The sequence below is a fragment of the Grampus griseus genome (genome assembly GCF_964374135.1).
Source record: "Grampus griseus genome assembly, chromosome: 14".
Taxonomy (NCBI): domain Eukaryota; kingdom Metazoa; phylum Chordata; class Mammalia; order Artiodactyla; family Delphinidae; genus Grampus; species Grampus griseus.
The window spans coordinates 1,570,217-1,640,229 of NC_139008.1; the positions used below are offsets into that span (position 1 = coordinate 1,570,217).

The window sequence follows — 70,013 nt, forward strand, 5'->3', positions numbered from 1 at the left end:
CCCCGGTCCGGGAAGATCCCACATGCCGCGGAGCGGCTGGGCCCGTGAGCCATGGCCGCTGAGCCTGCGCGTCCGGAGCCTGTGCTCCGCAACGGGAGAGGCCACAACAGTGAGAGGCCCGCGTACCGCAAAATTAAAAAAAAAAAAATTTAAAAAAATAAATAAATAAGCTACAAGGATATATTGTACTAAACAGGGAAAATAGCCAATATTTTATAATAACTATAAATGAAGTATCCTCTTTAAAAATTGTGAATCACTATTTTGCACAGCTGAAACTAATATAATATTGTAAATCAACTATACCTCAAAATAAAACAAAACAAAACAAAAAATCTCAGTGTCAAACATGAGATCATCTAGATTTTCTCCTATGTTACCTCCTAGTTTTTTGCTTTACATTTAGGTCGATGATCCATTTTGAGTCAATTTTTGTTTCAATTGAAGGACAATGTCTTGACTTAGTATTTTCAGTTTTATTGCACATGGATGCCCCATTGTTCCAACACCATTTGTTGAAAAGTCTATCCTTTCCTCACTGAATTTCCTTTGCTCTTTGGTCAAAGATCAGTGGAATGTATTTGTGTGGATCGATTTCTGGGCTCTCTATTCTGTTCCCTTGACCTAGTTTGTCTGTTCTTTCACCAATATCTCACTGTCTTGATTACTATAGCTGTATAGTCTTTTTTTTTTTAATAGATTTATTTTATTTATTTATTTATTTTTGGCTGCGTTGGGTCTTTGTTGCTGCGCACGGGCTTTCTCTAGTTGTGGTGAGCAGGGGCTACTCTTCGTCGCAGTGTGTGGGCTTCTCATTGCAGTGGCTTCTCTTGTTGTGGAGCACGGGCTCCAGGTGCGTGGGCTTCAGTACTTGTGGCACGTGGGCTCAGTAGTTGTGGCTCACGGGCTCTAGAGCGCAGGCTCAGTAGTTGTGGCACACGGGCTTAGTTGCCCCACGGCACGTGGGATCTTCCCAGACCAGGGATTGAACCCATGTCCCCTGCATTGGCAGGCGGATTCTCAACCACTGCGCCACCAGGGAAGCCCCAATAGCTGTATAGTAAGTCTTAAAGTGAGGTAGTGTCATCCTCTGACATCGTTCTTCAGTACTGTGCTGTCTATTATGTGTCTTTTCTGTCCATATAAAATTCATTAAAAACTTGTTGATATCTACAAAATGATTTGCTGGCATTTTGATTGGGATTGCACTGAATCTTAAGATCTTTGTGGGAAGAACTGACATCTTAACAATATTTAGAAACATGAAATATCTATCCATAAAGATGAAATATCTTCATTTGTTTAGATCTTTTTTCCATCTGTTTTGCAGTTTTCCTCATACAGATCCTGTATTTTGTTACATTTATACCTAAGTATTTCCCTTTCCCTCTCTCTCCCTCTTATCTCTATTGTGCTTTTTTTTTTTTTTTTTTTGCGGTATGCGGGCCTCTCACTGTTGTGGCCTCTCCGGTTGCGGAGCACAGGCTCCGGACACGCAGGCCCAGCAGCCACGGCTCACGGGCCCAGCCGCTCTGTGGCACGTGGGATCCTCCCGGACCCGGGCGCGAACCCGCGTCCGCTGCATCGGCAGGTGGACTCTCAACCACCGCGCCACCAGGGAAGCCCTCTATTGTGCTTTTAATTTCAAATTCCAATGTTCACTGTTGGTATATAGGGAGTCAAAGGACTTTTATATATAAAATTGTATCCTGCAACCCTGCTATAATTACTTACTAGTTCCAGGAGTTTTTGTTGTTGTTGTTGCTGTTGATTCTTTGGGGATTTTCTTCATAGCCAATTATGTGATCTGCAAGCAACAATTTTATTTCTTCCTTCCCAGCCTGTATAGCTTTTATATCCTTTTCTTGCCTCATTACTAGCTAGGACTTCCAGTACAATGTTGATCAGAAGTGGTTAGAATGGGCATCCTTCCTTGTTCATGATTTAGGCGGAAAGCACCTAGTTTCTCTCTGTGAAGTGTGATGTTAGCTGCAGGTGTTTTGTAGATGCTCTTTATCAAGTCGAGGAAGTTTTCCTGTTTTTTTTTTTTGCATGGCTTGTGGGATCTTAGTTACCAGACCAGGGATTGAACCTGCACCCCCTGCAGTGAAAGTGCAGAGTTGTAACCACTGGACTGTCAGGGAATTCCCAGTTTTGTTTTGTTTTTTAATTGAAAGTTATTGGAGGACTTCCCTGGTGGTGCAGTGGTTGAGAATATGCCTGCCAATGCAGGGGACACAGGTTCAATCCCTGGTCTGGGAAGATCCCACGTGCCATGGAGCACCTAAGCTCGTGAGCCACAACTACTGAGCCTACATGCTGCTACTGAAGCTCGCACACCTAGAGCCCATGCTCCACAACAACAGAAGCCACCACAAGGAGAAGCCCTTGTTGGACTTCCCTGGTGGTGCAGTGGTTAAGAATCCGCCTGCCAATGCAGGGGATACAGGTTCAAGCCCTAGTCTGGGAAGATCCCACATGCTGCAGAGCAACTAAGCCTGTGTGCCACAGCTACTGAGCCTGCGCTCTAGAGCCCACGAGCCACAACTACTGAGCCTCTATGCCACAACTACTGAAGCCTGTGCGCCTAGAGCCCGTGCTCTGCAACAAGAGAAGCCACCACTATGAGAAGCCCGCACACTGCAACAAAGAGTAGCCCCTGCTCGCCACAACTAGAGAAAGCCCGCACATAGCAATGAAGATGCAGTGCAGCCAAATAAACAAATAAATAAAATTATTAAATAAATAAAAATTAAAATCTTAAAAAAAAAAAGCCCGCGCACCACAATGGAGAGTAGCCCCCACTCACCGCAACTAGAGAAAGCCTATGCACAGCAACAAAGACCCAACACAGCCAAAAATTTTTTTAAAAAAATGAATTTTTTCATTTGCTTTTTTCTGCATCTATTGATATATGATTTTTTTCTTTAGTCAGCCGATGTGGATTTCAGTAATTGATTTTCAAATGTTGAAGCAGGCTGCACACCTGGAATAAACCCTCCTTGGTTACGCTACATAATCTTTTTATGCGTTACTGCCTTCGATTTGCTCACATTTTGTCGAGGATTTCTGCATCTATATTCACGAGATGTTGACCCGTAGTTCTCCTTTCTCATAATACACTTACCAGGTTTTTGTATCAGGGAAAAGCTGGCCTCATAGAAGGAGTTAGGCAGTGTTCCCTCTGCTTCTATTTTCTGGAAGAGATTGTAGCAACTCGGCATCATTTTTTTTTTTTTTTTTTACAGTTTTTATTTATTTATTTATTTTTGGCTACATTGGGTTTTCGTTGCTGCGTGTGGGCTTTCTCTAGTTGTGGCAAGTGGGGGCTACTCTTTATTGCAGTGCGCAGGATTCTCATTGCGGTGGCTTCTCTTGTAGTGGAGCACAGGCTCTAGGTGCACTGGCTTAGTAGTTGTGGCTCGTGGGCTCTAGAGAGCAGGCTCAGTACTTGTGGCACACAGGCTTAGTTGCTCCACGGCATGTGGGATCTTCCCAGACCAGGGCTCGAACCCATGTCCCCTGCATCGGCGGGCGGATTCTTAACCACTGCTCCACCAGGGAAGTCCCCAGCATCATTTCTTTCTTAACTGTTTGACAGAATTCACCAGTGAAACCATCAGCGCCTGGTGCTTTCTCTTTTGAAGGATGACTAATTAGTGATTCAGTTACTTCAATAGCTACAGGCCTATTCAGATTATCTCTCTCTCCTTGTGTGTCTTCTGTTAGTGTTTTTGAACAATTGATCCAATTCATCTTAGTTATCAAATTTGTGGGCACAGAGCTGTTCATAATATTCCTTTGTTATCCTTTTAATACCTATAGGATCAGTACTGATGACCCTTACTTCATTTCTGATATTAGTAGTTTATGTCTTCTCTCTTTCTTTTTCTTGGCTATCAAGGCTAGAGGTTTATCAATTTTATTGATCTTATTAAAGAACCAGATTTCATTTTCACTGATTTTCTCTACTGATTTCCCCCCTTTTAGGGGACACAATGCCATGCACACACTAATCAAAAGAAATCCGGAAGTTAGCCAAATTAGTATCAGACGAAGTAGACTCCAGAGCCAGGGATATTATCAGGAATAAAAAGAAATATTTAAAGTGGCAACGGGGCCAATTCATCAAAAAGACAAAGCAACGCTAAATGTACACGTACCTAATACAGAACTTCAAAGTACATGAAACAAGTGATAACACGGAAAGGAGAAATTGTCAAATCCATCATTAGAGCTGGAAGTTTCCAACATTTCTCTCTCAGCAATTGATAGAACACAGGAACAGAAAATCAGAAAGGTTTTAGAAGATTAGAGCAATGCCATCAACCCACTGGACCTCAGTGACATTTCCTGAACACTTCACCCACAGCAGCAGTTCAAGGAACAGGCACCAGGGGAGTCCACATTCTCGGCAACAAATCTCAATACATTTTAAAAAGCACAGAAATCACACAAAGTATGTTCTCTGGGGAATTTCCTGGTGATCCAGTGGTTAGGACTCTGCACTCTCACTGCAGAGGGCCCAGATTCTATCCCTGGTTGGGGAACTAAGATCCTATAAGCGGTGTGGCCAAAAAAAACACAAAAAAACAAACAAGCAAAAAACAAAGTATGTTCTCTGCTCACAACATAATTAAACCTGAAACTAATTTTGGAAACATATCTGGAAAATCCTCAAATATCTGTCAATTAAGACCACATTTCCAAATAAACTATAGGTCTGAGAAGAAATCATAATGGAAATTGAAAACATTTTCAACAGAAAACATATTATAATTTGTGGGATGTAACTAAAGTAGTGCTTAGAGGGAAAATTATAGCCTTAAATTCAGATGCTGTCATCCTTGTCCCTCCATTACACAGTTCCCTACCAACCTCTCACCAATGATTTCAGGATCATTGCTTAGAAGCTTATTTCATAAGGTTTGCAAAATGTTGCTTCTCTAATTTTATTGACCCTTCTGCATGTACTGGCTAGAATTCTTTTTATAAATAAGTGCTTTCCCTCATCAACTATTTGGTTACCTTGAAATGTAAGGGTAAAATAAGAGAGGCAAGACTAATTGTTTTGCTTGAGTCTTTTATCTATTTTCAGAATGAGACAATGCCCCAGCAATATTCACCTGTGATCAACAGGATTTCCAAAAATAGCATTATGAAGAAATGAACTTAAACACATCGATCATATACAGCTTTTTACTCCTTTTGAGGCTCAAACTGTTCCAGTAGGGGGCCTCTTGAAGTTCTCCCCACCTCCAAACAATTTATCATAAACATTTGCCAACATACAGAATTGCTGAAAAGAATTTTCCAGTGAACAGTTATAAACCTACCACCTAGATTTCACAGTCAACATTTTTCTCTGACCAACACCACCAAGACTACTTACTTTCATCAAACTCTTTTCAGTTTAATGTGTATCCTTCTAGGTCTTTTTCTATGTATTTCACATATTTCCTTAATGTATTAGTCAGCTCCAGCTGCCGTAACAAAATACCACAGACTGGGAGGCTTAAAACAACACACATTTATTTCTCACAGTTCTGGAGGCCAGAAGTCCAAGATCAAGGTGTTGGCAGGTTTGGTTTCTCCTGAGGCCTCTCTCAAGACATGGGCCGGGGCTACAGCCACCTAAAGACTGGGACTGGAGGACCTGTTTCCATTTCAGATGTCTGGCAACTTGGTGCTGTTGGCCAGGAACCTCGGTTCCTCCACACAGGGGGCCCCTCCACAAGCTTGAGCGCCCTCAGGACATGGTGGCTAGCTTCTTTCAGAGCCAATGATCCGAGACAGAGAGCCAGGTGGAAGCTTACTGTTTCTTGGACCTACACTTGGAAGTCACATAGCATCACTTCTGCCATATCCTGTTCATTAGAAATGAGTGATCAAGTGCACCCCCTCTTATGGGGGGCAGGGTATGGCTTCCCTTTAGAAAGGAGGGTTGAAGGATTTATGAACCTATCCCAGAGGCACTTTTACCCTCACTTCTGTGATGTTTTGATTCTTGAAAGTTGTTCCCACTGCACTGTATGTAATTCTAAGACAGTAGGAATCATAATTCCTTCTGCACCACTGAATCCCTCCCCACACAAGAGCCTCTTACTCTGGCCCTGACATACTCTGAACTTTAATCACAGCACTCCTCAGACTTTGGAGGGTGGAAGAACCGTTGATGGTCTTGGTGCTCTCGCTAGAACACTTGTGAGACGGAATTTGAAAATATACATTTTTTTTTGCATCGTGAGCACATTCATAATTTTACCTGCAGAACAGGATGTGACAAGTCCCTTCTCTGGGAAACAGTAATGAGTGGCTACTATTTACAACACCTGCATGCTGAAGAAGTCTTCCCTAAGAAATATATAGCTGCCAGACTCAAGTCAGCTGTTTTCAAGCTTTTCTGTGAATATCCACTTCTTTTTTTTTTGTTTTTATAAATTTATTTATTTATTTTTGGCTGTGTTGGGTCTTCGTTTCTGTGCGAGGGCTTTCTCTAGTTGTGGCAAGCAGGGGCCACTCTTCATCGCGGTGCGCGGGCCTCTCACTGTCGCGGCCTCTCTTGTTGCGGAGCACAGGCTCCAGACACATAGGCTCAGTAGTTGTGGCTCACGGGCCCAGTTGCTCCGCGGCATGTGGGATCTTCCCAGACCAGGGCTCAAACCCGTGTCCCCTGCATTGGCAGGGAGATTCTCAACCACTGTGCCACCAGGGAAGCCCAACATCCACTTCTTATTCATTGATTTGTCACCAATAGCACCTTCTAGAAGAAAACGGCTGGCAGAGCCCAACAATCTATGAAAACTGCAGGTGAAGCTAGAAATTAGGAGGATAACTTTGACAGCCAGGAAAATTAGTTTGCCTTTGGGAAGCTGGTCCACGGGCCACGCACATAAAACGGGCTACCCCTCATTTTACAGGTGGGGAATCTGAGGCAGAGAGACCAAGGGGCCTGCCCACAGTTACAAAGGAGAAAGGAAGACGGGGAGGATTCAAACCCAAAGGTAGGCAACCTAAGAACCCTGGTTCTTTTCTTTTTTTCCTTTCCACTGTGGTAAAATATACCCAACATTCCATTTACAACTTTAGCCATTTTTCAGTGTAGAGTCCAGAGGCATGAAGTACATTCACACTGTTGTGCAACCGTCACCCACTATCCATCTTCCCAAAACGAAACTCTGTCCCCATTAAATCCTAACTCCCATTCCGCCTCCCCCAGCAGCCACCGCGTTCTTTTTTAGAAAGATTAAAGCATTTACACTGAGCGGTGGCCCTCATGCTCGGCAAAAAACAAAATACAAACACAGAATACCTTCCGGACGGAGCAAACCAAAGCCAGAGTCGCTGCGCCCCTGCGGCTCAGGTACTGCGACACCTGTGAGCGCGGGCCTCGCCGGCCACGCCGGCCACGCCCTCCCGCCCTGCACCCGTGGCTGGTCACACCCCTCTCCACGCGCCTGCGGTTGGCCCCGCCCCCGCCCCGCCCCCGTGGTCCGCACGCTCGCGCGTCTGGGGGCGGAAGCCCGCGCGGGCCGAACCACGGTGACCATCAGAATGGGGAAAGGCGGAATTACAGCCGCCGCGGTGAGCTTGGGCGTAAGTGATTAAAGCACCTCTCATTCATTTTTGTATTGCGCCAGGCAGTCGTCCCTCTAGTAGCCTTAGCCTTCTCTGGCTCTCCAGGAATTCCGTTTGTGTTTTGGAATCGCCCATTCTTTTGCCCAGTCAGTAGACGAGTCTAAAAGCCGACATGTGGAGGGGGAACTTAGTAACGTAAGTTGAAATATTTGGTGAAAGACTAAGATATCCTAACCAAAATAGTTTGTTGAACTTACAGTTTCCTCTAGTATCAATTTTTAAGTAAATGATATTTTCACGCACTTCCGTGTACTGAGACGATTTCTGGTACCTCCCTGCGGCTTCACAAATAGTTTATTCCTTTACCGCGGGGCCCGACGGGAGAAGGAAGGGAGTGGCTGCCATGTTGGAGGAACCATCTGCTACTTTAGGTGGGGTAGCGTAGTTCCCAAACAGTTTGTAGGTTGACCGAAGCAAGTGTGGTGATTAGAGTGGAGCACGCACTTGTCACAGGGGCGCTGTCGGAATCGCTGGTGGGCATATTTCTGCCCTGTGAGGTTTTCTGGGCGCGCGGGGAGGCAGCAAGGCGTGGGCGCCCCCCTATCCCCTTGGGCGCCCCGCCGCACGCACATGGCCCGGCGGTAGGCGCGCGGTGCGGCCTGGGAGAGTCGGAAGCGCGACGAGGCCCGGCGAGGCGGCAGCGAAGGGCCATGCAGGACGCGGAGAACGTGGCGGCGCCAGAGGCGGCCGAGCAGCGGGCCGAGATCGGGCAGCAGCAGCCGACCGCCGAGCCGCCGCCGGGAGAGGAGCCGGCGCGGCCCGGCGCGCAGGAGGCGGCGGGCGGCGAGGACGAGGAGGCTGGGCCGGGGCCTGATCTGCCGGCCGAGCCCGCGGCGGACGGGGAGGAGAAGGCCGACGCGACCCACGGCGTGTCCCCGCCGCCGCCCGAGGATCCCCCCACCCCGGCCGCGGGCGAGGCCCCGGCGGGGCAGGCGCGGGACTCTGCGTCCGAGACCGGGTCCGAGGGATCGGGCGGGGAGCCAGGCGGCGCGGCGGAGAACGGCGGCGCGGACGAGCCCTCCTTCAGCGACCCCGAGGACTTCGTGGAGGACGTGAGCGAGGAAGGTGAGGCGGCGGGGCCGATCTGCGCCGAAGTTCCCGATCCTCGAACGCGGGAGGGGTGCCCGCCCTCTGCCTGTCGCCCCCACGTAGGGAAGGTTTCCGTGAGCGCCTGGATCTTGTTTTCTCCAAAAGAAGAGAAGGGCAGGGTGGAGACAACTTGGGGAACCAGCCACTGGCACTGCAGCCTGGAGTTTGGAGGGTGGTGAAGGCAGACGGCGTGCACGCGGGAGCCGTGGTCGAGTGTGCAGTGGTGTGGCCATTAGGGTCGAGCCGAGCTGGACACTCCATGTGCTGCACGGTCTCGGGTGACAGTTCTTCGTCTGCAGTCTGGGTGCCCCGAGTGACCCGCCAGACTTGTCAGAGGCCTGAGACTGACTCGGTGCCGACTCCTTAGGGGTGGATGGACGCTGTCCCTCGGGAGTGGGGAGAACAGGGTGGCCAAGCTGGGTTCCTTTGCCCCCGGTGTCCCACAGCAGCGTCTACCCCCAGAGAGTTCCTTAGGAGGACAGTTTGAGGCCGGCTCTGCCCGATTCCTGTTTGTGTCTCTCTTTTCCTAAGTCTGTAGGCATACCGTCATCCTTCTGTTGGCAAATAATTTTCTCGAGTTGTAGGATTGATTATCGCTTACTTTGCCTTTCTCTTTGCCTTGGTTCGACTTACATGCATTATTTCTGCTTTTTGCCTGAGAGAGCCTGTCTCCTAAGGTGACTTCTGATGATGGCTCATCTCATTTGTTTTTATGTTTGTTTTTAGCCATTTTATCTTTCCAGGCTGGGAGCACATAAGTGGATTCCTCTGCATATTGGCCACCTTATAATAAAATGGGAAAAATGAATTAGACACCACAGAGGTAGCCAACTATACACCAGGTAGATAAGATGTTACCGCTTAAAGTTAGCTTTTTTGGAGATGTGTCTGATCACTCTGAGAATGAGTCAGAATAATAAAGGATATCACATAAAACGATAAAGAAGGTTTAGAGAACCAACAGAGTTGTTTGACTTTGAAAGATAAATTTATTTTTTAAATTTTTATCAAATGCTTTTGGTTTTTTTTCCTTCCAGTTTTACTGAGGTGTAATTGATGTACAGCACTGTATAAGTTTGAAGTGTACTGCATAATGATTTGACTTATTTGAAACATAATTTTAAAGGGCTACCTGTTATTGTCACTGTTGTCTTTATTTCGTGAGACAAAAAACATTTCAGCCTGAAAAGCAGGAAAGGCTCCACAAGCTAGTGAGGACTTGGGAGCCGCTGATCCAGTCAAAGCCCTTCACCTGTAAGAAAATGTGTTCCTTGTGGAGTAGGTTGCTGGGAATTGACAGAGAGGCTGTGTTTCTGGGCTCACCCCCTTTCCCCTACCCCCCAGCCTAGACCAGTGTTCTTTTCTTACCACACCAATTTATCTTCTATTTTAAAATTTGAGTTTTGATTTTAAACCCTATTTTGAGCCCTTAGGTGTTTATTCACAACTAATTTTTTTTAAGCATTATTTGAGCACACCTAATTTACACAAGATTTCTAGTACGTGACTTCCGATGTGTGACAGGATACTGACGTGAGCACAGGCCATTCAGGCTAGGTGACTGCTGGGAGGGCCTTTGGAAGCCCTTGTCATCCTGATATTTTGCCAGAGTGACCTGTGAGTCTCCTGGTCCTGAGGAGCAAAGACTGAGCAAGCTGTCAGTTTTCTTGAGGCCAGTAGCTCACATATGTTTTCTGGTACACGAGAACTGCCCTGTAGGGTCAGAAAGTGATGCTCAAGATGTTGGTTCTTTTGAAAATGGGCTGAGTCTCATGACGAGCCCTCTCGTAGGTGCCGCAGCCCCAGTGCCGTTGTCTTGCCTCCTTCCTCTTTGAGACAGGTGAACTCTCACACAGTTGCATCTTTTTTTTTTTAATTAATTTATTTTATTTTTGGCTGCGTTGGGTCTTCGTTGCTACACGCGGACTTTCTCTAGTTGCGGTGCGTGGGCTTCTCATTGCGGTGGCTCCTCTTGTTGCGGAGCACGGGCTCTAGGTGCACAGGCTTCAGTAGTTGTGGCATGTGGGCTCAGTAGTTGTGGCTCACGGGTTCTAGAGCGCAGGCTCAGTAGTTGTGGTGCGCAGGCTTAGTTGCTCCGCAGCATGTGGGATCTTCCCGGACCAGGGCTCCAACCCGTGTCCCCTGCATTGGCAGGCGGATTCTCAACCTCTGCGCCACCAGGGAAGCCTGCACAGTTGCACCTTAATCAGTTTAACTTTTCAACTGCCTTTGGTGCTTGGTCAAGCAAATATGTGATAATGGTTTTAACTAAGTGTCTTCTTTGCTACTTAGTCTTGAGAACTGTTTCTTTATTCCCTGTAGTCAGAGTGGGAACCTGACTGTGTGGGCTGGTAATGATGAAGGAAGTGTGTTTCTTCCTGTGTAGTCACTATGCTTATTCCCTTAAGGGTGTGTGGGTGGGTTCTTCTAAACCAGACACAGTTTGTAGAAAAGCTGAGCTTTTTATGTTTGTAAGTTTGGGTCAGGCATAACAGGCCTTGTCACTGTTCGGTACGTCAGCTTTAAAAGGAACCCAAGGGTTTGACTTCAGTCTCTGCAGGGAAGATGCGATGACCTAATCTGCCTCTTCTCTTCTTTCTCCTTTTTGCTTGGCCTAAATTTTAGCTTCATTGAAATTTAACTGGCAATTCTTTTATCCAAGGTAACATTTTCAGTATCATTCGTTAAAGGTGTTGAAGTTTAATTAGAGATAGTTTGTAACAGGGCTTGCCTCTGGAAATTAAAGGACTTTTTTTCTTTTTTGAAGACCTCTTAACCTTTTTAACACAAAAGTGAAGAAAATTCATCTAAAGTTTTGAAACTGAAACACAACAAAGAATATTTTCTGACGTGAGTCCTGTATGGCATGTTGCAATACTTGAGTATCGTGCAGAAATTAGAGTGATGATTAGGTTCCAGACACATAGATACCTGAGTAACAAGCCATTGTTCCTCAGCTGTTGTTTAAAGATTACCTTGTGCACTCATTTTGCCTGTACAGACAGTCCCCAAGTTGTGATGGTTTGAATTACAGTGGTATGTAAGTGGGTTTATCAGGAAGTAACCCCACTGTAAATCAGGAAGGTCTGTATTACCAGCGTAGTTTCGTGTGGTGAGTATGCTTTGATGGCAACCTTAAAGATGTCTTTCTGTTCTAGCTCCTAACACGGTGCCTTGTAATCTTATAGCTTTCTAGACAAGCTGGCTAACTAACTGGGATTAGGATTTGTACAGAATTTGTGTTAAAAAGAGGAGGGTTTGCTTTTTTCATCTGATACTCCACTTACCCTCCGAGAGCCCATCTGCAGCAGCCAGTCCGGCATTTCTGTTGGTGCTGGGGCGTTAGGGTCAAAAGGACTCCAAGCCTGAGCCAGGCCTCGGATAAGATTGCAGCGGGCAGCCCCAGATGACACTGAATCGCCCGGAAAACAGTAGGCCTCCAGTTGGCTTCGCAGACCTGTTTGCATTGATTCCTCTGTGTTTCTATTTCCTAGTTCGTTTTACACCTATCTTTTCTTCTTTTTCTCTTACTCTTGCTGACCATTTTATGGAAATGAAGCAATTCTGAGAAGTTTGAACACTTAAGATTTGGGTTCTTTGATCTTAATTTTAAAAGCGGGTGGCATGAACATAATAGGTTTTGAGCTTTGGACTGAAGTTATGAGCGTGAGTTGATGTTGCTCACTGTGCTCCGAGCACTGTTCTAAGCGTTTACAATTTAAGTCTGTGTGGCTGGCGTCTCCCGGTGATGCTGCGCGGTATTTCGTCGAACTGGAGACACCATCGCCTGTAAGATGCACCCTGTTTGCTTGCTTTCCTGAGCTTCTAGTCTGTAGTCACCTGGTTGAAGTACCATTCTCAGTCCTGTGTTGTTTGCAAACAAGGCCGTTTCACGTAAAGAACATAGGGCGATGAGTTTGTTTTGCTGTAAACTGAAGACAGTGCCTGGTGGTGAATTTGTGATAGCAGTGGGTCAGAGAAGGCCATTCCTAGCTCACTTCGGGGTTTCTCTGATTTCTGGTGAAAGGCCATCCTCTTTTTTGCCTTCTTCATTATTAAAACCTCTTTGAAAAAATTCATTTAAAATCGTCCATTATTGCCAGAAGTCAGTCGACATATCTTGACTGTTGGTGGGAGTGTAAAGAGTTACAATATTTCTAATTCTTTCCAGTTTAAATTTTGAGTCAAGCCAGGGCTCTGATTTCTTTTGCTCACAGTGAAAGCATTTAGATTATTCACTTTTTGCTTTTTGGAAACTTGTTCAGTGTGCTAACCTAGTGCATTAACTTGGTCAAAAAAAGTCATTCGACAAATCTTTCACTTGTACAGAATTACTGGGAGATGTACTCAAAGATCGGCCACAGGAAGCAGATGGAATCGATTCCGTGATTGTGGTCGACAATGTTCCTCAAGTGGGACCTGACCGTCTGGAGAAACTCAAAAACGTCATCCATAAGATCTTTTCCAAGTTTGGGAAAATCACAAATGATTTTTATCCAGAGGAGGATGGAAGGACAAAAGGGTGAGTCATGTTCTCCAGCACGGAAGTGTCACTTGTGTTTTCTTGGTAGCTGACAGACACCGTGAAGATGGTCGTGTGCTCAGGAGCTCACTGTGAATGCGGGAGCATGGCCTCCCTTTGGCACTTTGGTCGCATTTATCCAGGCTGCCCATGGTCCTCGGGGTCATTGGAGGGAGGGAGAAGGAGATGCAGTGTGGTTCTTGAATTAGGTATTACAAGGTGGCCGCTATGCTTTAAGAAATCAGACCTTGATCTCTTCTTCATTGAACAGTTATTGAGACAATATACATCCTGGGTAAAGGGACCAACAGATCTGAAAGTTGGCGAGATTTCAGGAAAATTTGACGTGGTATTTTATTGATTCTAAGATGTGCTTTTTTCCCACATTTGTCATCTCTGTAATGGAGATACTTAGAATCTAGGAGACATTGTGTCATTCCGTGGTAACTTTTTTGTGGCATCACCTGAAATATTGTATCTTTTATTTATTTTTAAATGTATTTATTTATCTTTGTCTGCGTTGGGTCTTCGCTGCTGCGCGTGGGCTTTCTCTAGTTGCGGCAAGCAGGGGCTAATCTTCGTTGCGGTGTGCAGGCTTCTTATTGCAGTGGCTTCTCTTGTTGCATAGCACGGGCTCTAGACACGTGGGCTCAGTAGTTGTGGCACGCGGGCTCAATAGTTGTGGCTCATGGTCTCTAGAGCGCAGGCTCAGTAGTTGTGGCGCACGGGCTTAGCTGCTCCATGGCACGTGGGATCTTCCCGGACCAGGGCTCGAACCCGTGTCCTCCGCATTGGCAGGCGGATTCTTAACCACTGCACCACCAGGGAAGTCCCTGTATCTTTTAAAAATGGTAGCATGAGGTATGTGTCTTGCAGTTTGCTTTTTAAGTTCAATATTAGGTTTTTGTGTTGGTAAGTGTAATTCTAGTTTCCTCCTTGTAAACGCTCTGTGCTCTGTCATATCATATGACCGTTGTCTGTTTTCCTATGGATTGACAGTGTTTTGAACAGTGGTTAGGAACAGCCTAGTGTCTGTCCTCTTCTGAACACAAGAGAGGGTTTGGGCTGCATGAAGTGTCCCTCTTCAGAGCCACTGGCCAATCCCCGATTATGCCTGAGTGTCGCTACCAGTTTACGCTCGACCAGCAGGGATGAGAGTTCTGTTTGTTGCTCCACAAACTTGTCAGACTTTCACCGTTAAAATTTCATAAAAACATCAGCCTCTGGGTACAGGCAAAATTGTCTTTTATGGGACAGGAATGAGAAGGTGGTATAAACTTAATTTTTTTTTATTTCAAATTTTGGAAACTACCTAGAATAGTTTTAATTTCTTAAAAAAATTATCACATGCAGGCAGTGCTTCATACTTTTTCTATTTCAGGAACTAGGTGGAAGGATAACCTTTTTTTGAGCAGTTGCTTGTGTTATTTTTGTTATAATGAAACATTCTCTGAGAGCCTTTGTAATTTTGCCTGTAATACACAGTATTAGACTACCCATGTTTTTTTAAATAGTTTTGTTGAAAGGTACTTGACATACAGTAAAATCGGATACTATCCATGTCTCTTTAAACAGTTTTGTTGAAAGGTACTTGACACAGTAAAATTGGATAGTTCTAAAGTGTACAATTTCGTAAGTTTTGGTGTATGTATACACCCATAAAACCATTACCGTAGTCGAGGTAAGGAACATTTTGGTTAATTAGCTGTTCTATAATTTCTGATCGTGTACTTAGAGACTTTGGATCTTTGCTAGGATTTTGTTCATGTTTAGAACTGTTCTGCTAGGGATCTGACTGCCTCCGGGACACGGCGGGAAGACAGGTCTCGGATACTCATGGCGGGTGCGAGCCCTGTGGAGGGCTGGGCGTGTTGAGCGTGCCCTGCCTGATCTTCACGTCTGCACTTGTGCAAGTTGCCCTCTTTCTCAATTCAGGTATATTTTCCTGGAATATGCATCCCCTGCCCACGCTTTGGATGCTGTGAAAAATGCCGATGGCTACAAGCTCGACAAGCAGCACACGTTCAGAGTCAACCTCTTCACCGATTTTGACAAGTGAGTTCTGACTCAGCCCAGGAGAACCTGGGCATTTTCCTGAGCATGAACGGCCAGACGGTTCTGCCCCGGGGGCACTGGGTGCTTAGTGGTCTTTTCGGTAGCTGCATCCTCCTGTCAGACCACTGCAGGACCATTTCGCATCCCTGGCCAGTAGCACCCCCTGACCACCAGCATCCCCTCACCGGTTGTGACCAATCAAAACCTTGTCCTTTCCCTCTGCGGGGAGGGCAGGGGTGCAGTACTGCCTGGGGTTGAGAACCACTCAACCTTGTAATCATCATCGTGTTGCTTCTCTTCCAGGTACATGACTATCAGTGATGAATGGGATATTCCAGAGAAACAACCTTTCAAAGACCTGGTATGTTGTATAAAATCTATATGTAATGGCAAGAAATGGTGGCTAGCCTCTTGGCTTGAAGTGATGTATTCCTCAGGAGTTAAAGCTGCTGACTGAACTGGTCAAGTCTCTTAAGAGCAACAGTTATGTATTCTTTGGTTAAAATTAATGAAATGTTTTAAATCCCTTGCCTTTGGTTCTGTTTCTAGGGAAACTTACGTTATTGGCTTGAAGAGGCAGAATGCAGAGATCAGTACAGTGTGATATTTGAGAGTGGAGACCGCACTTCCATATTCTGGAATGACGTCAAGGATCCGGTCTCCATTGAAGAGAGAGCGGTGGGTATTTGCTGCCGTGTGGGGACTTACCTCATGTTTCCTTAACAAAGAGGAGTTTGGTGGGAATTCCCTGGCAGTCCAGTGGTTAGGACTTGCGCTTTCACTGCCAAGGGCCCGAGTTGGATCCCTGGTCAGGGAACTAAGATCCCGAAAGCCACACGGCAAAAGAAAAGAGGAGCTTGGTATAAGAGCAGGTGAGTGTCACGTGCTTTGAGGTTACGCCTCTGAGAACAACTTCTATTCTTCCAGCTTTGAAAGGCGTCCTAAGAAGTGGTTAGGCTTCTTGTGTGTTCAGCTAAAAGCTTGAGGAGTGTATTTGTTGTAGACTTTGGACTCTTCGTGTTCGGCGTTTTGTTGTGTTAACATCGGCACTGATTCTTTCCACAGAGATGGACGGAGACGTACGTGCGTTGGTCTCCTAAGGGCACCTACCTGGCGACCTTTCATCAGCGAGGCATTGCTCTTTGGGGGGGAGAGAAATTCAAACAAATTCAGAGATTCAGCCACCAAGGGGTTCAGCTTATTGACTTCTCACCTTGTGAAAGGTAAGCTGTTCGAAAATTGCAAATGGAGTCGTGCCAGCCTTCTATGGGCAATTTTTTCAAGCTTTATTCTGCAGTAATTTTAAAGTTAAAATAGAAACATTATAGGAAGAGTCCAGAGGACTCCCGTGTGCTCTTGACCGCAATTCTCCAGTTAGTATTTTGTTGCATGTGCTTTATTGTTTCCTTTCTCCACACATCTGCATAAACTACATCATCTTGCATAAGGGACTTGCGTATCTGCTGACTTTGGTATCGACCGCGGGGGGGCCTGGAACCAGTCCCCTGTGGATACTGCACGTGACCATCTGTTCTCTTTACCTTGTTGTCTTAATTAAAATCCAAGGAAGAGAAAGTATGAGAATTCCACATCTCTCATTCCGCTCGTGCACACAGCCGACTTTTGTTTGTAATCTGTTGGATCATTCCCTGTCCTGGTTTTATCAGGGAAACTTTTTTTTAACACCTTTATTGGAGTATAATTGCTTTACTCAGGGAAGCATTTGGAGGTGACCCTTGGAGCACCCTGGTGCCGAGCAGGATGAATGGTCTGTGCCACAGTGGCTCTGCTCCGTATTTCGAGCGGGGTCTCCAGGCGGGAGGACAGGGTCGGGGGAGCCTGGGGTTGGAGGAAGTGCTGCTTCCACGGGTCTCGGCTGCTGTTCTGGCGGCCTCGCTTGTGCCTGGAGCGTCTCCTTCTGGAGCGGAGGCGTGGACGGGTCCTCGCCACACCCACACAGCTGTGACCTTCACATGAGAGGACGTGGAAGCGTGCAGGAGATGAGGAGGTGTCCCCTCTGTTGCAGGTACCTGGTGACTTTTAGCCCCCTGATGGACACTCAGGATGACCCTCAGGCCATCATCATCTGGGACATCCTTACCGGGCAGAAGAAGAGAGGTTTTCACTGTGAAAGCTCGGCCCATTGGCCTATTTTTAAGTAAGTGGACCTGTGGTAGCCAGTGGTGACCTCTCTGCGGCCTTTTCTTCGTCGATGAGTCTGGCTCTGTTCTTCTTTCTAGGTGGAGCCACGATGGTAAATTCTTTGCCAGAATGACACTCGATACTCTTAGCATCTATGAAACTCCTGTAAGTGATTTATTTGATTATCTGAAAGTGAGCTGCCCCGTCAGTTGCTTGTCAGCTCCAGTAGCTTCTCGAGGACGCAGTGTTTTCCCTTAATTTGTGGTGCAGCCAGAAGGGAGAGAGACTAGTTCTGTGCCTTTCAGTTGCTCGGGTCCTGGATTTGGGTCTTGAATCTGCCAGCCCCCGCTTCTGCTGCCGCAGGGGGTTAAGGATGGGAGTTGGTGAAATGGGCTCTGGAGATGTGTACTTTGCTGCTGTGCGTGAATTGTTCCATTGTGATCTGTCACCCTCTGCTTACACTGCTCCCTCGGCAAGCTCACATTGTAAAAGGTTGTGTGAACCACTGAGACATTGGCATGGTTTAACTCCATTGTAACCTTGTTTTTCCACAGTCTATGGGTCTTTTGGACAAGAAGAGCTTGAAGATCTCTGGCATAAAGTAAGCGAATCTCTTGGCATGTGGCTTTTGCCTCCCTCCTCCAGCGCTCGGCCCCTGCACAGTTGCAGAGAACGCTGGTGCTTTGTCACCCTAGTGCCAGGGTGTCACGGCAGGCTTGTGCCTGCTGCCGCGCACTGTGTGTTGGCGGCCCCCGTCAGCATTCCCCGTTCCTGCACGTAGGGGCCTCTTGAGGGCCTCCTTCCTTTCGTGGTTCTGCCTTGGAACCAGAGACTTGGGGGCGCAGTCTTTGAGGAAGAGGGATCTCCACTTAGTTGAAAGTCTCTGTGTCTCTCTGGTGGTCTGTGCCATGGGGTTTGCGTGGCCTCAGTGAACTGCAGCTGGTTTTCTCTGTCAATGAGGAGGCACTTTTTTTTGTTGTTGTTGTTGTTGTTGTTTTTGCAGTACGCGGGCCTCTCACTGTTGCGGCCTCTCCCGTTGTGGAGCACAGGCTCTGGATGCACAGGCTCAGCGGCCATGACTCATGGGCCCAGCCGCTCCGCGGCACGTGGGATCTTCCCGGACCGGGGCACGAACCCATGTCCCCTGCATCGGCAGGCGGACTCTCAACCACTGCGCCACCAGGGAAGCCCTGGAGGCACGTTTTTATTTACCTGAAATCTCTGGGGGCAGTGAAGTATCACCAGTGCAAGGACATTCACGCTGCTTCTTATTTTTATGTTTACATTCTTGGGCAAAACGATGGCTTCTAATTAAAAGTAAAACTGGGAATTAATTCTCAGTAAAATGCAAAAGTAAAGGTACTCTTCACAGATAGGAGCTCATGGATCGTTCGTTACAGCGCTTTTTAGGGTAATTTTTGCAGTAGAGAGAATTGCACTAATTCTTCTTTAATCCTCTTATATGTTTTGATTTGGGCTTTTCCCCCTTTAGCCCCTTAACGAATCTTCAGAAATCATGTAGCTGGGTCCATCGGCCTAAAGTTTATTTTACTTGCCTCGTGGTTAAGAGTTTGAGTGGGGTTTCAGAGCTTGGGGATTGAATCCTGTGACCCCTGTGCGACAGTGGGTGGTATTATCAGCACCTGTCTCTCTCCTGACGGCACAGTGTGTCTACAAAGCCCCCGAGTTGTTCTGGGGCCGGAGCCCATGCTGGTGAGCGCTGGCTGCTGCTGGTGTTCTCGGGGCCCGAGTTGTTCTGGGGCCGGAGCCCATGCTGGTGAGCGCTGGCTGCTGCTGGTGTTCTCGGGGCACCTGCGCCACCGCTGAGCTTTCACACAGAGAACGAGGTCTCTCGTTCTCCGCTCTCACCATTTCTTAGCCAGTCCTTGGAAGCATTTCATTTTCTTTGTTCGGCAGAGACTTCTCCTGGTCTCCCGGTGGTAACATAATAGCCTTTTGGGTGCCTGAAGATAAGGATATTCCAGCCAGGGTAACGCTGATGCAGCTTCCTACCAGACAAGAGATCAGAGTTAGGAATCTATTTAACGTCGTGGACTGCAAGCTACACTGGCAGAAGAACGGAGACTACTTGTGCGTTAAAGTAGATAGGACTCCGAAAGGCACCCAGGTAAGTGGATGCCAGTGGGCAGGGGCCATTCCTTCTACAGCTCAGTTCTGTTCGGGGGGTGTTAATGGATTTTTTGGTTCAAACTCATGACTTATTTTCACACCCACCTAACACCGAAAGTTAGCTGGTGTGTCATAGCTAGAGGTGTTGTCATATTCCAGCTGAGGAGTGTCATGTTTTTCTGTAAAACTTTGAGTGGGTGATAACATTCATGTAGTTCAGAGTTGACGTAGGTTAGCGTTCACAGGAGAACACAGGGAAATCTCTAGGCACCCACCTTCCTTCACTGAAGGAGTTAAAGTGAGTAGGTTGTTTCCTTTTAGAGTTTCTCTTTAAACACAGGGTAGCATGCCTGACGCAGTTCTGCATCCACACTTTCTGTTGGTTTGCATCAGTTAATATTGAACTTATCCAAAAAATTGCATGATTTTTTTCCTTCTAATGGAAATATTCCTCTTCCTTTTACCAAAAAAAAGTTCTTTTAACTGTACAGTTACTGGATTTTATTGCATTCACACAGTTGTACAAGGTACTGCTGTCTTAATTCCAGAACCTTTCCATCACCCCCAAAAGGAACTCCACACCCATCAGCAGTCACCGCCATTCCTGACATCCTCTAATCTGCTTTCTTGCTTCCTGTCTCTCTGGATTTCCCTATTCTGGACATTTCATGTGAATGGAGTCGTACACTCTATGGCCTTTTGTATCTGGCTTCCTTCACTAAACGTTTGTTCAAGGCTCATCCAGGTTGTGCCATGTGCCCGTCCCTCATTACATTTGTGGCTGAGCAGCGGCCATTGAATTGCGTCATGTTTATCCATTTAGCTGTTGATGGACACTTGGGTAGTTTCCACCTTTTGGCTGTTGTGAATAACACAGCACCCACTTTTTACATGAGTGCATCTTGAAACGCGCTGCAGGATGTTCTGCTGTTTTGAAATAGTTGGACCAGTCCTAGTCAGTGGACCTTTATGGCACTACAGCTGCGATGTGTATTCTTGGACCTATCTGTGCTTGAGATGACCTTTCGGGCAGGTCTTGAATAGAATCTGGGTTGGGGGCGGTGGGATCCGATAGTTCTCCAGAGACTGTACCAGTTTCTACCTCCATCAGCTTTTTTTTTTTTTTTTTTTAAATAAATTTATTTATTTAGGCTGCGTTGGGTCTTCATTGCTGTGCACAGGCTTTCTCTAGTTGTGGCGAGCGGGGGCTACTCTTTGTTGCGGTACGCGGGCTTCTCATTGCGGTGGCTTCTCCTGTTGCAGAGCACGGGCTCTAGAAATGTGGGCTTTAGTAGTTGCGGCACACGGGCTCAGTAGTTGTGGTGCACGGGCTTAGTTGCTCCGCGGCATGTGGGATCTTCCTGGACCAGGGCTCGAACCTGTGTCCCCTGCATTGGCAGGCGGATTCTTAACCACCGTGCCACCAGGGAAGTCCCCCTCCATCAGCTTTTGAGAGTTCTTGTTTCATCATTTTAATCACTACAGATAGTCATATGCCTTTACCAGGAATATATGTTTAATCTTTCATTAAATTCTTAAATTGTCCTGTCTTCCTCATGCTTTCAGTTTCCAGAATGTTACCCCTTTCCTTTTCTTTTTTTTACACAGGGTGTTGTCACAAATTTTGAAATTTTCCGAATGAGAGAAAAACAGGTGCCTGTCGATGTGGTCGAAATGAAAGGCAAGTCCCATTGTCATTGTCCTGTGGTTGAGTTCACCTGTGTGCTGTCACGCGTACCCTTAAAGCTTCTGTGTGAATTCATGGCCCAGGTAGAATGGCCGAGACTCGGAACCCTGATTCACAGTGAACGGCACCTGGCTCTAAGTTACAAAACATGCACGTGTTTAGGGTGTTGTCCTTTCCAGCTTCAGTCTCTTAGCTTTTCCAGTTGCCAAGTGAAGTGATGCCTCCTGTTTTTCCACACCACGCGAACTGCTTATATAGCAGAGGAACAGGGGTTCTCACCATTTTCCACACTTGGGAGAGAGTGTGAAGGGCAGGCCTTCATCACATGCCCAGTGACGGCAGCCGAAGGACTTGTGCTCTTACGTGTGAAAGTTCTCAGTTTAATAGAGGTGTTTTGTTTTTTTGGTGGGTTTCTTTGGACTCATGGAAACTTCAGATGCTGTGTTTCTGTCTTTAGGTGGAAAATTTAGGCTGTATTTTCTGTTTTGCTGGGGAGAGGAGGAGGGGAAGGGGGTGAAGTGGCCGCGCTGCCTGGGTAGAGAGGCGCGTGAGCCCTTGCGCCCAGGGCCGCGGCGAGGAGTGTGGGGAGGGTTTGTCCACAGGCTGCACTGCCCTGGCCTGCCCCTCCCCACCCCTGCGGCAGGACGGGGCGGGGCGCAGGGTGCTGTCCCTGCTGGCCGGGCGGCTCCACACAGGTGCAGCGCGCTGCCTTTGCTTCTGTGCTGCTCTCTGGTCCTTTGAATGAATTTAAGAATTTGGGGCATTTCTCTGGTTGAATAACTTTAACTGGTCAAGAACGTTCTGTTCCTAAGTGACCAAAAGGAGCTCACCCTTCTTCCCGGTCTTAGAACCCATCATAGCCTTCGCCTGGGAGCCGAACGGGAGTAAGTTTGCTGTGCTGCATGGGGAAGCTCCTCGGATATCGGTGTCTTTCTACCACGTGAAGAACAATGGCAAGATCGAGCTCATCAGTAAGTAGGTGGCTTGCGCCCGACTCTCGGGACAGAGCTCGGTCGTCGCTCCGCGCAGAGCGCTTGGTGGGACAGGTGCGGAGGGTCACGTGGGCCGGTGGCGGTGGTGATGGCCCCAGAGGGAGTTTGTTGCGAAGGATGGGCCTTCTCTGCACTCCCGCGGGGCCCCTGTACTTCACTGTTCCGGAGTCCTAGCCTCTCCTCTTGTGGCTGCAGCTGCCCGCTCTGGGCTTGGGTCACATGCCCGCCCTCGGTCTGCTCCGCCTGGAAGCCCTGTCCCCCCTCAGGACAGGCTCCTCGCCCCGCCTGGACAGCACCGGGGCTCCCGCTCCTTGCTCTCCTGTCCTGGGTCCTTAGTGCCGAACTCAAGGCGGGTCCTCGTTCGCTGCCTCAGCGTTTCTCGTTGTGAGGACTGAGGTGGGAGGCCTCTTGCACCCACCTCAAGGGTGAGGCGCCCTCAGGGTGTGCTCGCCCCACGCTCCCCGAACCTCACCCAGGGCTTCTTGCCACAAAGGCAGGGGGGTCATCCCAGTACCTGACAGGGACTCCTGTGCCCTGGGAAGAGCTCTTCCTGAGAGATTTCTGTAAATCAGGTTCACTTCCTGAAGTTTAGCAGTATTTGTGGTAGAATCCTTCCGTGGCGTTATCAGTTGGCTGTCTATCACAAAATTGACTGTTATTAATTCCCTGCGTTATGAAAGGAAGTAGGGGCAGCTGAAGACTTCACGGTCTCTCGTTACCAAGTAGGTTATAAAAGAGCAAGTACATGAGCGCCTCTGCCTTCCGAGTGCCCCGCTGCCCTGCCCCCCCGAAGGGTCCGTGTCGGGGTCGTCGCACGCACTCCTGGCCTCCTCGTGGTGGGGACTGTAGAGCACGCCTGCCAGCAGCGTTCTCTTTGCTTTGTCTTGGTCCGAGAGTCGTGCCGCCCCCGCTCAGGGTGATGCTGCCTCACCAGTCTGCCCCGCTCCGCGCCCTGCTCCTTCCTCCTGAGTGAAGAGACCCCCAGGGCGAGGACCTGGCTCTAGCCCTTCAGGAAGTGAGTGGTTTGGAGAGATGATGGAGTTGAATAGCTTGTTAGTTAGAAAGGCGTGAGTCACTAGAGGAGTGGATTTTAGGCTTTTCGGGGTCGCACGCCTCTTTGAGAATCTGATGAAAACTGGATTCCTCACCCTGGTGTTGAGTCCCTGTGATAACACTAACCGTAAGTGGAGTCTTCCATCCAGTTACATTGTCAGGTACCTTGCTTTGAACGTAAAATGTTATTTAAGATAGTATTGCAGCTTCAGAATCCCCCCTGCCCTTTCTTCTTTTTTTTTTTCTTTTTAACTGGGTCATAATTTGAGGTGTACTGAAGGTGATTTTTCTGACCTGTTTTCACAGGTAGCCAACAGGTGTGGTACCTCCATAGAGTTGTGGTGTATACACCCGTGGGGCGCAGCGAGAGCCCACTGCCGGTCCTCCCGTCTGCTGCAGGCTGACCTCTGACACTTTCTTTCCTTTCAGAGATGTTTGATAAGCAGCAGGCCAACACCATCTTCTGGAGCCCCCAAGGGCAGTTCGTTGTGTTGGCTGGTCTGCGGAGGTGGGTTTCTGTCTGATGCGGGGGGCTTTGGTGTGGGCTGTGCAGAGACCCTGGCCCCGGGCCCGCGCCCTGGTTCTGAAGGTAGCGATGCTGGTTCTGCGCAGATGCGGTGGGCGGGTTCTCCCACAAAAGGGTCGGCCCGTTTGGGTGAAGCGCTGTGTGGCGTCTCCATCCTGCTCCCCAGACGCAGGCCAAGACCAGGCAGATTAAAACGGCCTGGCCGCAGGCGCTTTCGCCGCGGGCCTGGAGGACAGGTCTGCGTGGTTACGCAGGACCTCTTGCTGGCGATCCCGTTACCATGTTGTAAGGTCCGTGTCTCCTTGTAGGCAGGATGTTCAGTCAGGCCGCGAGCCCATCTTATCCTCTGGTTGGTGCGACCACGAGGACCTGGGCGTTACCCTCGCCCGCTCCCCCCTAAGTGCTGTTTCCAGCAGGACGTGTGCAGCGCCTGCCTCCGAGCGGCAGGACACCCCGTCTCAGCGTAGGTGCTTCTTGCCGTGGCTTTGGAGGCCTGGCCTCAGACAGCCTTCCCTCTGAGAATAATCACAGCAGACACGACGGTGCTCGTGTGCCCTGTACATCCTCAGTCCCAACATCCTTACGAGGTCATCGCTGTGATTATTTCCACGTCGGTGATGAGGTGGTGGTTAGGGGACCCCGGGCTCCCGAGTCTGGCCTGTACCCTCACCCTGGAGCCGGGGGCGGGCACACACACGGCTCCTGGAGAAGGCCCACCGTGCTGTCTGTTCCCCAGTATGAACGGCGCCTTGGCCTTCGTTGACACTTCGGACTGTACGGTCATGAATATCGCGGAGCACTACATGGCCTCCGACGTCGAGTGGGATCCGACTGGGCGCTACGTCATCACCTCCGTGTCCTGGTGGAGCCACAAGGTACGGGGACCCGGGGAGCCTCGGTGCCACGTGGACCGGGCCGTGGGGGAGCGCGCCCAGCGTGGCATCGCATCACCTCCCCGCCTGCGTCTCATCCCGGCGGGCGATGCGGTTGACCCACTTGAGCTCCCGGCCCGGCCCAGGCCGCCCAGAACCCCTCTCCCCAGAGCCCCGAGGGCAGCCAGCCTTCTCCACAAACAGGGCAGCATTGTTTCATCTCTCTTCCTAAGTTAGAGCGCGTCTCAGTCGCTCCAGTCGGAGCCGGGCCGCCCACATGTGCCGCTGCAGCCAGAAGGCTTGTGGAGTGGGAATCAGGTGGTGCCGCTTCCCGACTCAGTTAGCACCCACCCACTGCACTGCGGGACTAAACCAGCTGCTCGCTGCGCGGCTCCCCGGTGGAGGGTGGGTCTCTTCTGGTTCGCACGTGTTTTCCCAGCACAGTATTTCCCTCTTGAGGGCTTCCTGCTTCGGACCGTCAGTACTTGGTCACCCAGCCCGTTAGGTCCTCTGTGCAGCGGCCTCTGACGGCACAGCCTTTGGCTGCGCGCGTTTCCTGAGTGGAGGCCACGCTGACCCCGAGCGCCCGTGCTCGCTCCCGCCTCGTGGCCTTTGCGTGCGTCCCCTCCCTGGAATGTCAGCTCACGTAGGTGCTGTGCTTCCTGCCATTCAGGTGTCACCAAGCGTGCATCCGCAGAGGCTCCCCTCCCCACCTGGTCCCCGCGTCCTCTCACCCCACTCTATGTTTTCATGGTGCTCAATGACATGCGCTCACCTCAGCCGTTGTTACGAGTTCCTTGTCCCCTTTTCCCGCTGGCATGGAACTTTGCAAGGACAAGGGCCTTTTCTCCTGTTCTGAGCTGTGTTCCCAGCATCTGAAACTGCTCAGCCTTCAGTCAGGATTTGCTGTCTGAATTGGGCTGTGAGAAAACGTTTGCCGTTTCTGTTTTTAACTTCTTGAAAACATCATCATCTCTGTCTTTAGCAAAAGATTTGAGGATGTGTCAGTGGAGGTAGAAACAGGATTCTGGGATCGCAGGAGCAGGTGTGGCACCGCCAGTGAGCGGGCTTGTCGGCCTGGGGCCTCCCTGAAAGGGCATGAAGCTGTCTGTGCACGGGCACTTCTCTGGGGAGAGGCCCATATCCTCTGGGGCCTCAGGAGAGATGCATAGCCTGAGGTTTGCAGGGCTCAGCATTTGTGTCCGTACAGATCACGCTCTGTAGCGTCTGGTTCACACGTTCAGTGTTCTCAGCTGGTGGTTAAACTTGCTGAGGACTCTGCCTTGTCTTTACTGACTGTTGTTATTGATTGAGGTATTGACAGTTGAACCAGCTCGTGCATGTTTACAGACCAATTAGGGCAATTCTGTTTAACGAAGTGATGAAGTTTTAGGAACACGGGCTTTGCAAATGTCACGGGAAACAGCGTCTTGAGTAATAATCCTTGCGTTCGGATCAGGATATGTGGACCATGCCCGTGTCTAGTTTGTTCAGAGGTCGCCTCCGTGAGGCCTACCCTGACACTTTACAAACCTTTTAGACGGCTGACCACGCGGTGTTAGCTGCTCCCCGAGTGCTGTCTGCAGCGGGAGTCACCAGAGCGTAGCTTGTGGCACTGCCTCCTTTATCCAGCGGAGCCGTGTTTGGTGACGTGGTTGATTTCTGCTTTGTTAGCCCTGTTCCTCGCTGCTGCGCGTGCTGCACTGTCCGTCAGGTACATGAGTTTAGGTGTCTCCCAAATGCCAACGACGTTGTTTGGCAAATTATTGGCTCCCGAACAGTTGTTGAACGTAATGGTTTATTTTGTCACTTCTGTCAGCACTAAGGATTCCAGGGCCTCTGCCTCCTGGTGTAACGTGGTGCAGGGGGCAGCTCAGCGGGGCCTCTGCTCTCTTCCAGGTGGACAATGCCTATTGGCTGTGGACTTTCCAAGGCCGCCTTCTGCAGAAGAACAGCAAAGACCGCTTCTGCCAGCTGCTGTGGAGGCCTCGGCCCCCGACCCTTCTGAGCCAGGACCAGGTCAAGGTCTGGTTGTGTCTTCGTCAGGTGTAGGCACGTGGGGGCGACGGACGCTGAAAGAAGCAGCTGCTGCTTCCTGTTACCGTTAGGGTGATAACGAGTGAGGAGTAGAAACGTGACATTTATGGGGGACCCTGTGAAGAGACGCAGAACGACTCAAGAACCAAAAGGAAAAGAGTAGCTTCAGAGCGGAAACAGATTTTCAGGTTAAGGCCACGTCGGTACCATTCCAGGGAGTTCGCACAAACTGGGGCGGGATGAGAAAGGTGGCAGGGGCAATTAAAAAGTCCTGCTGGGATTTACGTAGTGATGGAGAAACACGCTGATGGTATCAGGACAGAGCTAAGGGAGCGTGTAAATCCCAGGGAAGGAGGACAGGCCGCCGACGTGCGGACGCTGCGTTTGAGCAGTCTCGGAGGCCACGCTTTGCTCATCATTGAGGAAGTCGTTCCACGTTGGCAGCTCTGAGGATTACATTTGTGGTTCTTGCTTTGAATGTGTAAATCCTGAGTGACTTGTCTTTGTTTCAGCAAATTAAAAAGGATCTGAAGAAATACTCCAAGATCTTTGAACAGAAGGACCGTTTGAGCCAATCCAAAGCCTCAAAGGTTAGCCTTGTCCCCAGGCCTGAGGGAGGTGCCAAGGGTCATCCCCTCATGGCAGAGAAGGCCAGCGCCAGGCCATGGGGACAGACTGGCGGGGGCGGCTCTGTGCCACCGGGGCCCAACTGTGGCCCTCGGGTGGCTGGCGGGTGGTACGGGCCACGTTAGAGGCAGAAGGCAGCGAGCAGAGGTCCCAGCTTTCCTGCCCCGAGAGTGTCTGTAGAATCCTTATGTCATCCCGTCAGGTGGGCCTACTGCTGACCGTGCTTTCATTTTCATTTGGGTTGAGCAAAATTATGACAGCGATGCGAGTTGTTAGTTCTGTAAGTTCTCCGCAACTCTACCCACAGGAATTAGTGGAGAGAAGACGAACCATGATGGAAGATTTCCGAAAATACCGGAAAATGGCTCAAGAACTCTATATGGAGCAGAAAAACGCACGGCTAGAGTTGCGAGGAGGTAACTTTGTCAGCCAAAGATACACTCTTCAAAGCGTGTGGTTAAAGTGTTTTTCCTTTTTTTATCTTAATTTCCCAGAGTTTTCAGAAAACATCATGTGTTGCCTAAAGATTCTTAAAAAGAATCTTTCAAAGAAGACTGTGGCTTGCGGTATCTTAGTTCCCTGCCCAGGGATTGAACCCAGGCCCTGGCAGTGAGGGCACCGAGTCCCGAACACTGGACGCCAGGGAATTCTCTCTTTAAAAGTATCTTAAAGGGAATCTTTAAAAGACTCTTGAAAAGCACTGAGAGGTTCTTGCTGCCTGCAGGCCAAGCCCATAGTCCTTTCTTTGCAGGGGACCTTGCTGTGTTCACATCGGCCTCTTGGTGGGTGCAGGGCGCGCGCGCGCGTGTGTGTGAATGTGTTTCACAACTTTTCGCCCCACATCTGCACACGGTGTGACACACACACCCCCACCGCCCCCTGCAGGTGTGGACACTGACGAGCTGGACAGCAACGTGGACGACTGGGAGGAGGAGACCATCGAGTTTTTTGTCACCGAAGAAATTATTCCTCTTGGAAACCAGGAGTGATCCGGGAGCACTGTGGTGAGCCTTGAGACGGGGAGCACACGGTGTCCTGTTTGCACTTCATTCCTGGTCTGCTCTCCCGCAAGTCAGAAGGCAGCTCATGTAAGGCGCTGAGTGAAGCCCAGTTGCCGGTACTCAGGGTTAGCCACGTCCTTGCCTGTGAGCTGTGAGGGGTCCAGTGCAGACCCTGGGTGTTCGGAGCCTTGCATCTGAGAGCTCTGGGCCTCATGCTCCCGTAAAATCCAGCAGGCCTTGGCCATGGGTGAGAGGAGGGCTGGGGCAGGCACTGGTGGTTGTTGCCTGGGGAAGAGGAGGGGGGCTTTGCTGGGCGAAGGCCTCAGGGTGTCCAGCAGAAAGGTGGGCCTCACCAGCTGCAGCACCCGTTCTGGTCCGTCCCTGGTTGGTCTGAGACAGGAGCCTCCAAAACCCCATCAGGTGGGGGCTACCCTGGTGGCGCAGTGGTTGAGAGTCCGCCTGCTGATGCAGGGGACACGGGTTCGTGCCCCGGTCCGGGAAGATCCCACATGCCGCGGAGCGGCTGGGCCCGTGAGCCATGCCCGCTGAGCCTGCGCGTCCGGAGCCTGTGCTCCGCAACGGGAGAGGCCACAACAGTGAGAGACCCGTGTACTGCAAAAAAAAAAAAAAAAAAAACCCCGTCAGGTACAGCCGGAACGCAGGCTTCAATAACAGAGAAAAGACGTGGCGGCTCTGGACCTCAGAGCGGACATGTGTGGGGGGAGAGGAGGCCCGGGGCTCCGTGTGCCTCGGTGTCCGGCCGTGCTGCCTCCGCGGCGGGAAGAGCAGGGCCGGGGGCTCCGCGTCCAGGCTGCTGCTCGTCTGCAGGCGCCGGGCCGGCGTGGTCCCTCCTGCTTCCTAAGGACGTGTGCCGTGCGCTCACCACGTGTGCTCGCCTGGGGCCGAGGCCGCTGCTGACCACCTGATGTAGTTCCCTTCTTACAGGACAGCGAGCGGACAGTGTCCCCTTGTTGCAGCGTCACCGTGTGTTGTGCTGGAACCGAGGTCATCCTTTTGCGGAAAGCCTGCCCACTCCTGACTTTTCACCTGCGCTTTCTCTCGCCCGGGCTGTGGCCGCGCCTGGGACTCGCCGTCTCCATACGTCGCTGTGCCTTTCAGCCCCTGGTACCCAGGGTGGGGGAGGTTTGCCAGCGCTGCTCTCAGTTTTCTCTCGCTGGGTTTCTAATTGCACCGAAGACTGGGCCCTGCCTCACATGGCCAGCGCCATCCGCAGCCGTGCGGGGTCCCTCCAGGGCTCCCTGGCCGCCAGCAGGGAAGCCGCTTGGGGCACCAGCGCGTCCCCCGCCATTCAGGTTGTGACAGGTTCTCTCAACAGGCTGAACGTGGAAATAAAAGCAAACCTATATGAAAAAGCTGTCTTTCTCCTGTCTTTGAACGTAGATAGCGGCCTTGACCTTCATGCTTCTCCCGTCTGCCACAGTAGCAGCCGCCGCTGGGCTCAGTGCATCCGGCGCTGCGCTCGAGAGGCCAGGAGGGGCCGTCAGCCTCCCTCGGGGTGTCCTGCTCTGCAGCTGAGCTTTGAAAAGTGATGCGTCAGCCCAAACACAGTTTCTTCTTTTTCAATTTTTTGTTTCCTGTGCTTGTGGTTCACCTGATGAGAAAGAACCCTTTAGCCTTTTCCTCAGCTACACAGGTTTGAAGACTTCCATGGACAGTTGTCACTTTAGCCACTAGTACGTGGTCCTGTTTGAATATTTAACTCTCCCCCGCGGAGGAGGGAGTGAGCAAAGCCAGGTCACTCAGCTCGTTTCCACCTGCAGTGTCCTGCTGCCTTTGGTGCCTTCTGAAATGGCAGCTGCTCCCACCTCTGTCTCTTTTCTCTCCTGGGACCGAAGCTTAGTTTAAAAAGCAGCGAAGCACGGAACAGGTGCGCTTGGAGCTCACAGCCGTGACCTCTGTGTACGGTGGACAGACCTAAGACGGCCTTGCGGGGCAGGACAGGCAAACGTCTGCCCCCGCGGCTCGGCCGGCTGGTGCGGAGCGGCCCCGCTACCTGGCCTCGCCCGTGTGAGCCGGCGCTTCGCGTTCTTCCTCTCTCGGGGCCTGGGCTTCCTCTGCGGCCCCTCATCCTGCCGTGTAGCTCATCCTCGCGCCCTCTCAGAGTCACAGCAATTCCTGTTTCCTTTCACGTTCTTTAAACTTCACTGTGTCGAGACCTAGTTTTTCTAATTTCTTGGCAGTAAGGAGGAAAAGGCACATGGCTCTATCACGTGAACAGATTTTTAACAGAGCTTTTGAAAGATTAACTTTTCACTGTTTTAAACGGGCTAGTTGTACCTTTTACATAGTTTGTGAATAAAAACTTCTTAAGCAATTGTGCTGGCATTCTCTCTCTTTTTCTGTGAACTGGGTGTCCCACGGCCGGCCCTTTGTAGAAAAATTTCCCCACCCACCCGGGGGAGGGGCAGGAAGAGTGTCCCCAGCTTGGGCATCGGGGTGGGCGCCGGGCTCCTGGCCACCCACGCGGGCCTGCTCTCCATCGTGTCCAGAGCAGTCAGGATGTGAGGGGTCTGCCCTTGTGTAGGAACCTGGTGACGGCTCTCCAGCAAGTGCCTGGTGGGTCAGAGGCCTGGCCTTTGTGGGGGAGCATGGATGTTAAAGGGGCGCCCCTTCCCCGGCCTCGTTCGTGTGGCCAAGAAGTCCTGGAGCCCAGCGCTGACCTGGACGTGACCAGCACACTCCTGCCCACGGACGACCAAGTGACCGGGTGTGGCCGCTCCCTGCTGCCAGGCTGGCCGGACTGAGAGCCGTGGCTGGGGTGAATGGGCCTCTGTAGCTCGAACCATTAAGTTGGGTTTCTCAGATCCGAACTGCATGGATCTGGTGTCTCCGCGATTTATATGAAAATGCAGTAGCAATTTACTGCACCTACACCCACCCTGGCTCTCGTGGGCGGGAGGAGTGCTGCTGTCACCTGGCGCGCTGGTGAGCTGCGTGATGGCAGGTGCAGCCTCCTTGGTTCACCGTGCAGTGACTTCCCTGGAGACTGCGTTGGAAAAGTTGAGCGCAGCATTCAAGCAGTGAATACGCCTGATGGTTCATGGGAGTCGGCCCTGGCTTGTGGTGCAGACTGGCAGCGTGGGAAAGGGGCTTAAAAGCCATGTCCTAAAAATCAAGAAAACCCGCAGGTCATTTCAAGTTTGCTTTAGAAATGTGTCTTTGGGGAGAAGTAGTCCGAGGGGATTATTTCATCAAATGTTAGCTGGTGGCATGTGTCCCCCTTTGGTGGGGACAAGCCTCCAGGGCCAAGGGCCAAGTCTGGTGGGTGCAGATCTCAGGCAGGCGTACCTGCAGGCCAGGTGAGGCATGTAGGAACCCTGGGGTTGCCATGGCGTTAGGCGAGGGGGCCCACCCGAACCACGTGGGCAGTTCCTGAGACACTTAAGGACCAGCTGGGCTCCTGGGGCCCCGCTGATGTCAGCGGGGCAGCGTGGGGCTGACAGGCAGCCAGGTCTCTCCTGCTAGCATAGCAGGGAGCAAGGAGCTCGTGTCTCCAGCCAGCCAGCCCTCCCACCCCACTGCCGGCCCCTCCCGGGCCCAGGGCAGCCCAGCCAGGAGGGAGGTGGAGCCCAAGGACCAGCTGCTCACGGGGAATGTTCTCCTCCGCGTGGCTGCCTGACCCGCTGCCCCAGGTGCCTGCTTGTCACAGGTCAGGTCTCTGTCGTCAGCCCGGGTCCCCGTCCAGGGCTCTGCCCCTGCTCTGCTCAGCCTTCCCTCAGGGGACCTGGTGACCCCCTGCTCCCCACCTCCAGATGTGCCTTCACCCTTGCCCTCTGAGTCTCACTCCCCAGGGAGCTCAGGGCCTAGGCCACAACCCTCAGATGCAGTGGTGTAGACGCCCCCTACCCCGGCCCCATCAGGTCCCCCGAGGCCTGTCTCCTGGGTGACATGGAAGCTCAGCCCATTAGACGGGTGAGCAGAGGCTCGGCACTTGCCCCTGACCTGTAGGCTGGTTACAGAGAGACCCTGTCGTGACCCCGGCCCCGTTCAGGGAGAACTGTAAGCTACCGTTTCTACCAGGAGGAACTTTCCCATCGTACAGACGAGAAAGCAGAGGCCCGGAAGCATTGTGCTGGCTTGCAGGCGGCTCACAGCTCAGTGACTAAGGAGGATTCGAGGCCTGGGTCGGCGCCATCCCGGAGCGCCTCCTGTGGGACTCCCTTAGAACTGGGCTGGAGGTGGGGCAGAGAATGATGGGAAACAGAGCCCCGGGATTTTCTACTCAGAAAACCAACTTTTGCTCTGAAAGTGCTCACAACCTGCGTGAAGGTTTGGGTCCCTCGGGTGGTGGGGTAAAGGAGCCGGGGTGAGGTGGTAGGACTCCTTAGCCGCTGTGTGACCTTGGGCAAGTTGCTTCACCTCTCTGTGCCTCAGTCTCCCCAGTTCAGACTAAAGAGGGTGGCCTGATCACAGTGCTCCTCTCAGCACCATCGTGAGCTGTGAACCGGAAGTCAGCACCCGGTGGGCCCTGGGGGTTCAGCGGCCTTAACTGCTTCCCCAGGAGTGGGAGGCTCTTGGGAGGTGAGCGGGAGGTTGGGCTGGGGTCTCCGTGCCCTGGGAGGACTAGGAGGCAGCTGCCGCGGTGTCCCGTCAGCAGGTGGCGCTTCGGACCCGCCCGCTCAGCGACGCAGACCGCGAGGAAGGGGCCTCCGTCATCGCCCACAAGGCGGGGACCGGGTGGGGCTGTGTCACCGGTCGCGGAGCTCGCCCGCGTGCGATCGCCTCCCTCCCTCTCTCCCTCCCTTGCGGAAAACATCAGTGCTCACAGTGGCCGGCACGTTCCAGACACTGGGATGGAGCCGGGGGGAGGGGGGACTCAAGGGCCTGTCCCCCACGGCCCCAGCTCCCTCCCTGGTGGGGGTGGGGTGGAGTGTGGGCGTCGAGCAAGAGAGAAAGTATAATGTCGGGGAGCTGAGAGCACGGAGAAGAATGGAGCGGACAGAGGCGGTCACTGACGACACGTTTGAGCAGCCTGGCGCGGGGTGGGGGGAGATCGGCGGTGGGGGCTAGGTGTGCAGTTGGGAGAGGGCCCCTGCAGGACCCCGACGGCACGCCGTCACGCCGTCACGTCGCCAAGGATTCCTGCTCCTTGGGAACAGGCTCAGAAGCTGAGCTCTCAGCGCAGAAGTGTCGTTGCCCGTGGTCGTCACTCGCCAGCGTAAATGCCAAATTGGGGTAAAAGAAAATTGAATTGCATTTCCCCACTTGTCACTAGAGAGGCAGCTTTACCCAGGACGTGCGTTTGCACTCCAGGGCAAAGGACCCCGGCTCGGGGGACGGGGGTGCCAGGGGAGGAGCTCGGGGGTGACACTGCAGGATGATGAGTGGACAGGACGTCTGGGGTGTGTAAACGGGCCGAGGGGCGTGGGCAGAGAGGCTGGTGTGGATTAGTGCTGAGTTCACGGAGGCCTAAGCGAGTAAAACCTGTCAGGACGCTTGTTACACTGAGGGGAACAAGGTGTTGCAGGAAGGGATTTGGCCGAGCTCTGAAGAGCGTTTACATAGATAGTCTTAACGTGGAGACGGCGTGGCTCTAACTAAATTTGTGACGTGACTGCACTGGGAGGCGGGACGTAGGGGCCCGTGTTCTGTACAGACAGGGCGGTCACAGCCCGAATGTCAGCCACAGGAGTCGGGGCAGCAGGGGTGGGGCAGCGGCTGCTGTCCCACAGGCTGACAAGTCTTGAAACTGTGTGCACCTCACTCATTAAAACGACACAAGTTAGAGGAAGCAGGCAGTGCCCTCGGAATAACTGTTAAGGCAAATAATTTCTGGAATCCATAGCGGCTCTCAAAGTCATCTCATCAGTCCCCAAATCCTGGCACGTCGTCCATCGTGGCGGGGGGGGGGCTGACCTCCTCCCAGGGAGCTCTGGCAGCCCTGGGTGGAATGGGCGGGTGGCCAGGTGATGGGGCTCTTGCTGGGCCCAGTCCTGTCCCTAAGACTCCCTGGTGCACCCCAGGCCCCGCACCAGAGTAAACAGCTCCACTAGTCTCCAGCTGCCCTGCCCCCGCCCCCTGGGAAAGGCTCTTCTGAACCTCCCGGTCCCCAGAGGCGCTCGTACACCTTACTGTATAATTACATATTTATGTGAGAAAGGAGAGGCCCTGGGGAGGGGGCACCCAAGGCGCTCAGAGAGACAGCGCGGAGCTGCAGAGCTGGACGGGTCCTGCCCACTCCAGGTACCTGCGCCCCCCCCCCTCCGTTCTCCCCTTTCCTTTGGGTGGCGCGGCCCCATGAGCAAGAGGTAGTCGGGTGGGAAAGGCATATCCCTAGGGCCACGTGCAGATATCGCGGTAGCAGGCCTCTGGCTAGGTGTTTTGCCCTCCGCAGAGCCCCTTGCCCACCTGCAGGTGCTACTCAGGGCGCTGTGGCCGGCGGGGCTCTTCACCCAGCCCTCAGCGCCCCGGCCGGCTGTTCAGGGGCATCCGGGCTGCCGTCCAGGCGGGGCCCGAGGGATTCGGCGTTGGTTGGGCGCCGGTATGTGAGGACCGGAAGCAGAGCCCAGCCGGCCTGGGGGCTCACAGTCAAGGCTTTGGGGGTGCAGCAGCCCGGAGATGCTGCACCCTCAGATGGAAGTGGAGAGGCTGCCTGGGGGTGAGCGCAGAGGCCTGCAGCGCTTCCCAGGTCCGGGCCGAGCCCCTGGATGCCTCTGAGGGTAGAGGCCAGGCCTGGGGTCCTCCCTCCGCCCTGATCCTGTGAGCGGCCTCTCCTCCGAGCCCTGCCTCTCACTGCTCCTAGACGGTGGTGCTCATGGACCCCGGGGAGGACCCTGAGGACACACTGCACACACACCGGTCCCGGGAGAAGACCTTCATCTTCGACATCGTGTTCGACCAGCACACCTCCCAGGTGCCCGGCCCTACCCACCAGCCCACGGCCCCGCTGGGCCAGGCCCGCCAAGGGTGTCCTCATGTGGGAGGGCTTGGCAGCCAGGTGACCTCATCCGTGACGTCTCATGGGGTCTCCCTGATAAACGAGGAAGTTGGTGCTCTGGGTCACTCCAGGGACAGGTAGCAGACCCCTTCCATGGATGCCGGGGGCCGCCAGGTGCCCGGGCTTTACACGCATCCTCATTTATTCCTCTGTGTGTCCATGTGTCCGTCTGTCCACCCACCCATCCATCCAACAAAGCCGTGTCCTGTCCGCCACGGGGCTAGAACACACTCCCTGCCCACAGGGGCTCACACCCCAGCCAGGGAAACAGGCCCGGCTCTCCGAGCAGACAGGTGTCTTCTGCTGCCGAGATCTTAATGGTGTCGGAAGTAGAAGGACCAGGTCATCAATTATTGAGCAGCTAGTGCATTCCAAGTGCTGTGCTTAAGTGCTTGTCACGCCTTGTCTTCCAAGCGTCACAGCAACTCTGTAAAATACACGGTGATATCCCCACTTTACAGGTGAGGTGCTGGCTTAAGGAGGTCAGCAACTGACCTGAGGTCACAGCTAGAGAGCTGCAGAACCAGGACAAGGTCCCAGACAGTGTCAGTCCAAGGCTGGACGAAAGGAGCACCAGCTTTGGAGTCTGTCCAACCAGGGCTCAGATGCTTCTGACTCGTGTCACCAGCCAGGGCTGCTGGGACAGTTAAGTGAGATGAAGAGCAGGCCCAGAGGGGGTTCAGGGAAGGCAGAGGAAGGGGGACCGTCCTTTCTCTCCAGTCCAGCCAGATGCCCATGCCCTCAGACACCAGCCCTGGAGATGTCCTTCCTTGAATACCCCTGTGGACAGGGAGCTCACTACCCACACACTCCTACCGCTACGTACTGCTGCCCTAAATGAAATTCCGCCAGCCTGAAACTTTCACTCGCTGGTCCTAGTTTTGTCCCATAAGAGGAGTCATAATGCCCTTCCCGGATTTCCCAACCCCGTCACTACTTTCCAGTCCTTTGCATTCTTTTTGATTTCTCTCAATTCATGCAGAAGCCCTGGAAAGGACTCATACCCGTTTGGTACCAAACCTGGCAGGCCTCGTGGTGGGAGTTATCACTTACATTCTCGTGCGATCCTCGCTCACCGTGGTCTCACCGTGGGGCTCGGCGTGGTCCAGGCAGCTGCAGGACTGGGGTGGGGCTCGTGCCGTGGCTGCGCTGGCTGCCACCGTGGAGGTCCCTGTCCGTGTCCAGGGGGAGCAGGGCGTTTGCAGGCACCATACACCTGTCCTCTCCAGACAGCCAGGTGCCCGACTCTGGTCGGAGTGTGCATTTGCCTGTCTTCCTTCCATCTGTCCGCAGGAAGACGTGTACCTTGCCACCCCCCAGCACTAGTGGAAGGCGTCATTTCTGGATACAACGCGGCGGTGTTTGCCCACGGCCCCTCAGGTGCTGCCAAAGGCCGGTGTCCCCCGGAGGGAATGAGGTTGGTGGCAGCAGAGCTCTTCCTAACAGCACAAAGCACCTCATACGTGCTGGCCTTGCACTGGTCCCTCTGCATCCGTTGGTTCCTTTGGTTCTTTCAACAGCCCTGAAAGGCAGGTAGAACGATCCCCCTGTCACAGATGGGACAACTGAGCCTCAGAGAGGTAAAGGGACTTCCCCAAGGTTACACAGCTGGTAGGAGTGAGTGTGGAGCTCAACCCAAGCCTACACTTTTCTGCCCATGAAAACCGCAGATTTCTCCTCTGCAGTTACAAGTTGGGGTCGGCAAACACTCGCGAAGCTAAGCTACCTCTCCGCCTGAAAACTAGAATCACAGAGGGTCAGAGCTGGACGGGCCTTAATCCCCTCCCTATACAGGTGGGGAAACTGAGGCCCTGAGAAGCCTGGTCCGAAGTCACAGCTTGTTTATGGCATTCATTCATTCTTTCTTTCATTCAACGAACATCAGGGAGCACCTGCTGTGTGCTATGCTCTAGCAAAGGAAGAGGGCCATCTGGTCCCTCCTACAGGGCGAACCGGGAAGGAGGAGGTGAGGACCCCATGAAGCGGGACTGCTTAGAAAGCTTAACACGTACGTTAATTCTCCTATTACGAGAACAACACGAACACCTTAAAGCGAATTTGGAGAGAAGTGCAGACATGTCTTGGGCCTCCCTCCTCTGATACTGTCTGCATCTTCGCTTTGTATCCTCCCGCTTTCCCTGCCCAGGTTTTCTTCCCCAGAGTAGCCATCAGGCTGTTCAGACAGGATTTTTTTTGTTCTTGTTTCCAAAATGGAAACTGAGCATGTCAGAGCAGCCAGGGCGGTTTGCACAGTACGGGCGGCAGGTGTGACCAGGCTCCGGGGGGGGGGGGGGGCGAGCCCAGACCAGGAGCCCTGCTTTGGTGGGCATCCCATGCCTCCCGCAGGTGCTAGCAAGACCCACACGATGCTGCCATGGATGCGGGGCCCGGCAGCTACCTGCAGATGCTCACTGACCTCTTCCAGGCCATCGAGGAGACCCATGAGAGCACGGACTGCAGCGCGCCCATGTCTTACCTTGAGGTGAGCCGCCCACCCCCTCGGCTGCCCTGTCTGCAAAACGGGCCTGATCATGAGTGCAAAACCCCACCTGTTACCCCAAGGGCCCCCCAGCCTGTGGGAAACCTCAGGGCATCCCAGACTTCTCTGGAGATGCAAAGCCCCAGTGATAGGTAAGCCCCTGTGCTTCTTTTGCATCAGACCTACTGCTTCCAGCGTTTCTGTCTCATCCCAGATTTATAACGAAGTGATCTGGGACCTCCTGAACCCGTCCTCAGGGTTTCTGGACCTGCGGAAAGATTCTAGGGGCAGCATCCAGACTGCAGGCATCACGGAGGTCTCCACCTCAAACACCCAGGAGGTGAGGGTCACGGGGGCCCACGGAGGGACCTGTGGCTCCTCCACGGCAGCCACACTCACCAGTGCTCACAGAGCGGAGCCAGACGCACGGCTCCAAAGCTGCTTTCGAGCTAAAGGAACAGCAGACTTCCGCAGCACGTCCCCACTCTCCTCACCTGTGCTCAGGGCAGACATCACCAATGGATCACGCACTCTTCCCTCTGCATCCAGACGCAGGTGGGGATTCTTTCTCGGCAGCACTCCAGGCAGTTGCGGTCAGAGTCGGCTTCAGGTCTGAAATCTGTTTGCCATCTTGATCCTAAGTCTGGCTCCCATAACAGGGCGAGCTGTAAACATTTCTGCAGCCCTCTGTCTTTCTCTCTCCCTCCAGTCTCTCTCTGTGCAGCCCTTGGGGTGGGCCTCCCGTCTGCTCAGAACATTTCAGAGGCTCCCAATTGCCTCTGAACAGCATGGACTCCTCGGCCCCCAGGCCCTGGATAACCGTGTGCTCTAGCCATGCTGGCGTAGGCATGAGGCCACCTGCCCTTAGCACCGTCCCTCATGGGTTCCAGGTGCAGGAGGGGAGACTTCTTGCCTATTCTTTAATAACAACAACCATATGGGTCTCTCTCCACAATGCTCTGTGGTCCTAGCATGCCTGGCACACAGTAGGTGCCCAGCAGAGGCTCACTGGCTTGATTTCCACAGCTGCTTGCGCACAAGTGGATTTCAGGCCACCCGCCAACTCCAGCAAATCTGTACAACTGCCTGGAGTTCCATATGGAAAAGGGCTCGGTGGGTTAGAGATGGGTAATCCATTGGTGATGTCTGCCATGGGTAGAGGAGGCAGAAGTGGTGCTATAAGTGTCAGCAATCTGCCATTCCTGCTGGATTAGTTGACTCGATTAATTAATCTCTTCATGCCACAAACCAGAAATTGCTTCCACTGGATGTGGTTCTGCCATCAGCATCCCAGCTGGGGAAGAGCTGCCCTAAGGAGCTCGGGAGGGCACGTCTCCTCTTGTTCTGCAGGGAGCGTGTGGCCACTCAGGGACCCTTGACTGTCTGCCCGCTTCTGCCTCTGTCCTCAGACCATGCAGCTCCTCACCAAAGGCAACTGGCAGCGCACACAGGAGTCCACCGCCACCAGCAAGATGTCGTCCCGCTCCCACGCCGTGCTGCAGGTCACTGTGCACCGGCGCAGCCACGGCACAGACATGGCAGAGGAAGTGCACATTGGGAGGCTCTCCATGGTGGACCTGGCGGGCTCGGAGCTGGCGTCTCAGGTGCCTGTCCTCTTCATCTCCGTTACTCGCCTTGTGTCCATCTGCCCTTTAGTCTGGGAGCAGGACCCTGTCCGTCCTTGTTGCACACTGTCTCCAGCACCTAGGACAGCACCCGGTCGAGGGGAGGTGCCCGCTTACACGTTTGCTGAGCGAATGAATTCTCAGCAGGTATTGGGGGTCACTCCTGCGGAGCCAGTATTTATGGAGGGCTTCCCGTGTGGCAGGCTCTCCCGGGCACCAGGGACGTGAAGATGAGTGAGCCCCAGACCCTCACCCTCGGGGGGCTCAGAGCCTCTGGGGGCGGGCGGGAGACAGATGTGTAGCTGGTAGTTACAGCACGGGGAGGCCTGTGCCTTGAGATTCGGGGTCACACAGAGGCTGTGGAGCCCAGAGGAGGGTGGAGCCTCAGGGCTGAGCCTGAAAGGTCATCAGGAGTTTGGTGGGTGGAGGGAGCAGCGTGGCGGGGGTGGCTGTCGGGATGCCCTCCAAGGACCTGCCTCCTGCGCCCGCGCCCCTGGCTCGCTGTCCTTGTTGGCACGTGTCGCTGGGAGCGAGGGTTGTGCTCACCGTTGCCCCAGGGGCCGGAGCAGTCTTTGCGGACAGGGCCCAGCCCAGCGCCAGGAACAGAGAAGGTGCCTGATGGAGGCCAAGTCAGAACAGCAGGAATATCATCAACAAGGGACATTCTCACGTCCCTCTGATGCGCCAGGTGCTTCGTGTTCACCATCCCCCTAACCCCCGACACCTGGAGGGCAGGCGGCCTCGCGCCTGGTTTACAAACGCCCCGCTGAGACGGGGTGGTGTGATCGTGCCTGCACACAGGTATCAGGTGATCCGGCCTTTGGACCTGGAGGGAGCTGGCCTAGGTCCGTGCCTTTCACTGATGACATTTGTCCTCCGGTTTGCAGGCTACGCTCTGAGTCCTGGGGGTTTGTCAGTCATTGCATTGCTTCATTCAGTCACTCATTCATTCACCTGCCCTGCACCTGGCCCTGCCCTGGGTGCCTGGCCAGCTGGCCCAGAGGCCGACAGGTTCAATGTATTGTGTTAATATGGTATGAAATTTGAGGTACAGTGAGGCCAGCAGATCAGAAGATGACTGCCATTGGAGAGATAGTTTGCTACTCACAGGTCCCAAGAGGAGGGGGCGGGAGAAGCCAGGCCGGGCCACACGGGGAAGCACCCGGGTTGGTCTGGAGGCAGAGGCAACAAGGGGAAAACACGGGCCAGAGCCTCTCTCGTGACTTCCATGGGAAGGCAGGCTGAACACTGGCCAGTTTGAATAATTCCAGCAGGCTCTGGGGCACAGGGCCCATCCCTGGTTGTCTGGTTGCTGCCCTGGGTGATGAGGGCAGGTAGACAGTGGCCCAGAGTGTGGGAGCCCCAAGGAGGAGGGGGTGGGGTGAGGGCTCTGGGTTGGCTGGTTTGCTTTTGAAAGGTGTGCTCACGGGTGACTTGTTTGTTATCAGAAGGAACTGGCAACCCTGGGAGGGGCAGCAGGGCCCCAAGATGACAAAACATTAGGATGCAGAAAATAAAAGACAGTTCATACACAGACAGATGTGGGTACAGACAGTTTCATGTAGACCAAGCCGAGTGTGATGGAGCCCTGGGAGTCTGCCCGTGCCAGCTGGACTCGGCCATGTGCTCAGGGGGCAAGGTGGAGACCAGCCTCCTCAGCTCTTAGCTCTTGGGGAGGCCATTGGACAGGGGGTCAGGCCCTAGGTTCTTGTTCTCCCTCTGCTCCAAATAGCTGTGTGCCTTTGGCCAGGCCCCTGTCCCTCTCTGGGCCTTGGTTTTAAGCTGTGTGCTCAGGGGCCCAGCGGGCTGTCTTCAGGTCTGGTTGGCTCTCACAGTCTGTCATTTCTTCACAGAAAATCACTCACAGAAGAGTTTGTTCCAGGGCACAAGGCGTCTGAGAAAACCCCCGAATTCTGGGGCACAGACACGTGACAGCTGCCATGGCCTGGTCGTGCCGGCAGCTCCCACTCAGTGAAAGGAGCAGCTCACGTTCGCTGCTCGCTTCTGTGGGCCCATCTCTGAGCTGGCCTCTTACACGCGTTGCCCGCCAAATCCTCACCATGGCCACAGCAACTGCCTCTTTGGACAAATAAGGAGACTGAGACAGGCTGGGAGACCTGTCTGAGATGTCATTTAAGCCGTTCTCAAGCCGTGCTCCAAACTGGCTCTAAAACCCATGTCCCTTAAAGAGAAAACGTTATTTTCCTTGCTGATTTCAAATGTAACCAAATCAGTGCAGAAGATATGGAAAATGTGGTTAAGCTAAAGGAAGACAGTTAAAGTCCCCACAACGGCTGCACTGAGAGGCAGTCATCCCAGCGGCAGTTTGGCGTGTGTCCTCCTAAGGCCCCTGCAGGCATCTTTATACATTTGTTCAGTGCTCAGACATCCAGCCACACTGTGGGCCAGACGCCTGCCGGTGTCCAGGCTCTGGGGACAGATGGCCAACCCAGATGACAGCTCCGTCATGGAGCTTAGGTTCTGTGGGGAGCAGTTAGGGAAAAACAAACGCATAAAAGAGCAAGATAGTTGCCGAGAGAGCTAAGCAACTTGGAGGAAATATACAGGGTAGCATGTACCCCCGTGGGGTGAGGGGGCCTGGGCGCTCCCCAGGAGGACCGCTAGCTGAGACTGGGAGGACAAGAAAGCTTCGGCGTGGGGGGACGTTCTCGCGAAGACACACGCGTTCGTATTTTTATCATAAAAAGGGGACTGTCCCGCCCAGGCATCCGTCTGAGCCCTTTTTTATCTCACTTCACAGAGCATCTTTTCAACATTGGTAAACAGCTCTACCTCACCCCCTTTCCTGGCTGTGTGGTATTCCACCGCAGAATCTGGTGTCGTTTCTGTCTCCAGTCCCTGGGCTGTGGGAGTGTAGTCAGAGCGTCCACCCTGAGCCTCCCAGGGTGGGATGGGGTTATCGCATCCTCTGGACCTCAGTCCCCTCCCCCTGGGGCCTGGGGTGGGGAGGTGGCGGGGTTGGGGTGGGGTGGGGGAGGACCACTTCCCTGCCAGCTGGCTTCTTCTCACTCAGACCCAGAACCGAGGCAAGAGGATGAAGGAGGGCGTCCCCATCAACCGCTCCCTGCTGGCGCTGGGCACCTGCGTCAACGCACCCAGCGAGAAGGGCGGCAGCCAGGCGCAGCATGTGAACTCCCGGGACAGCAAACTCAGGCGCACCTGCTGAAGGTATGAGCCCCTGGCCAGAGACAGGCGTGGCTGCAGCATCTGACTGCATCTTTCAGGATTTACCTGGGCCTAAGGGCCCTTCCAGGAACCCCTGAAAGCAGGAAAATCTCTGCTTTTCTAGAGAAATCATCTCTAGTCACTGCTCGAATCCCCCCTCCATCCCTCTGAGTGTGGTCCAGCCCATGCTTGCACACTCCCAGGGACAGGAAGCTCACTACCTCACCAAGGCTGCCTGTCTCATCACAGACAGTCTGAGAAAATTCCTCTTCATACTGAGCTGAATGCTGTCACCTCTATTCTACAGCAAGGCAGGGTGTAGGTAAACAGATAGGCAAAGCAACAAATAAATGGCTCTGTGAGTTTGGCCTCTCGGTCTAATCTACCTGCATCAGAGTGGAAGTAGGATGGGGCAGGCCTGCAGCAGGTCCATCTCAGCCTGCGCGTCACCTCCCTGAGCAGTGACCCCTTGGTCCAGCCTCAGCTGCCCTTCTCAGGGTTTGGAGCAGGAACCCCAGATGGGCTGGTCCAGAGGAGCCCGGGACAGGTAGCGGAGGGATGGCGCCCCCGGGCAGGTGGGAACCCTGGTTCCCACCATCCCCATCTCGCGCCTTCCACTGAGAAGGATGCCCTGGGAGGGAACAGCCGGACGGTGATGACTGCCCACATCAGCCCAGCCAGCACGCACTTCAGGGAGGCGCGGACCACCCTGCTATACACGTACTGAGCAGGGAGGCGCGGACACCCTGCTATACACGTAGGGCCAAGAATGTCAAGAGGACGGTGAGCCGCGCCCTCCCACCTTCCCTCACCCGCTCCCTCTGTTACTCTCCGGCCTGCTCACTGAGTCCTACAGCTCTCCCTCCAGAGGCTCTAGGGGAGGGTCCCTCCCAGCTCGCAGGCTCCTGGCGCTTGGCTTGTGGCCACACCCCTCCAGTCTCTGCTCCGCCTTGCCCTCCTCCCTGTGCTCCTCTCTTTCTCCTCTTTTCTGAGGGCAGTTGGCATTGATTTGAGGGCCCTCCCTAATCTGGGATGATCTCATCTCAAATCCTTAATTACATCTGCAAAGACCCTTTTTTCCAAATAAGGCCACATTCACAGGTTTCAGGGAAGGGACTTGTCTCTGTGCCTGGCATCACTGTAAGCTCTCACTGCGATCTGATTTACTTCATTCTCAGCAACTGGCTCCCTAGGAGGTAGGTCCTATTATTATCCCATCTAACGGAGTGGGCAGCGGAAGCACAGAGAGATAAAGCAGCTTCTCTAACCTACCACAGCTGGGCAGAGCTGGTGTTGGGGCCCAGGGGGCCTGGATCCAGAGCCCGTGCCTCACACTGCCGTGCTGTTCTGGCTAAACTGCTGTACTCAGTGTAAAGGATTCATCTCTCTTTTTTTTTTTGCGGTACGCGGGCCTCTCACTGTCGTGGCCTCTCCCGTTGCGGAGCACAGGCTCCGGAAGCGCAGGCTCAGCGGCCATGGCTCACGGGCCCAGCCGCTCCGCGGCACGTGGGATCTTCCCGGACTGGGGCACGAACCCGTGTCCCCTGCATCGGCAGGTGGACTCAACCACTGCGCCACCAGGGCAGCCCAAGGATTCATCTCTTAAGGCTGTGCGACCCTCAATGAGATAATGCACATTAGCGACTTAGCACAGGAGTGAGTAGTGGCCAACATATGATAGGTGTTACTTTATTATCACGATTACCATTTGTTGACAACAAGGGATGAGCCCTTCCCAACGTCCAGCTCTGAGCGAGGCGCCACCATAAAACCATCACCAGCACTAGCGTCAGCATCATCAGAGCTTCTGCTCCCGCACGAACCTGAGCTTAGCCGAGGAGAAGGCAGCTAGGAGACAAGAACCCACACAGGGGAGTGTTTCATTTCCAACTGTGGCAAGTGCTCTAAACGAAAGCCACAGGGCGCCGCGAGGAACGATCACAGAGAAGGCCGGGTTTAGAGGGGTCTTCCACCAAGGGGAACTGGCTCCTGCAAGGGAGCTGAGCCCCGAGCGCTAAAGAGAGCGTGTCTGTGCGGACTGAGGGCCAGTGTGCACATCTGGTGAAACTTAAGTGCGTGCGCCCTGCGGCCAGCAATGTCACCTTCCACATCAACCAAAGAGAAACTCAGACCCACGTGCTCAGGGAAGTTGTGTCACAGGAAAGCCCCAAAGTGCCCGTTGAAGAGGAGGGGACAGCTGCCTGCTGTGTCCCTGTTGCGGCCCCGCTCTGCAGCTGTTACAGACAATGGGGTAGACCCATCTGTGCAGACGGACAGCCTCTAAGACACATCGTTGGACCAGAAAAGCAAGTAAAAGTACAGCAGCTACAGTCTGATATGATCTACGTAAACCCCCCCCAACGCTGAACCCACACCCCCAAAACTCCCCACGTGTATCTCTCTAGCTTCCTGTACATGTATAAAACCGCACAGAGAAGCATTCGGAAGGGCACACACCAAAATGGTAGCAGTGGTTACCCATGGGGAGGGTTTTCAAAAACCTCTTCGTGGATTGTTTGAATTTTGGTTTTTTTGTGGCAAAATATACATAACATAAAATTCACCCCTTGAACCATTTGAAACGGCCCAGTTCGGTGGCATTAAGCACATTCACATTTTTGTGCGACCATCCCCACTGTCCGTCTCCAGAACTTTCATCTTCCCAAACTGAGACTCTGCCCCGATTAAACACCGACTCCCTCCCCTCCCCCACTCCTGGCCCCACCCCCTACTTCCTGTCTCTGTGACCCTGACTCTCCCAGGGACCACACATGTGGTGTGGATCATGGATCCTTCTGCATCTGGCTTATTTCACTTTTCATCATGTCCACCCATGTTGCAGCAGGTGTCAGAATCTCCTTCCCTTTTAAGACAGAATAGCACTGATTTACATTTTCCTGACGAAAGGTGCTGCGTCTTTCTGGCATAATCCATTGGGCGACAGGTGTCCTTCGCGGGGCAGCCAGCTGGCCCTGACCTTGGCCGCGTCCCGCCACCAGGTCAAGCGCAACCTGCTGAACGTGTCCTACCACATCGCGCAGTACGGGGATGTCATCTCCGACCTGGGCAGGCAGATGAAGCACCCCGAGGCCAAGGTGGAGAAGCAGGGGAAGGAGAAGTGAAGCATCCCAGCGGCCGGGATGCTCAAGGTGGGGCCGTACACGCACGCAGTGCCTCCTGCTGCTGGGCCGTCCGGGACACCAGAGGCCCACTGCGTCCTCCTGCCCTTCCTGGAGCGGTGTCTGCACTGAGCACCCCACCCGGGGTGACCGCCGAGCCCGGCCTGGCCTTTTTTAAAAAAATATTTTATGTATTTATTTTTTTTTTTTGGCTGCGTCGGGTCTTAGTTGCCGCACGCGGGATCTTTCGTCGTAGCACACGGGCTTCTCTCTAGTTGTAGAGTGCAGGCTCAGTAGATGTGGCGCGCGGGTTTAGTTGTCCCGTGGGATGTGGGATCCTAGTTCCCCGACCAGGGATCGAACCTGCGTCCCCTGCATTGGAAGGTGGATTCTTAACCAGTGGCCACCAGGGGAGTCCCCCGTGGCCTCAGGGAGCAGCCGTCTCTCTGCTCTCTTCTAATCTCTTCTTATCTTTCTTCAGCTTTTCTTCTTGCTGCCTATTTATTTTTTCCTCCCAAATCAGTTTCTTTTTTTAGTCTTTTCACTTTGGAATAATTTTAAATTTAGAAAAATTGGCAACGATACTACAGAGTTCCCAGCTTCCCCTAATGTTAGCGTCTAGGGTCTTCCAAGAAAGTGCACTGAGGCAGAACTCACACAACATAAAATTCACCATCTTAAAGCAAACCCTTCGTTCAGCACATCCACCGTGTTGGGCAGCCGCTGTTTCTGTCTCTTTCTGAAACGTTTCCACCCCAAAATGAAACCCATGCCCGCTAGGCAGCTTCTCTCCATCCCTCCCTTCTCCCCAAATCGGTTTGATCTAGGCCTCCTTTTGGGGTAGAGCACACCATAGTTTTACCCTAAAATTAATCAGTAAGTTTAAAAGGTGCCCATAAAAAATATCTGTAACGAAGACAAGTAAACATATGTACACACACACACACACACACACACGTTCTTTTGGCTTATTAAGATAAGTTTTGGCGTAGTAAATAAAGGATTTTTGAAAATCAATAAGAAAGAACCAACAGCCCAATTTAAAAATGAGGGTGAGGAAATGAATAGGCAATTCAGAGAGTTTCTAGTGGCCATAAACCTAGGAAAAGATTCTCAATTGCATTAGGAAACAGAGATACAAATTGAAACAATTTTCACTTATTGGACTGGCTAAAATTAAAATGTCACGTAGCATTAAATGGATAATATAAAATAAAGTATGGAAGGCAGCCTTAACCACTATTATTGGGAGTCTAAATTAACACTTCTCTTTGGAGCCTGTTTTACCTGCATCTTTTCAAACTTTAAGTGTATGAGTTCTGTTGCCCAGCAACTTCCCCCAAGTCTACCAGGAGACGCATGCGCTCACATGCCCATCAAAGGGGATGGGACAAGCTAACTGGTGGGTCCCTCCTGTGGATCACCCTGCAGGTGCTACAGAGAAGGGGGCAGACCCATCTGTGCAAATGGACGGCCTCCAAGACCATTGCTAGATGAGAAAAGCAAGTTAAAGCGTAACAGTCATAGCCTGCTATAATCTACCCACCAGGAAACCCATATATCTCATTAGATACAGTTATATGTACAAAACTGCACAGAGAAAGATCCGGAAGGGCACATATCAAAATGATAGCAGTAGTTACGTGTGGGTGGGGGACTGGGGTTGGGGGGAGGGCAATCAGATGATCAAGTCTTGATGTATTATTCGAATTTTTATCACCAAAACGTGTTCCTGTATTAGATGTGTAAATACATCATATTTAAAACGTTTCCTGATTGTTATAGTAATATGTGTTTATCATTCAAAACTTGGAGTATGCTGCAAAGTGTAAGAAGAAAATAGAACTCACTCATAATCCCACAACTTGGAGATACCATTGTTAGATTTAGCTATTTCCTTCCAGTCTCTTAAATAAATCCGTACACACATGCACAGCAAAATTGGGAGCTGGGGGGACTTCCCTGGTGGCGCGGTGGTTAAGAATCCACCCGCCAGTGCAGGGGACACGGGTTCGAGCCCTGATCTGGGAGGATCCCACATGCCACGGAGCAACTAAGCCCATGCGTCACAACTACTGAGCCTGCACTCCAGAACCCAGGAGCCACAACTACTGAGCCCACGCACCACAAGTACTGAAGCCCATGCGCCTAGAGCCCGTGCTCTGTAACAAGAGAAGCCACCGCAATGAGAAGCCCACGCACCGCAATGAAGAGTAGCCCCCACTCTCCACAACTAGAGAAAGCCTGCACGCAACAAAGACCCAACACAGCCAGAAATAAATTAAAAAAAAAAAGTTGGGGGTTGGGATCAGGCAATGTCACACATTTAATGAGTACCTACTATGTAACAGGTGCATATCAGTGTTGGAGATGCAGGGAGGGAACGAGCCATACACAGACCTGGTTCAGAGTCGTCCAGCAGAGGAACTGCACAGGCAAAGGCCCTGGGGTGGGAGTGGGTTTGATGAGTTCAGGGAGCAGAGGGCCGCCCACGTGGCTGGCACCTGAGGAGAGGTGCATGGTGGGAGCTGAGGCTGGAAGACATTGAACAGGGGCCTGGGTTTATCCTGACTGTAACGGGAGGCCAAGGAGACCTTGAGCCGGACAGCAATGCGCCAGGAGCCCCCTTGAGCTGCGTATTCGAGAAGTGGAAGTGCGACTACTCACAGGGCAGGTGGGGGATTCTCCACGGCTGGGGTTTTGTGTGGAGACCATGACAGGAGTTGAGGAGGAGGCCAGGAGTGACCACAGTGGTCAACTGTGAACACCACGTAGAGGAGGGAAGTAGAAAGCGCTCACACTTTTGTTACGAGGATTTTCCAGTACTCACAGAAGGAGGAAGAGCAGTAAAGTGAGCCCTCGTCACCCACTCTCCAGGCCTTGTTTCTTCCCACGCACTTCCCTCAGCCTATTATCTTGAAGCAAATTTCAGTCATCATATCATTTCATTCATAAGTATTTCAGCCTATAATCCCTAAAGAATACAGGCTCCTTACAAACACATAACTACAGTATCATTTCCACACCTTAAAAAATATTAACAGGGCTTCCCTGGTGGCGCAGTGGTTGAGAGTCCGCCTGCCAATGCAGGGGACACGGGTTCGTGCCCTGGTCCGGGAAGATCCCACATGCCGCGGAGCGGCTGGGCCCGTGAGCCATGGCCGCTGAGCCTGTGCGTCGGAGCCTGTGCTCCGCAACGGGAGAGGCCACAACAGTGAGAGGCCTGCGTACCGCAAAAAAAAAACAAAAAAAAAACAAAAGAGATTTCTGACATCGCGTAGATTGTCGGAAAGTTGAACACCTATTGGCTCTCTGGTGATACAAACACATTACTGTTAATTTTTTACCATGAAAGATGTTGGATTTTGTCAAATACTTTTCCTGTATTATTGAGATGATCACATGGTTCTTGTCTTTCATACTATTAATATGGTGTACCACATTACTGATTTGCATACGTGGAAGCATCCTTGCATCCCAGAGATAAATTCCACTCGATCACGGCGTATGAGCTTTCAGTGTGCCATGGATTTGGGGTTGCTAGTATTTTAATGAGAATATTTTCATCTGTGTTCAACAGGGACATTGACCTGTAGTTTTCTTTTCTTGGTGTCCTTGTCCGGCTTTGGTATCAGGGTAATGCTGGCCTCGTGAAACGAGTTTGGGAGTGTTCCCTTCTCTTCAATTTTTTGGAAGAGTCTGAGGATTGGTGTTAATTCTTCTTTGAAGGTTTGGTGGAATTCACCCCTGGGCTTTTCTTTGTTGGGAGGGCTTCGATTACTGATTTAATCACCTTACACATTATTGGTCTGTTTAGATTTTCTGTTTCTTCATGATAAAGGCTTGGTAGGTCGTATGTTTCTAGTAATTTATCCATTTCTTCTAGATTAACCGATTTGTTGGCATAGAATCGATCATACTAATCTTATGAGCCTTTGTATTTCTGTGGTACCAGTCGTGATGTCTCCTCTGTCATTTATAATTTTATTTATTTGCATCTTCTTTTTGTTTTTTCTTAGTAAGTCTAGCTAAAGGTTTGTCAATTTTGTTTATCTTTTCCAAACACCAGCCCTCAATTTTGTTGATCTTAATTGTGTTGGTCTTTCCTGTTGTTTTCATGGATTTCTGCTCTCATCTTTGTGATCTTAATTGTGTTGGTCTCTCCTGTTGTTTTCATGGATTTCTGCTCTCATCTTTGTGATCTTAATTGTGTTGGTCTCTCCTGCTGTTTTCATGGATTTCTGCTCTCATCTTTGTTATCCATCACCTTCCTTCTGGCACCTTTGGGTTTAGCGTGTTCTTCTTTTTCCAGTTCCTTGAGGTCACTGCTGTCATTTTGAAGTATTCCTTCTTGGATCTTTTCCTGTGCGGTGCTGTAGACATAAATGTACCCAGAGAGGTCTGTGGTGTGTGTGTATGTGGATGGTGGGGTGGCTTTGGGTTTTTGTATAAATGATTTCAGACTTTAGCTGTTATTCTTTAACTTGTTTTTCTCAGCCATCGATGTGTCTTGGAGGCCGTCCATCTGCAGAGACGGGGCTCCCTCATCTCTGTAACAGCTGCAAAGTGTTCCATAGGATGTCCATACTGGAGTCTGCTTATCCTGTCCCCTCTGATGGGCACTTTGGGGCTTTCCAGTCACATAACCTCCTTGCGCACATGGGTGCCTATTTCTCTGTGGTAGATCTGGGGCTCAGGTTTCTGCTGGAGCAAGAGGGTGAAGGAAAATTTCAAAGAAGAGTGGTTGCTGGTGATGCCACACTGAGTCCCATGGCGCCAGCAGAGGGCTTCAGGGGCTGGTGGGGGTGGAAGATGGCATTGTTGTAGAGCATCTATAAAGCTAGGTGATGACCGGGAAGCTTGGGCTTCTTTGGGGTCAGGGGTCAACAGAGATGCATGCCATAATGGCTCTCATCCTGCTGGCCTATTAGTTATCGGGACTGGCCTTGGTGGTCTGAGGAGGTGGGCAGCGTCATGGAGGGGATGAGGGTCTCATGGTGAGCCCTGAGGGCATGAGGGGCTTCCCTTGGGTCCTGCTATGGCAAGCCTAGGGCAGCAGTGGGCAGCTTGTGTCCACGGCTCTGCCAGGATCGTTCCTTTATGAGCATTTCCTAGGATATCATGTGTTCCCCAAAGCCTTGTTTTAATGACTGCAATGATTTGGTCGTCTGGACGCATCATAATTTATTTAACCAATCCCAGATGGCTTGATGTTTAGGGAAAAGAAATCCCTTGACCACTGCCCTCAAAGTCAGGGGCACCAGCCGCATGTGACCAGAGTGGAGATATCTACTGGGACAGGCAGGGAAAACCATCGATTAATCACTGGATAGCTGTTAGGTAGGAACTGATCACGGGAAACAAAGACTTACATTCGTGGAACTTACATTCCAGCAGGAAAGGCAGGTGTTGAACATTTACCACGAAACATTACCGAATTATCGACATGAAGAAGACTGCTGAGGTGAACGTAGGATGTTTTCAGAGCAAGCGGCTCATGGACCCAGATCGAGATCGAGAGTCTAGGAAGGTTCCCCTGAGGAAGTGAGGTCAGAGCTGAGACAGCTAGCCCAGCCCCATTCGTCCTTGGATTCCTGAGACTCAAATCCATGCAACCCAACCGCAAAACGGGCAAACAGAGAGTCTAAATCCCTCTAAATGAACCATTCGAGTACCCACCCATCCACCCATCCATCCACCCATCCACCCATCCATCCACCCATCCACCCACCCATCCACCCATCCATCCACCCACCCATCCACCCATCCATCCACCCATTCACCTGCCCATCCAGCCATCCACCCACCCATCCACCCATCCACCCACCCATCCACCCACCCATCCACCCACCCATCCACCCATCCATCCACCCATTCACCCATCCATCCATCCACCCACCCATCCACCCACCCATCCACCCATCATCCACCCATCCATCCACCCATTCACCCGCCCATCCAGCCATCCACCCACCCATCCACCCACCCATCCACCCATCCATCCACCCACCCATCCACCCACCCATCCACCCACCCATCCACCCATCCATCCATCCACCCATCCACCCATCCATCCACCCATCATCCACCCATTCATCCACCCATTCACCTGCCCATCCAGCCATCCACCCACCCATCCACCCATCCATCCACCCATCATCCACCCATTCATCCATCCACCCATCATCCACCCATCCAGCCATCCACCCATCCAGCCATCCACCCATCCACCCACCCATCATCCACCCATCCATCCACCCACCCATCCACGCACCCATCCACCCATCCATCCACCCATTCACCCATCCATCCATCCACCCACCCATCCACCCACCCATCCACCCATCATCCACCCATCCATCCACCCATTCACCCGCCCATCCAGCCATCCACCCACCCATCCACCCACCCATCCACCCATCCATCCACCCACCCATCCACCCACCCATCCACCCACCCATCCACCCATCCATCCATCCACCCATCCACCCATCCATCCACCCATCATCCACCCATTCATCCACCCATTCACCTGCCCATCCAGCCATCCACCCACCCATCCACCCATCCATCCACCCATCATCCACCCATCCACCCATCCACCCATCCAACCACCCACCCATCCACCCATCCACCCATCCACCCATCCACCCATCCATCCACCCATTCACCTGCCCATCCACCCATCCACCCATCCATCCACCCATCATCCACCCATTCATCCACCCATTCACCTGCCCATCCAGCCATCCACCCACCCATCCACCCATCCATCCACCCATCATCCACCCATCCACCCATCCACCCATCCATCCACCCATCATCCACCCATCCATCCACCCATTCACCTGCCCATCCACCCATCCACCCACCCATCCACCCATCATCCACCCATTCATCCACCCATTCACCTGCCCATCCAGCCATCCACCCACCCATCCACCCATCCATCCACCCATCATCCACCCATTCATCCATCCATCATCCACCCATTCATCCATCCATCCACCTGCCCATCCAGCCATCCACTCTCCCATCCACCCACCCATCCATCCATTACCCACCCATCCATACTCTGTCTATAAAGCCTGTCCTTGGACCCGATCCTGTGTGGCCAGGCAAGCATGGATTCCACCCTGGCCTAGGTAGCACTGCTCCCGGTGCAGCTGGCTCTCTTCCTGTCCCCAGCCGCCATCCCTCCGCCCGACACAGAGAAGGACAGCCGCCTGCAGATGAACGAGATCTGGGCGCAGCTCGTCGGGGGTTTCAAGGAGCAGCTGGAGCTGTGACGCAGCCTGGCGGAGCTGGAGAACACCAGCATCGAGCTGCATGTGGACGTGTCCCACTACCTGCTGACCATGGCAGAGTGAGTGCGCCCACCCTCCCAGGGATGGGCCGGGGAGGCCAGCAGGACCTGGGGACCCTGGGGTGGGGAGCTCCTTTTTCTGCTACTGTCCAGCCTCCCTCTACTGCCAGTGGGTCCCCAAGGGGACTTCAGCTAAGGGCACCCTCGCTGCCCTGCTCTCCTGGCCTGTGGCTAATCTGGGCCGGTGGGAGAGGCTCCCAGGCCCCTTCGACCTCCTTCTACAGGTGGAGTCCAGGGCCAGCCCTGGCAGGTTAGGGTCAACCCCATTTTACAGCAAGGATGTTGAGGTCAGAGGGGATGTGGGTTTGCCCGAGGTTGTACGTCCACTCGGCCAGGGTCTTTCTACCATTCCACACGCACTTGCGGTCCCTACCTACTGTGAGTGACTGACTGCCTGCAGAGGAGCTGGCCGTGCACTTAGTCCCCCAGACCAGGAGCACCACAGGGTGAGGGGGCGCTGTTAACAACCATGCTGGGCTGCCAGTAGACAACCTAGGACGCGCGTCCTCTCCGCTTACAGGCCGCAGCGCTGTGACTTGAGTCCATTTCTTCGCCAGGCCTCCCCCATTTCCCCCCTGCCTCCTCCCTTCCTGTTTATTTTCTTAATCACGCAAACAGCAGGGCACCGCACCAGAGGAATTCTAATAAAGGAAGCGCTCCCCCATCCCACCCGCCGCTCCCAGCCCTCTCCCTCTGGGTCCTCCTTCCTTGCAGATTCCACATGACCCTCGTTGTACTTTAGGTTCGGTCGGGCGCCCTGCGTGCCTTTGGAGGTGTCGCCCTGCGCTGGGTCCTCCCAGCCCGTCCTCACGGAGCCCCGGCCGTGCTGCTGTCTCCAAGGTTCACAGCTGAGGGGACCGAGGAGTGTTTACGCGGCAGGCGGCCCCCGTCACCCAGACGGTCCTGGGTGGGTCGGATTGGAGGCAGGGCGGGCACTTTGTCACTCCGCCATCCTGCCACAAAGGTTTACCAATTCTTTACTTCCTTCCAGTTTTGCTCATGAATTCTTGTTCTTCGTAAGCATAGAAGGCACCAGGTAGCAGACCCAATCCTGCCCCGTTTTCACGCCCACGCCGGCCAGTAGACCAGCTGGGACCAATGGGGACTCTGAGACAGGGGGATGCCAGGGCTCCCCAGGCTCCCCGGGCGGAGCCTGCGCTCTGACCCCTGACCCCTCTGTTGTGGCTGCAGCTGGGAGCGCGCACAGGGACAGACCCCCTGAGAGGGCCGAGGAGCCGGTGGAGGCCGACAGGGTTGGGGACTCGGGCAGGGCCGCGGAGCCGCATGAGGTGGCCCTGGCCAGAGGGGAGGCCCACATGCTCTGGCCAAGCAGCGGGAACCCGAGGCCCTCGAGGTGCGGGAGGGACCCGGCGCGCCACGGTCACAGCAGCGCTGCTGAGAGCTGGTAACGCTTTCTGATGGCAGCCGGTGCGCCAGGGCCTCCTACAGCAGTCCCCTGGAGCAGGGCCCATCACGACCATTCTATAGATGTGAAAACTGAGGCTCAGAGACGAGAGAAATCGTACCCGATCCCCAGAGAGCAGGACCCGACCTGAGCCTGACTCCGAAGTCCAGGCCCCTTTGAGTTAGACTTATGGCTACACTAGGGGGGCGCAGGGGGCCGCGGAAATGGGGCACGAGTGGTGGCGTGGGGTCTACCGAGACCCCCTGCCTGTCTGTGGGCGCCTGCAGTGGCCGCCGTGTGGGGAGCACTTTAGCCCCGCATGGCTCTCCACCGGCGTGCGCTCCGTCTCCCTGAGCCTGGTCTCAGGCGCATGGCACAGGGACAAGAAGCATGGTCAGAGAAAGCCCAGACTCCAGGCTCCTCTCTGGAGAAAGAGCTCTTCTCACATTCCTGTCTTCTGAGAAGAGCAGGCTGTTTATATGAGCTGTTTATATAATAGCTGGTTATCTCATAGTCTCACTTCAGAAAAATGACCGAACTGGAGCTTGATGGAGACTTTGGGGAAAATGCCAGCAAAGCTGGCTGCTACCTCAGCCCATTCGTTAAATGTTAGCAGGTGTACTTTCAGGCAAGTGGAGAAAACATCTGATGCTGTCATGTTGCTAAAACGGGCAGCGTTTATTTCACTTAAAGGCTATTCGCCAAACCAAGAACCTCTTAATATTATTGCCTCTGCCTGCAGCAATTTGGAGATTACTTGATCTCACTGAAAAAGTCTTCCAACATTTAAAAGTAAGAAGAACGCCTTTCTCTTAAAGAGATCATGTGCGTCGGCAGAGTATGGCCTTCGAGAGCCAAGCATAGATATTGAGCTGCAGCCTGCCAATGCGAGTCTGTCAATGAATCATTGAGCTGATCGATCAGTCAATAACAAATCAATGTTTTAAGTGTCCAGCTCAGGGCCAGGCCCTGAGGACATAAAGACGAACAAGATACTCTCTAAGACTTAAGCTGTCGATCTACTGGGAGGAGACACAAACCACTATGTACAACCCAGTACGAGAGCAGGATGACAGACATAGCAACAGGGTGCTGGGGAGCTGGCAGCGGGGGCTGTGGATTCAGCCGGGGGGTCTGGGAGGACCTCAGGGAGGAGAGGAGGATCTTGCTAGGGGAGCTGAGCCAGCTCCACCCAAAGTGGTCCCCTCAGCCTTCCCTGGTGGCACAGTGGTTGGGAATCCGCCTGCAGATGCAGAGGACACGGGTTCGAGCCCTGGTCCGGGAGGATCCCACATGCCGCAGAGCAACTAAGCCCGTGCGCCACGACTGCTGAGTCTGCGCTCTAGAGCCCGCGAGCCACAACTACTGAGCCCGTGTGCCACAACTGCTGCAGCCCGTGTGCCTAGAGCCCATGCTCCGCAACAAGAGAAGTCACCGCAATGAGAAGCCCGTGCACCGCAACAAAGAGTAGCCCCCGCTCGCCGCAACTAGAGAAAGCCCGCATGCAGCCACAAAGACCCAACGCAGCCAAAAGTAAATAAAATAAATGAATTTAGGAAAAAAAAAAAAAAAACAAAGAACAGAAAAAAGCAAAGTGGTCCCCTCTCGGTCCCAGAGGATGAAGATGCAAAAGGCTGGAGCACGTCCTCTTGGGCTGCACTGGGGGCTGTTATCTGACCTGCTTCCAGGCACCGTGATTTGGGGGAAGGGATGTCGGCAGCTGCAGCCCCAAGCGTTACTATCTGGAGGTCTAGATGGAGTTACGTGGTGTGGTGGCGATTTTAGGTGTCAGCTTGGCCAGGCCACTGTACCCAGTGATTCCATGAAATGCTCATCTAGGTGCCACTGTGAAGGTATTTGGTAGGTGAGACGAACATCTACACTCAGTTGACGGTAAGTAGAGAGTATCTGGGATAGTGTGGCTGGGCCTCATCCAGTTGAAAGGCCTTAGCAGCAAAAACGCAGGTTTCCCAGAGAAGAGAAAATTCTGCCTCGAGACTGTGGCATCAGCTCCTGCCTGCGTTTCCAGGCTGCTGGCCTGCCTGACGAATTCTACACTCACCAGCCCCGATTCTTTAAAGCAAGTCTGTGTGTGAGTGTGTGTATATATGTACATATACATGCAAACATGCACATAAATGTGTGTCTATGTGTTTGTATACACATACACACACGTACATAAACACGGATAAATAGACGCATGTATGTGTTTCTCTCTCCTATTGGTTCTGTTTCTCTGGAGCCCTGATTGACCCACAGAGCAAGGTAAAGGGTCCCCAGCAGACCTCACAGGCCCCCCAGCCGGTTTTCTGCAGGAGGGAGGCGGTTCCCAGTGGCTGCAGTGGACAAGCTGGTTGACCAGCAGCACATCCTAAGATCATGTGAAATAAAGTGCAAGAGAACTCAGATGGCTTCCTCCTCGCCACCTCCAGAGCCCGGCTCAGCAAGGCCTCCCCCCGCCGCGCCGCTGCACACTGCGACCGTGGGGCGTATCCCCAGCGAGGGACTGCAGACTGAGCTTATGGCTTTGTTCATCATCTTCCCCCCCTGGGTCTATAGGTTGGCGAGCGCAGGGGTGTTTGTTGGCCTCAGTCGCTGCTTTGTGCCCAGTAATGACAGCAGACGCCCAGTAAACAGCAGTCGGGTGGACGGATGAACGGATGGGTGGGAGTGACCCTGAGCAGAGCCCTGGGGAAGTGGGCACCCGAGCCAACCCTGGCAGAGGCCCCCTCCTCTCCCCGCCACCCCTCCCTTGCTTCCTTCCTGTTGACGATGACACCTGATTAAACTGTTCAGGAACCCAGGAAATCCTCTCACTGCCATGTCAAGGCCCCCTGAGAGCAAAGAGGAGAGGGACGGAGGAAGGAGGGAAGAGCGCGGTTGAGGAGAAGGGAGAGGGGCCAAAAGCCAGAGGGGGAACGTTCCAGAAAGGCCCGAGCTCAGGAGCTCACAGGAGACATAACCCCTCACAGGGCTGTGGGAGAACCAAAGGGTAACTTCAGTAAACAGCCGGCACGTAGTAGGTCCAAACATGGTGCATCAAACACTCATTATTTAGTCTATTTCCAGGATTCACTGGGTGGTCCCCGAAAATAATAATATTCTCTTCTCTCCGGTTCGCTGTTGAGATGAAAACATGCTCCACGTGCCGAGGTCGGCGGCACCTTCCCCAGCGCCACCAGGCAGAGCAGCACCGGCCCGAGCAGGGCGCCCCTCCTGCCCCGGCGCATCCGAGGCCAGTGCCGGCCTCCCCCGGACACACGTGCCCTCCGCCGTCAGGGCGGTGAGAGCCGCGCGTGCGTGCCTCAGACGTGACCATCACCGCGCGCCCTGCCAGCGGCGGAGCTGCGACAGCGCCGCACCCGCTCCTTCCGCTGAGGGGACTGTGCACCTCGCGCGACTGATGCCACAGGCCCTTCCCCTGAGGGGGCACGAGTGCCTGGCGCCTGTACCGGAGACATGCGTGCTCACCGCATGTCCCCTCACCTGACGAGGCTGTGACAGCGTATATGTGTCCCTTACCCGTGACGGTTCACCACACGCCCCCTCGTCTGAGGAGGCTCACGCAACAGCGCACGTGTACCTCAGACATGACCGAGAGCAAAAACTTCGAGCCCCGAGGAGACTGCAGGAGCGCGCGGTGTCCCTCAGACGTGATCGGTCGCCACGTATACCTGAGCTATGGCTGATGCCGCACGCCGCCACGCCGGTGGAGCCGTGACATCGGTGCACGGGTACCTCAGACGTGACAGTCCAGCAACGTCCCCTCCGCCGAGGTGGTGTGACAGCATGCGCGTGTACCTCACGTGACCGATGCCACACACACCTCCAAGCGGGGAGGCCGCGACAGCAGTGCACCTGTCCCTCTGGCGTAGCCGGGCGCCATGTGTGTCCTCTCTCGAGGAGGCTGTGGCAGCTAAGACATGACTGCTCACCACACGCCCCTCACCAGAGGGGCAGTGACAGCGGCCATGAGTACCTCAGACACGACAGCTCAGACGAGTCCCCTCACCTGAGGTTGTGTGACACCAGACACCCGTCCACCAGACGTGACGGATGCGACACAACCCTGCGCCTGTGAAGGTGGTGACAGCAGCGGATGTGCCCACAGACGTGACCCCTTCACAAAAGTCTTCTCACCTGCCAAGGCTGGGACAGAGTGCAGTTGCGGCTCAGATGTGACCGACACCACAGGGCCCATCACCTGAGGAGGCTGTGACAGCACGCACATGTCCTTCCGAAGTGACCAGTCACCACGTGTCTCCTCACTCGAGGAGGGCATGACAGCAGCCACGGGTACCTCAGACGGGGCCGCTATCAAACGCTTCTTCCCCTGACGAAGCTGTTACAGCATCGCACGTGACTCTCAGACGTGACCAGTCACCGTATGTCTCCTCACCTGACGAGGCTGTTATGGTGTTGCAGGAGTAGCTCACACGTGACGAGTCAGCTGTGTCTCCTACTTGAGGAGGCTGTGACTGTGCACGTTTACCCCAGACGTGACGGATATAAACGGCTTCTTCACCTGAGGAGTCTGTCACAGCAGGCGCCTTTACCTCAGATACAACCGAGACCACAGCTCTCCTCACCTGAGGAGGCTATAACTGAATTGCACGTGTTCCTCACACGTGACCAGTGACCACGTGCCTCCTCACCTGAGGAGGCTGTGAACAACATGCACATTTACCTCAGAAGTGACCGATATCAAAAGCTTCCTCACCTGGGGCTTCCCTGGTGGCGCAGTGGATGAGAGTCCGCCTGCCGATGCAGGGGACACGGGTTCATGCCCCGGTCCGGGAGGATCCCACATGCCGCGGAGCGGCTGGGCCCGTGAGCCATGGCCGCTGAGCCTGCGCGTCCGGAGCCTGTGTTCCGCAGTGGGAGGGGCCTCAGCAGTGAGAGGCCCGCGTACCGCAAAAAAAAAAAAAAGAAAAAAAAAGCTTCCTCACCTGATGAGACTGTTACATCATTGCACATGATTCTCACACATGACCAGTGAACATAAGTCTCCTCACCTGAGGGGGCTGTTACTGCATCGCCTGTGCAGATAACATGTGACGAGTCACCAGTGTCTCCTCACTTGAGGAGGCCGTGGCAGCATGCACGTTTACCTCAGACCTGACCGATATAGAAGGCTTTTCACCTGAGGAGGCTGTGAGATCAGTGCACACACCCCTCAAGTGTGCCCAGTCCCCTCGTGTCTCCTCACAGGAGGACCTGAGACAGCATGCACATTTACCTCAGATGTGACCGTTACCACAGTTCCCCTCACCCGAGGCCACTACTGAAATGCACGTGTTCCTCAAATGTGACCGGTCACCAGGTGTCTCCTCACTTCAACAAGCTGAGGGAGCCTGCACTTTACCAACAGCACAGGTCCCATAACTTGAGGAGGCTGTTACTGAATTGGACGTGTTCCTGAAACGTGACTAGTCACCACGTTCTCCTCACCTAAGGAGGCTGTGACAGAGTCGCGCATGTTCCTCAAACATGACCGGTCACCACGTTGGTCCTCACTTGGGGAATCTGAGAGAGTGTGTACATTTATCTCAGATGCACCCATACCAAAGACCCCTCACCTGAGGAGGCTGTGGACAGCATGCACATTGACCTCAGACCTGACCTTTACGAAAAGCCTCCTCACTTGAAGAGGCTGTTACAGCATCGCACGTGACTCTCAGACATGACCAGTCTCCATACGCCTCCTCACCTGAGCAGGCTGTTACGGTACTGCAGGAGTAGCTCACACTCGATGAGTCACATTGTGTCTCCTACTCGAGACTGTCACAGCACGGACACATATAACGAGGCACCACTTGTCTCCTCCCTTAAGGAGGCTGTGGCAGCATGCACATTTACCTCAGACCTGACCAATATAAAAGGCTTTTCACCTGAGGAGGCTGTGAGAACAGTGCACACATCCCTCAAGTGTGACCATTCAGAACATGACTCCTCACCTGAGAAGTCTGTGACAGCATATGCACATTTACCTCAGAACTGACCAATCACCACACTTCTCCTCACCTCTGGATTCTGAGACAGCATGCACATTTACCTCAAACATTACTGTTACTACAGGTCCCCTCACCTGAGAAGGCTATTACTGAATAGCAAGTGTTCTGAAAAAACGTGACCAGTTACCACAGGTCTCCTCACCTGAGGAGGCTGTGACAGTGTGCACGTTTACCCCAGACCTCATAAACGGCTTCTTCACCTGAGGAGTCTGTCACTGCAGGCACCTTTACCTCAGATATGACCGATACCACAGCTCTGCTCACCTGAGGAGGCTATAACTGAATTGCACGTGTTCCTCACACGTGACCAATCACCACGTGTGTCCTCACCTGAGCAAGCTGAGAGAGCATGCACGTTTACCTCAGACCTAGCAAATCACCAGATGTCTCCTCCCTTAAGGAGGCTGTGGCAGCGTGCACCTATACCTCAGATCTGACCCATGTGAAAGGCTTTTCACCCGAGGAGGCAGTCAGAGCAGTGCACACATCCCTCAAATGTGCCCACTCACCACAGGTGAGTCCTCACACGTAGTCAGTCACCTCGCGTCTCATCACTTGAGGAGACTGAGAGAGCTCGTACATTTACCTCAGACGGACCGATACCACAGGTTCCCTCACCTGAGGAGGCTGTGAACAACATGCACATTTACCTCAGAAGTGACAGATATCAAAAGCTTCCTCACCTGATGAGACTGTTACATCATTGCACGTGATTCTCAGACATGACCAGTGAACATAAGTCTCCTCACCTGAGGAGGCTGTTACAGCATCGCCTGTGCAGATAACACGTGATGAGTCACCAGTGTCTCCTCACTGAACGAGGCTGTGGCAGCATGCACGTTTACCTCAGACCTGACCGATATAGAAGGCTTTTCACCTGAGGAGGCTGTGAGAGCAGTGCACACATCCCTCAAGTGTGCCCCATCACCAGGTGTCTCCTCATCTGAGGAGTCTGTGACAGAATGCACATTTACCTCAGATAGGCACTATACCACAGGTCCACTCACCTATTAATGAAGGGGGATGTGTTCCTCAAACGGGACCAGTCACTAAGTGACATTTACCTCAGACGTGACCCATATCAAAAGATTCCTCACGGGCTTCCCTGGTGGCGCAGTGGATGAGAGTCCGCCTGCCGATGCAGGGGACACGGGTTCATGCCCCGGTCCGGGAGGATCCCACATGCCGCGGAGCGGCTGGGCCCGTGAGCCATGGCCGCTGAGCCTGCGCGTCCGGAGCCTGTGTTCCGCAGTGGGAGGGGCCTCAGCAGTGAGAGGCCCGCGTACCGCAAAAAAAAAAAAAAGAAAAAAAAAGCTTCCTCACCTGATGAGACTGTTACATCATTGCACATGATTCTCACACATGACCAGTGAACATAAGTCTCCTCACCTGAGGGGGCTGTTACAGCATCGCCTGTGCAGATAACATGTGACGAGTCACCAGTGTCTCCTCACTTGAGGAGGCCGTGGCAGCATGCACGTTTACCTCAGACCTGACCGATATAGAAGGCTTTTCACCTGAGGAGGCTGTGAGATCAGTGCACACACCCCTCAAGTGTGCCCAGTCCCCTCGTGTCTCCTCACAGGAGGACCTGAGACAGCATGCACATTTACCTCAGATGTGACCGTTACCACAGTTCCCCTCACCCGAGGCCACTACTGAAATGCACGTGTTCCTCAAATGTGACCGGTCACCAGGTGTCTCCTCACTTCAACAAGCTGAGGGAGCCTGCACTTTACCAACAGCACAGGTGCCATAACTTGAGGAGGCTGTTACTGAATTGGACGTGTTCCTGAAACGTGACTAGTCACCACGTTCTCCTCACCTAAGGAGGCTGTGACAGAGTCGCGCATGTTCCTCAAACATGACCGGTCACCACGTTGGTCCTCACTTGGGGAATCTGAGAGAGTGTGTACATTTATCTCAGATGCACCCATACCAAAGACCCCTCACCTGAGGAGGCTGTGGACAGCATGCACATTGACCTCAGACCTGACCTTTACGAAAAGCCTCCTCACTTGAAGAGGCTGTTACAGCATCGCACGTGACTCTCAGACATGACCAGTCTCCATACGCCTCCTCACCTGAGCAGGCTGTTACGGTACTGCAGGAGTAGCTCACACTCGATGAGTCACATTGTGTCTCCTACTCGAGACTGTCACAGCACGGACACATATAACGAGGCACCACTTGTCTCCTCCCTTAAGGAGGCTGTGGCAGCATGCACATTTACCTCAGACCTGACCAATATAAAAGGCTTTTCACCTGAGGAGGCTGTGAGAACAGTGCACACATCCCTCAAGTGTGACCATTCAGAACATGACTCCTCACCTGAGAAGTCTGTGACAGCATATGCACATTTACCTCAGAACTGACCAATCACCACACTTCTCCTCACCTCTGGATTCTGAGACAGCATGCACATTTACCTCAAACATTACTGTTACTACAGGTCCCCTCACCTGAGAAGGCTATTACTGAATAGCAAGTGTTCTGAAAAAACGTGACCAGTTACCACAGGTCTCCTCACCTGAGGAGGCTGTGACAGTGTGCACGTTTACCCCAGACCTCATAAACGGCTTCTTCACCTGAGGAGTCTGTCACTGCAGGCACCTTTACCTCAGATATGACCGATACCACAGCTCTGCTCACCTGAGGAGGCTATAACTGAATTGCACGTGTTCCTCACACGTGACCAATCACCACGTGTGTCCTCACCTGAGCAAGCTGAGAGAGCATGCACGTTTACCTCAGACCTAGCAAATCACCAGATGTCTCCTCCCTTAAGGAGGCTGTGGCAGCGTGCACCTATACCTCAGATCTGACCCATGTGAAAGGCTTTTCACCCGAGGAGGCAGTCAGAGCAGTGCACACATCCCTCAAATGTGCCCACTCACCACAGGTGAGTCCTCACACGTAGTCAGTCACCTCGCGTCTCATCACTTGAGGAGACTGAGAGAGCTCGTACATTTACCTCAGACGGACCGATACCACAGTTTCCCTCACCTGAGGAGGCTGTGAACAGCATGCACATTTACCTCAGACCTGATGAATATAAAAGGTTTCTTCACCTGAGGAGGCTGTGACAGCATGCGTATTTATCTCAGAATTGTCTGATACCACACTCCCCTTAAACTGCGAGTCTGTGATATCAGTGTACGTGTCCCTTCGTCACGACCAGTCACCACGTGTCTCCTCACTTGTGGAGGCTGCACAGTGTGCCCGTGGACCTCACAGGCAACTGCTCACCACACTCCTGTCAACGGTGGAGCTGTGACAGCAGTGCACACGTACTTCAGACGTGACAGTTCACCACACGTCGCCTCACCTGAGGTGGTATACAGCATATGCGCCTGTAACTCAGAGTCGAGCGACACCGCACGCCCCTTCTGCCGAGGAGGCTGAGACAGCAGTCCCCGTGCTTCTCAGACACGAGCGCTCGTCGCACATCCCCTCGTCTGTCACGGGAAGGGCAGCAGTGCGTGTACCTCCCACATGACTTAGCTTTGCCTCAGCAGCCTTTCTGGCCACTGACTACTTAAGTGGACAGCACAGGTCTAGAACCTGATGAAGATCGTGCACCCTTGTTCTTTCACTCAAAAGCAGGTTTGCTTGGTTTATTTAACTTCTAGCCAAACCTCTTCCTAGCAGATTTGTAATTTTCCAAATTTGCTAGCCCTATCATGAAATTACGAGTTTACCACAATATTGGGTGTCCTGCGTGTTAACCTTAAAACACGAGACACATGTTTGTCACTGTGCCAATGGCCCTCCATTTCTCCCTCTTCCCCCTTCTTTTATTGTCTTGTTTTTGTATCTTGAAGCAAGAACACCCAGGTGTCTGGGTATCTGATCAATCCCAGTGATGGCTTAAGTCACATCAGCACCCACGTTCATGTCATCCTCGCCCCAGCTTAGGAGGCCCGTGTCGCCTGAATCCTTTCTGGGAATAGGAAACTCCCTCTGACATCGTGGCACCATTTTCTCACTACTGACCCAGCATACAACCAAGCTGTCTGTAAGGATGTGTATAAATCAACATTCAGCTTAAAGACCACCAGGAATTGCTGGGCCTGTGCGGGAAGTTCTTCCTTATGTCTAACCCTGGTCCCTCTTGCTGTACCTTTAAGCCATTCCTTTATGTTACTGTTTCAGAAAAGGTTAAGAGTCTCCCATTTTATGCCCTTCTTTTTAAGGGTTCTTGGGGAAACGGTGTCAAAGGTGTTTACAAAGGTTGTGGCCAGAAGCTCCCAGACCAGAGTAGGGTGAGTAACAGCCAATTGTGCATAGTTGATTTAAACAATGTTTCTTTAAACATGAGCGATGGGAAATATTCCACAAGGATTCCCTGGTCCTAACGGTATGTGTTCACCATAGTGGAGACCTTGGCTGAAGGGGTCCTGGGGGACAGGCCTGGTGTTATGAGAGGAGCAAAGGCCAGGACAGACTCAGAAGCAAGGCCCCAGGCTGGGGAGGTGAAGTCCCACAGGCCCAGAAGGTGGCCGCGGCGTGGGCAGGGCTGGAAGGGGCAGGAGTCCACACCGGTCTTGAACTGAGTCTGGCAGGAGACTGAGGCCGAGGCCCGGGCGTCCACCCCAGGCAGGGACCTGCCAGCCACCCTAGCTGGGACTCTGGCTTTGCTCTGAGGTCTTCCCATCCCCCCCAGGGTCTACAGACAGCGGAGGCCGACGTCACAGCCCACTGTCCCCCAGCCACCCCCGCAAGCACCGGGGCGGCAGCGCCACGAGGCCAAGAAGACCAGTGTACAGACGGGGGCGGGCAGGCTGCAGAGGATAAACTCGGGTACCGGGGTCTCTCTGCCCCGAAGTTGGGACTTGAGAGACAGGGGCTCTGGCAGGGACGCATCGGGGGCAGCCCGCCCCACGCCCAGCCTCCTGCGGCCCTCTGCACCAGATCCCGCAGCTGCCTCGTTACTGTCTCGCCAGCCACCTTCAGCAGAGGGAGCCCCTCCCAAAGGCCTCAGGCCTTTCTTGGGGCCATTCCGATCATGGGCGCTCTTCCCAGGATCACCCCACGCCATGGTTTCTGCTCTGGGAGCACATTCTCTTCGGGCTGGGACACGAGGGTATCGCCCCGCAGGTCAGGCTCAGGCTGCGGAAGCCACTGGGGTTACCGGAATGGCTGCTGGTGAGAGGCAGGGAAGACTGTCCCAACCCCCAGGTAATAGCTGAGGTTCTCCAGAGAAAGAGAACCAAAGGGGTGTGGTGTGTGTGTGTGTGTGGACACAAAACAGGGAGGGAAAGAGAGAGACAGAGACTGAGATGCACCTGAGGAAACCGGCTCACGTGGCTGTAGGAGGAGGCAGGTCTGAAATCTGCAGGGCTGGCGGGAGACCCAGGGGAGAGCTGACGCCGCAGCCTGGAGTACGAAGGCCAGCCGCAGCAGAGTTGCCTCTTCAGGGGCTCTCCCAGGGGACCTCGGGCTTCTTCCTCTTTCCACATTCAGCTGCTTGCATGAGGCCCACCCACATCATGGGGGGTCATCTGCTGCCCTCCAAGTCTACTGATTTACAAGTTGATCTCGGGCTTCCCTGGTGGCACAGTGGTTGAGAGTCCGCCTGCCGATGCAGGGGACGCGGGTTCGTGCCCCGGTCCGGGAGGATCCCACATGCTGCGGAGCGGCTGGGCCCGTGAGCCATGGCCGCTGAGCCTGCGCGTCCGGAGCCTGTGCTCTGCAACGGGAGAGGCCACAACAGTGAGAGGCCCGCGTACCGCAAAAAAAAAAAAAAAAAAAAAAGTTGATTTCATCTACAAAATACCTTCCCAGCAACATCTAGACTGGCATCTGACCAAACAGCTGGATACCGTGGGCCTGGCCAGGTTGATGCGCACAGTTAACGCTCTTGCTTCACAAGCCCTGGCCAGCCTGAAGAGGGACACTGGCCACTGCACACAGGGGCTCCCAGGGAAACTCTCCCATCCCCCACTGCGATCTCAGGTCCCTCTCGACACCCCAGTAATGCAGAGAGGAAAACGTCGCTAATTGTTGGGAGCAAGATAGAATTGTCAGGGTACATGAAACCAGCCACGTAAATGGGGAACCCAAAAGTAGAGGTTCCATTTGCATTAGGATTGAATAAGCTTCAGTCACTCTTTCAAGACAGAAAAAAAAAAATCAAAACACAAAACCAGAAAAGCTCTGAGCGCCGCCCTGTGTGAGCTGCCTCGTCACCTTCCTTCGTTGTGCTTCTGGCGCTCGAGGCAGTTTTCAAACTGGCGGCCTCATCCCTCACTTTCAGGAGCCGCCTTGTTTGGAGGTCGTGGGGTCAGCCACACCCCCTGGTGGCAGAGCCACACCCCCTGGTGGCGGGAGCCACACCCCTGGTGGCAGGAGCCACACCCCCTGGTGGCGGGAGCCACACCCCCTGGTGGCAGGAGCCACGCCCCCTGGTGGCAGAGCCACACCCCCTGGTGGCAGGAGCCACCCTGGGCAGAGCACGTCACGGAAGGGAAGTGGCGGCCTTCATGTCTCCTGGCGCTAGTGGGAGGTGGGGCGTCTTTGCCCTTGTGTGCGCCTGGCACGTGGCAGGCACCCCACGAGCGTGTGACCTGCACCTAGAAGGCCGCGGCCTGGCCACCTCCTCGTAATGCCTGCTGTCAAGGAAGACGTGTTAGGGGCTTCCTTGAAGCCATGTTTTCCTCTCTGGAGGAGTGTGTGGAGGTGGAAACGTGGGTCCCATTTATCTTCAGGGCCTCTGCCGGCTGCTTTCTGCAGATCTGCTGTGTGGGCACCGTCCACTGCCCACTCCCCTCACCTGGAGGGAAGTGCCAAGGCCACCGCGGGGAGGGACGCCTTCTGCTTTCCCGTCCTGGCCCCAGAGCCTGGGAAGAGCAGAAATTGCCGATTGCTCCCTTTTATCTGCTCTCTTTCTTCCGTGATAATAGAACCCCAACTTTTAGCTGGCCACAGCTCCCAAAATACTCTGTCTCCCAGCTTCCTTTGCAGCTGTGTATGGCCCCCTGACTAAGTTCTGATCAACGGGATATAAACCAGAAGTGGCTGCTTCCAGGACTCTTTATCATAAAGGATAATAAGCATGTTCCTCTTACCTCTTTTCTTCTTCACTTCCTCAATCCTGCTGCCTGGAATTTGAATGTGATGGTTGGAACTCTAGCCACCATCTTGGGGCCATGAGGGCAGAGGCCACACCCTACAGAGGATGGAGTGGGAAGTTGGAAGGAGACTGGGTCCTCAGGGAGCAGAGATGTCTCTCAGCATTGTTATTACATCCTACCACCAGACTTTAACCTGAGAGAGAAATAAACATCCATCCAAAGCCACTGTGGTTGGTGCCGCTGATCCCAAGTGACACATAAGGGGAAGCTCAGGCAGTTGGCAAGTCATGGCTGGAGAAGATCCTGGTGCTTTTGTGGAGTGACCGCGGGCGATTAGAGATGGCAGCGTGGTGGTGCAAGGCTGGTCTTTCTACACTCTGTCTTGAGTCAGGTGAGAAAGTTGGCCAAGAAAGAGAGCTGGTGGATCTCGGGGGCAGGGTCTTCACTGTGAAGCTGTGGAGTGGCCCATGCATTAGAAGTTGCAAACTTGTCTTTCCCCAGTTACCAACGCTTGCAAACCTGGGCCCACCATGCCATGCACGCATTTTGGAGCTGTTAGTTCTCTTGACCAAATTTGTGGCATCAAATTGCCTTCAGTGGCCCCACCCAGAGCCTCCTCCTCCCTCGTCCAGCGCACAGTGGGTGCCTGGATGGGCAGCCTCCTTGGCGTGGCCGCCCCGCTCTGCGCTGGGGGCTGTGTCCGCGGCTGCAGCTCTGGAGCCCCTCGCACTGCTCTCTGAGTTTCAGTTTTCTTCAGCTGTACAATGGGGACGCGGTTGAGACTGAGCCCTGCAGCGTGGCAGAGCTGCATCCCATGCTTGCATTACACGTAGGACAAAGTCAGGGGGGCTCGACATTACCCTTGAAAACCTCTCACATCACCTACATGGCGCCGCACTCATTTTGCTTGAAAGGCCGGCCCTTTAAGGTAATGCAGCAAACGTGACTCAGGAAGGCAGCAGAGGAGGTGTGGGTGTTCCGGCAACTTTAAGAGAACTAGCAGGGCTTCCCTGGTGGCGCGGTGGTTGAGAGTCTGCCTGCCGATGCAGGGGACGCGGGTTCGTGCCCTGGTCCGGGAAGATCCCACATACCGCGGAGCGGCTGGGCCCGTGAGCCATGGCCGCTGAGCCTGCGCGTCCGGAGCCTGTGCTCCACAACGGGAGAGGCCGCAACAGTGAGAGGCCCGCATACCACAAAAAAATAAATAAAAAAGAGAGAGAACTAGCAGGTGCTATCGGGCACTGGTGCTTTGACGGAGGACGTGTGATGACCCCTGAACTGCCCCTCACGCCTGTGGCGTGGACCCTATCCTGGGACCTCACCCAGGTCCTGGCATCTTGTACAGGGTAGAGGCTGAACGTGCAAACGAGGTGACTCCACTGGGAATGTCCTGTGATTATCACGGTGGTTGTTCTGAGGCTTCGTTGCAAGAGGAGAGAGATGGGCAAGGAAGCAGAGCCCTTTGACAAATGGTGGAGAGGACTATGGGCGAGTTTTCCCAGGGAGGAGAGGCAGAAGGTCTGGGTGGCCCAAGTGTAGGGAGTGAGCTCCCCAACTTGGAGGTGTGCAAGCAAGATGAGCCCCCTCGTTAAGAGCATCTTGTTGGTGACAGATGCCACCAGGTGGCAGGAGGTTTAACATCTCCCAGGCTCCTTCCTGAGAACAGCTCATTCTAACTCTGCGAGGAGGCTGGTCCTTTCTGGTTTTGCATAGATCACCTGGACTCAGCCAGTGGCTTCCTCTCCAGGGGTCCCCAGGCTTCCTGTCCATACCCCCAGGATAGCCTTGAGCACGTCGATTTGGGGGGCTGGGTTTTGCTCTTCCAGCTTCTCAAGCCAGACCAGGGTCCACTCTCCCTTCCCTTTGGGGGCTCTTGCTGCCCCCAGAATGAAATGTAGCCTCTGTGGCATCTGGGCCCTACTGGCCATTCCAGCGGCCAGGAGGGTAAAGCAGGAGGTGGCAGAGAGGGTTTGCCAGGATTGGGGGGTGGGGGAGGTGCAGGGACTTGGCGTGGTGGACCCCTGGGGTGAGGGCACCCACTTACAGCACCTCTGACGCTCCCACCTCCAGCCTGCACCCCTTTTCCTGAGTTCAAGATGCAAACATCCAACTGTTTCCCTGATGTGTGTGCTGTCACTCTGCACGCAGAATACCAGGTTCACAAAATTCGCTCCCCAAACTGTTCTCCTCTGGGTATAGTGGCACCACCACCCACTCAAATGCCCACCTAGAAATCGGGCATCACACTCGACCCCTCCCTCCCCTTCTCCCTCCATCAGCCTACCCTCTCTGTTCTGTCCCCCCTTTCCCAAATCTCTCTTGATCATCCTTTTGCCCCCACCTCCTTTCCTACCACCATCTGAGCCTAAGGCACCATCATCGACGCCGGGACCGCCGCAGTGCTTCCCAGCCGG

The 70,013-nt window shown here is 53.3% G+C and overlaps 1 protein-coding gene and 1 pseudogene across 4 annotated transcripts; both read left to right on the forward strand.

Moving 5' to 3' along the window:
* The first annotated feature begins 8,057 nt into the window (after positions 1-8,057).
* On the forward strand, positions 8,058-30,706 carry EIF3B (eukaryotic translation initiation factor 3 subunit B). Of its 3 annotated transcripts, none has more exons than XM_082670224.1 (19): positions 8,058-8,703; positions 13,057-13,249; positions 15,185-15,304; positions 15,608-15,665; positions 15,854-15,982; positions 16,370-16,527; positions 17,331-17,462; positions 17,545-17,611; positions 18,001-18,047; positions 19,364-19,574; positions 21,185-21,257; positions 22,112-22,234; positions 23,738-23,816; positions 24,571-24,709; positions 26,606-26,731; positions 27,256-27,333; positions 27,678-27,786; positions 28,256-28,374; positions 29,317-30,706. In XM_082670224.1, the coding sequence occupies exons 1-18, from the start codon at positions 8,289-8,291 to the stop codon at positions 28,357-28,359; spliced, it is 2,361 nt and encodes a 786-aa protein (XP_082526350.1). In that variant the 5' UTR covers positions 8,058-8,288; the 3' UTR covers positions 28,360-28,374; positions 29,317-30,706. The 3 variants fall into 3 exon arrangements, with proteins under 3 accessions (XP_082526350.1, XP_082526348.1, XP_082526349.1); XM_082670222.1 differs by having other exon boundaries at positions 8,236-8,703; positions 29,303-30,706; XM_082670223.1 differs by having other exon boundaries at positions 8,236-8,703; positions 26,606-26,725.
* Positions 30,707-30,980: 274 nt separating this feature from the next.
* Positions 30,981-58,198, forward strand: LOC309832228 (kinesin-like protein KIF19; annotated as a pseudogene). The gene is made up of 15 exons: positions 30,981-31,099; positions 31,858-31,978; positions 32,987-33,069; positions 35,135-35,245; positions 36,623-36,709; positions 37,676-37,811; positions 38,023-38,148; positions 39,218-39,412; positions 42,468-42,622; positions 43,245-43,339; positions 45,564-45,714; positions 52,884-53,104; positions 53,329-53,354; positions 54,296-54,458; positions 58,069-58,198. The product of its transcript is annotated as a kinesin-like protein KIF19 (transcript).
* The last annotated feature ends 11,815 nt before the right edge of the window (positions 58,199-70,013 follow it).

Coding starts and splice junctions, on each gene's coding strand:
- EIF3B (XM_082670224.1), top strand. CDS start 8,289: ATGCAGGACGCGGAGAACGTGGCGGCGCCAGAGGCGGCCGAGCAGCGG. Junction 15,305..15,607: donor CTCTTCACCGATTTTGACAA/GTGAGTTCTGAC, acceptor CTTCTCTTCCAG/GTACATGACTATCAGTGATG. Junction 16,528..17,330: donor GACTTCTCACCTTGTGAAAG/GTAAGCTGTTCG, acceptor CCTCTGTTGCAG/GTACCTGGTGACTTTTAGCC.